Below are 72,089 nucleotides of genomic sequence, written 5' to 3'. Positions count from 1 at the left end.
TTAGAATTATTTCTGACTATTAAAATTCAGAATCTTGATCAAAAGAATCTTCTATATTATTACACACATGAAGTCCATATACAATGATTTTGACAAGTGCAGTTCTCTATTGTGGCCACAGGTCACTATCCAACTCGAGTTTAGGAGCCAAGAAGGAGGCAAACCCAGAGATGGAGGACTTATCTTTAGATCTGTGTCATTATAGCATCCGATAGGGAAGGGGGGAACCTAGTCAGTTGTCCAACGTATTCAACTAAAATGTGTCTTCCGCATTTAACCCAACCCTCTGAATCAGAGAGGTGGGGGCTGCCGTAATCGACATCCACGGCACCCAGGGAACAGTGGGTTAACTCCCTTGCTCAGGGGCAGAATGACAGATTTTTTACATTGTCAGCTTGCAGGTTTCGATCCAGCAATCTTCCAGTTACTAGCCCAACACTAACCACTAGGCTACCTGTGGCAGCGCTATTGAAGCTGCAGCCCATGGGAATCCCCACCCAGTTGACTTCTTTAAAATGGTGGGAGCCCTCAATGGCAATGTTCATGCTGAAACGGGTTATATCCATGAGTCTTCTGTATCTCTACAGGCAAACCTGACTAGGTGCAGGTGTCCCCATAACACTTTTGTGATAACGTGGTGGTTTTGTGCAATTTCAAGAACCTTCACAAATTCATATGATTATAGACAGAAAATGTTTTAAGGCTTAAGAGTCTTCTCTTCATGACTGTCATACCTTTCTATTGTAAACCCAGTCAGTTGTGTTATTAATCTATTGTATTGGCATTTCTAAAAAAACATCTTACATGAGGCCTTTTGACACTGCATTCTCTTTCTGGGCTAAGGAGGCTGTTAGCCCTGGGCTAAGTGCAGTGTGAATGTGGCTACAGAGATAGGTAAAGTACTCGATCTAGAAGTGTACTCTAAGGTAACATTGTCCATTGTATTCTGTTTTGCACTCATGAGTGTTAACTCCAAGGTGAGTCAACAAGGACATTTCTAATGACTCCACAATGGTATGTACTACACAAAGGTAACGGCAGATACCTGGACATATACGCACGGGCGCAAGCACACAGGGATGAATGAAGGCCCTGTTTGGTTAAGAGCTGTCCAGGCAGTTTACCCAAGTCCAGGCATAGAAGGGCACATAGAAGGGCACATAGAAGGGCACGGCCTGGCACAATGGATGTGTTGTTTTCCTACAGTATGTGCCACAAGCCAAAATTCACCTAACAAAACATCCTTATCACTTGTTATCTTGAGAATGGGGGGAGATAATCTGATCCTAGACCTGTGCCTATGGGTAACCTGTATTTGGGGTTGAAATAGTGCTTAAGCAGTATGGTGACATAATGATAATGTTATGATAACAATGAACTTTCCTAGTCTGGCTACCAGCGATCATTCCACTCCTTCCACTCCTTGTCATGCTAAAACATCTTTGCCATATGACACAGAGAACGAGGAGTGGAACGTTAAAACAGACTGGTACCCATGCTAGACCTTTCCATCATACCGGTTCAATTTCTGTATATTTAGCATGCATGATGAAGTAATATAATGAGTCATTATGAGCTTATCACATCTGTTAGGATAGGAAACATTGACACAGTTCCTGCCTCCCAGATATAGTTTGGTCGCAGATCTGTTTGTGCCGTTTGCGCCTTGGTCATTGTCACGCCAATGACCATAGGCATTAACAACACAGCACAATCAGATCTGGAACCAGGCTATCCCAGATATACAACACGCTGAGTAACTTAAATCACACAATTGGTAAACATTTCTCAAGTTTGCTGGAATTAAATTATATTGCTGGGAGGCAAATAGAGGAAGTATCTTAGAGGAGATGAGATCAACTCCTATTTGTGTAAATATTGCATTAGGATGACCAGACCTGTTGGCTGGTACACACCGAAACAAACATAACATGATACGCATTGAGACTTCTGCTCGTGCTCTACTTGCTAAGCAGCACAGTTTAGAGTCAACACCCAACCTATTACTCCTTCCAGGAACAATCCCTAGCCCCTCCTGTGTAGATCTGATAGTGATTTGTTAGGTGTAAACAATACAGTAAGAACTCCACCCAGCCTATCAGAAGGCCAGAAGAAGCAATTACCATACGTTGTGCACCTATCGAATTCTATCAGCTCTACCGGAGTGTCTGGGCCAGAGGTTAGGCTCCGTTAGGGCTTGTCTGGCTCTGTCTCGGGGTTATTCAACTGGGTTGTGTCTGACTAATCCTGGACGCCATTTCCAAACTCCAGATCAACCTTTAACTGACACTACTGCCTGAAAGGGAAAGGAAATGATTGGCAGAGCAGAGTGGGATGCGCGTGTGTGTGCATGTGCATACCAGGACACACTGGTGTGACAAACAGTGCTGTCTGCACACCTTGGAAATTTCCACTGGCTGCTCTCTCTCTCCATCCACTCCCCACCTTCCAACCTAGCCTACTCCCCTACTGTAGCTCCAGCATGAACAGGAAAGTGCAGTTTCCCCATTGGCCTTGTCTGTGATTGTGAGTGTGTGGGCTGGCCTGTGTGATTAGGTATTACTGAGGTATGTATGTTCCTGGCTTGGCTGATATGAACGCTTGTTATGGAGACAAAAGGCAGGGCAAGACTGGGCTCCTTCTACAGGAGGAGAAACACAACACACTGACAATAGGAACGCTTTGGTGTTTGTGTATTAACATGGCTGTGTCTGACCCAGTCCATTGTGGCTTTGTGCAGTAACTTGCATCTGTAAATAATCAGATCAATGGCCTGATGCCTTTTGTACATGTCTGTGTGTTCTAAACTGCCCCTGATACCTCCTAGCAGTGTTGTAGTACTCCAGTCTAGGACTGTGACTCGACTTGGACTCAACCAGTGGGGAATTGGACTTGGACTCGACCAGTAGTGACTGTCAGAAAACGTCTCTTGCTGCATAATTGAACATACTGTACTAGCTACAACAGCAAATGTTAGAGAGCTGTGTTATCTAGTTATCCTTACAATATGCAACATATTAACAGATTTGACATTTAAACATTTTTTGAACCGCAGCTTTTAGCAATACCAAGGGACTTGTGACTCAACTCGTGACTCGAGTAGCGAACATGCAGTCAAGGTTTAGTGACTTGACTACATCCCTGCTTTCTAGTACTATCACTATAGTATAATACTTTAGTAAGGTATGCAACCTGTTGAAAGAGCTGAGTCCTCATACTGCTACAGTATTACTACAGTATAGTACTGTCAGCTGACTCCTCATACTGATACAGTATTACTACAGTATAGTACTGTCAGCTGACTCCTCATACTGATACAGTATTATTACAGTATAGTACTGTCAGCTGACTCCTCATACTGATACAGTATTACTATAGTACTGTCAGCTGACTCCTCATACTGATACAGTATTACTACAGTATAGTACTGTCAGCTGACTCTCATACTGATACAGTATTACTACAGTATAGTACTGTCAGCTGACTCCTCATACTGCTACAGTATTACTACAGTATAGTACTGTCAGCTGACCTCATACTGATACAGTATTACTACAGTATAGTACTGTCAGCTGACTCTCATACTGATACAGTATTACTACAGTGCAGTCAGCTGACTCTCATACTGCTACAGTATTACTACAGTATAGTACTGTCAGCTGACTCCTCATACTGATACAGTATTACTACAGTATAGTACTGTCAGCTGACTCCCTCATACTGCTACAGTATTACTACAGTATAGTACTGTCAGCTGACTCCTCATACTGCTACAGTATTACTACAGTATAGTACTGTCAGCTGACTCCTCATACTGATACAGTATTACTACAGTATAGTACTGTCAGCTGAGCTATAGTATTACTCATGACTCATACTGATACAGTATTACTACAGTATAGTACTGTCAGCTGACTCCTCATACTGATACAGTATTACTACAGTATAGTACTGTCAGCTGACTCCTCATACTGCTACAGTATTACTACAGTATAGTACTGTCAGCTGACTCCTCATACTGATACAGTATTACTACAGTATAGTACTGTCAGCTGACTCCTCATACTGCTACAGTATTACTACAGTATAGTACTGTCAGCTGACTCCTCATACTGCTACAGTATTATACAGTAGTGTCAGCTGACTTATACTGATACAGTATTACTACAGTATAGTACTGTCAGCTGACTCCTCATACTGCTATAGTATTACTACAGTACTGTCAGCTGACTCTCACAAGCTACAGTATAGTACTGTCAGCTGACTATTCTGTGATTAAAGTATAGTACTGTCGGCTGACATACTGCTACAGTATTACTACAGTATAGTACTGTCAGCTGACTCCTCATACTGATACAGTATTACTACAGTATAGTACTGTCAGTTGACTCCTCATACTGCTACAGTATTACTACAGTATAGTACTGTCAGCTGACTCCTCATACTGCTACAGTATTCGGCTGACTCTCATACTGATACAGTATTACTACATACTGTCAGCTGACTCCTCATACTGCTACTCAGTATAGTACTGTCAGCTGACTCCTCATACTGCTACAGTATTACTACAGTATAGTACTGTCAGCTGACTCCTCATACTGCTACAGTATTACTACAGTATAGTACTGTCAGCTGACTCATTCTGCTCATATAGTACTGTCAGCTGACTATACTGCTACAGTATTACTACAGTATAGTACTGTCAGCTGACTCCTCATACTGCTACAGTATTACTACAGTATAGTACTGTCAGCTGACTTCTCATTCTGCTACAGTATTACTACAGTATAGTACTGTCGGCTGACTCCTCATACTGCTACAGTATTACTACAGTATAGTACTGTGTACAACCCTTTATAGTGCTGACCTTAGATTCAGCCCTAGTTTATTGGTTGCGTGACTCACAAGCTGAAAAGGTAGTGAAAAAAGGGATGACAACAACAAAGGAATAAGGAAGCTTCACTTGGGTCCACGTCATTCACTCATTACAGGTGGATTGTACAAACGTTGTGTAATACATTTGTGCATTGCCTACCAGTGTCATCATTGTGTTGTTGTGGTGTACTACATTGTCAAATAACACGTTTCACTTTGTGACTGTACTGCAGTGTATCATAATGAAGCTTACAGTATTACTGTATATGATTAGCTAGTTGAATTGGCCTCCATCTAGTTTCAACTGATATGCATAAAACACAATGAAAAACATTCATTCAATCAGTTACTCTCCAAGTCACTCAGTTAATGTGGGAAAAGGTCAACCTCCCAAGGCACCGGCATTGAAAAGATTTCACTCTGCGTTTGTCACATCTCCATGACAGTGATACAAGAACCCTTTGTATGAAACAACCAGTTGAACAGGATACAGGATCCCCATCTCTTTTCCCCGCTGGCTGGATGCAACTGAAGTTCTCTCTTTAGAGATCTCAGAAATATATGATTCCTCTAGCCATACACCACTAATCTAGCAGGTAAATCAATTGAACAAGAGAGGTATAATCTTTGAGAAGAGAGAAACTGATATTAGATGTTTCCCTCCCACTACCTTGTATCATGTGTGTTCATATCATCCTCCATCCTTTCTATGGCATAAAACAGTAACTCACTTTGCCAGTTTTTCTATGTAAACTTAAGGCTCTAATCAATCCATATCATGGAAATTCAGAGTTAGTGGAGGCTGCATTAACGGTAAACTTTGCATTGGTCAGCTCAATCGGGAATAACCTTTACAGTATTTCTAGTGTGCAATACACTTCAGTGATACAGATGGAATAGTTCCCTTAACAAGCCTGCAAGACAGCCTTCATGAGCAACGATGTCCAAGCCACCAGCAAGTTAAATGAACAAAGAGAATCATCATATGACATAGGGATGACTTTTCATCAAGGACAATTTGATAGACATCTTTGTATTAAAAAACATGTTTAAAAGTACAGTCATGGCAATAAGTAGGTGAACATGATTTGAAGAGGATTATATATATTATATTTGCTAATTATTATATTGCTATACTGTATGTCCCTCCAAAAGGTCCTTTCTTGAACCATATATGCTACGGTATGTCCATAGTTCCGTCCTTACATGTCCTCTCGTACTTTTGGGCTCTTATTTGCCTTTAAAAAGTGAATCCCTCATGTCATCACAACTGCAAATCCACTCAGAGGTCCAATCCTTTCCCACAGAGCTGACATCTCTGACCAATCAAGTGCAACCAAACCTGACCCTTTATCCTATCTCTCAATTGTTGTCAGCGGCCTATGCACCAGGAGGAGTAAAAAGCCCTTTAAAGTAAGCAAAGTAACTGTCTCTCAACTGTCTTTCATCCTGCTCCGTACATCCGACGGCAGTAGATCCAGCAGGTTGTCCTCTACCACAAGATTACTGGTCTTCAAAAGGGGACAGTCCCCTATCTCCGGAGGTAGAGAGTCTAGTCTGTTCCCCTTGAGCTCCAGGCGCACTAGCTGGGCCAAGTTAGCCACCCTGGGGCTAAGCGAGAGCAGGCAGTTGTTTCCCAACGCCAGAGTCTTGAGCCTCTTGCAGGAGAACAGCGCCTCTGGCAGCTGTTCCAGGGAGTTAAAGGCTGCTGAGAAAAACTGGAGACTCTGGAGTATCCCTACCTCGGCTGGTAGCGATGTGAGCTGGTTGTGGGACAGGTTCAAGTGCCGGAGCTTGGTGCAGTAGAAGAGACGTGACGGAAGTTTCCGGATCTTGTTCCAACTGACGTTCAGCGTCTCTAAGGACTTCAGCTTAGCAATGTGCTCAGGGATGTAGGTGATGCCGTTGTGCCAGAGACGAAGAGTTACCAGGCGCCGGCAATGTTGTAGACTCAAGATCTCCTCTACTGTCGTCAGCTTGTTTTCCTTCAGGTCCAGTTCCTGCAAGCTTGACAGGCTGAAGACCGCGCTGGGGATGCGCTCCAGCTCACATCCTATCAGCTCCAGAGAGGCCAGGTTGGTCAACTTCTTTAGGCTGCTGAAGGCTTGTAGTTTGAGGCCCTCATTATAGATGCAGAGACGCTGGAGGTTGACTGCCACATCCCCAACACTCGGAGGGATCTTGGTTAGGCGGCTGCGAAGCGTCAGGACTCTTAGAGCTTTGAGTTCTCTCAGGGAGTCTAAGGTTGCACTGCGGGAGAGTTCGTGGGTCAAAGAGCCACTCAGGTGGAGCTCTTCGAGACTCTGAAGTGTGTACATCCACATTGGTACCTGCTCCAGTCCTTCAAAGGCTAGCCGGAGGACCTTGAGGTTCTCTCTGAGGTGGGTCAGGGCAGCCAGCTGGAGCTTGGCAGGGCAGTGGATGAGGGACAGCTCCTGGAGAGAACCTAGCTGGATAACACTGGATGAAATAGTCACGTTGTTTAGCAGCTCCAGTTTGAGAGATTCCACTTCAGGGACATCGAAGACGGTGTCGGGAGACCCGGGAGCATGAAGAGATGGAGTTCCTGACGGTTGTCGGCGTTCCGGGAGAGGCGTCCCCGCAGCTTCTTGCCGGGCCACTCGTGGTTGAGGTTGACCTGGCGAAGACGGCTCTCGCTGACCTCGGAGAGGAAGACGGCGAAGCGTTTGGAGTAGAGCGCATCGTACTGGTCGCTGAGATGGAGGAGGAACGCAAAGTCGTTCTTGACGTCTGGGATGTCGTTGATACCCGTCTCCAGCCTAACATGCTCAAAGGAGTACTCTTTAAGAGGTCGATGGAAGAGCCAATAGAGGGTGTAGATGCACAGAAGTCCGTAGACTCCCACAAAGCAGATGTAACAGTAGCACAGCTTGGAGAAGAGGTGGGCTTTGGTGTGGTTGCAGCAGTAGATTTCGAAGCCGGTCAGCTCTGGAGGAACTGAGCAACGAACTACAATCTCAATGTTGGGGACCAATGCAGCGCTGTAACAGGTGATGAGGACGAACTTGAAGACCTTGAGGGAGGTCTGGAGAACGTACATCAGATAGAGCAGATCCGCCTCCTCCACATGAGTTCTGAACTTCTTCACCTTCTCGAACAGAGCTTTAGCCTGCTCCCCTTCCTTCCTGTCCAAGAGTGAATCCGCTGCCTGTAGTTCCGGGTTCTTCTTCTCTGGATTTGACTTGATGGATGACTGCCGGAGAAGTCCCACCATCTCCTCCTCCGCCCCTGGCTCACTGTCCGGCGAGGCAGCGAACGCCGATGCCATCGACTTCGAAATGGTGTTCTTCCTCCATATCACCATCTTTCCTCGCCACGCTCCTCAGACACCTCACTCAGCGCCCGGGTGGTCCATGGCGAGTCGAAACACTTCCCCAGGATGGTGACAAAGATCTCGATCTTGGACGACGTCCCAGGAACTTGAACCAGAAGCTGCTGGCCACCATGAAGATCAATGTGTGGATTACCACCAGGTATGGGAAGTACTTGCCGTACCAGTGCACGGCCTCGTTCGTAGCAGTAATGGTTGACGAAGACGTACTGGTGGATGTCAAGGTTGTTCTTGCGTCCGTACACCTCCCGGATGATAGGGCTGTAAAAGAAGAATTTGGATAGTCCCTCTGTAGATGCTGTACAGACTATCAGTAACATTTCAACTAACTATCTACTGACCTCGCTCTAACCCAAAAACTATACTCTAAACGTAAACCTTATTCTAAACCTAACCCTAACCTTAGCAAGAAGTTGCTTATCAACAGATCCAAACTATCCAAATAGACATGTGTCTTTTTGCTTTATCTGGCCACCGGATTTCCCACCTTGGGAGCTAGGATTCTAACCTCTACCTCTAGGCTACCTACCTGACGGGCTTGACTAAAGTATGGTGCTCCCATGTCTCGTTCTCGCCGTGGCTGCGGATGTGGCTGCAATCGATGGCCTCTGGAGTTGAGCTGGCGAAATGGCTGGGAAGGCAGGAGATCTTCTCCTGGGTGAGCTATGATGGAGGGAAAAAGAGAAAGAGAAGAAGAGTGAGTGCTATTGGAAAGATTAGGCAATGGAACAACATGCAGAGTAGCCACCTACATAACATAAGGCTTAGATTTTGGGATCTATTTCTTTCCTGTTCCAGTTGATATCTAACAGACATGGGTTCAAATAGTATTTGTTTTCTTTCAAATACCATTTGAACCCAGGTCTGATATCAACCAATGATTAGGATCGTGTGATGAGAAGATGACATATTAAATACGGAGTTAGTGACCTGCTTCCAGGGGAAACATTGGTCAATTTAACAGCGGCGGTGCTAAATGCATATAGGGGAAACACTAGTTAATGTGTCTCTCTTTTCCCTTCCCACTTGGAGGTCACCACCACTGATAAGAATGCTTTGTTACGTGGCAGGGAGTAGATTTAAACAGGACACACTAATCCAATCTCAAATGTTTTCATTATCCAGGGCCAAATGCTTTCTACATGTGATTGTTCATTAATTTACTTTTTAAGTTGTCCTCACATATCACTAATAACAGGTAAACTTATTCAGGTAAAATTATATTTCATTTACATAAAGTAAGTAATGCCAAGTATTTTTATTTCATATACTGTAGGCACTCCTATTCTTATCGCTACAGGCTACACACCGACAACATCTGTCAAGATCCAACAGTTCCATTAGGTGCTTACATTCAGCTGTTGCAATGATGCCCCGGGGGCTAACCTGCTATGTGCTTTAAAGACGCACTCCAGCTATCTTTTGAATTTTTCCTGTTGAAAAACAATATCCCAAGAATAAATTCAGTAATATACACACACTTAAGGGTAAAAAAAAATGTTTTTGAACAAAATAGTATTTGTTTTTAGATAAAACGGCAAACTTCAATAATTACCCTGACTGATGTCATCGGCCTCCATAGCCTCAGGAAGTAAAGGTGCTGAGGGTGCTACAGCACCCACTGATAAATCACAACAAAAAAACTACAAATATTCTAAGAAAAATACCCCCCCCCCCTCCGATTAGAACGGTGCCTTACGAATGCTTGACTTTCTCAGGTGGGTCAGCCTGAACTTAAAATGGATTAAATTGAGATTTTTGGGGTCACTAGCCCACACACAATACCCCAGAATGTCAAAAAGGAATGATGTTATTTTTCTTACAAATTAAGTAAAAATGAAAAGCTGAAATGTCTTGAGTCAATAAGTATTCAACCCCTTTGTTATGGCAAGCCTAAATAAATTCAGGAGTACAAATCTGCTTAACAAGTCACATAATAAGTTGCATGGAATCACTCTGTGTGCAATAATAGTGTTTAACATGATTTTGGAATGACTACCTCATCTCTGTGCCCCACACATCCAATTATCTCTAAGGTCCCTCAGACGTGCAGTGAATTTCAAACACAGATTCAACCATAAAGACCAGGGAGGTTTTCCAATGCCTCACAAAGAAGGGCACCTATTGGTAGATGGGTAAAAAAACAAACATTGAATATCTCTTTGAGCATGGTGATGTTATTAATTACACTTTGGATGGTGTATCAATACACTACAAAGATACGGGCGTCCTTCCTAACTCAGTTGCTGGAGAAAAAGGAAACCATGAGGCCAATGGTGACTTTAAAACAGTTACAGAGTTTAATGGCTGTGATAGAAAACTGAGGATGGATCAACAACATTGTAGTTACTCCATAATACTAATCTAAATGACAGAGTGACAAGAAGGAAGCTGGTACAGAATATAAATATTCCAAAACATGCATCTGTTTTGCAACAAGGCACTAAAGTAAAACTGCAAATAAAATGGAAAAGCAATACACTTTTTGTCCTGAATACAAATTGTTATGTTTGGGACAAATTCAATACAACACATTAATGAGTACCACTAATGGTATGGGTATGCTTGTAATTGTTAAGGACTGGGTATTTTTCAGGATACAAAAGAAATGGAATGGAGCTAAGCACAGGCAAAACCCTAGAGGAAAACCTGGTTCAGTCTGCTTTCCACCAGGCACTGGGAGATGTATTCACCTTTCAGCAGGACAGTAACCTAAAACACAAGGCCAACTCTACACTGGAGTTGCTTACCAAGAAGACAGTGAATGTTCCAGTTTTGACTTAAATCTACTCATCGTTCAATGAAAATGTATACCTTCATTGGTGGTTCGTTTGTTTGAGTTTAGTCTTACCTGTAAGGTGCATCCGAACACTCCGATCATGAGCATGGCGATACATAGGTATTCCGAGAACACATCCCACCATGGCTTTAGAACCCGGAACTCGGGGTTCTGTGATGAGGCAAAGTTCGGAACTCAGTTACTGGTATCATCCTGATCACTGTAGCAAAGTGAGGAAGAAGAGAATGCAGAAATAATGACAAAGTGACCAGTTGAGCATTAAAACAAAAATAAGCATATCATAAGCAACATAATGTATGGCTTTAGTTATAGTCACTATATTACAAAAAAATCCATGTTTAAGGTTATAGTAAGCCTGCCCCACAAGATGCTGGTTGACGTTTACTGTCATGAATTTTGTCCTGGAGGCAGAACCGAACGATTTCTGCTATATGGGCAAGCTGTAAAGTCAAAATTGACTATATTGTAAAAATTAGCTTTTGGTCTGTATTTAAAGTTAGGGTTAGGGAGTAGGGTTAGCAGTGTGGTCAAGGTTAGGGTTAAAATCTGATTTTATGTCTTTGTGGCTGTGCCAGCTAGTGACCACTCTGCAGAGCTGCCTACAGGGTGCCCCAGTATCTGTGCGTTAGAGACCTTTCTAGCACCCAGGAAGCTCCGATTCAAACTCTTATTCACCAACTCTGCAAGAGTTATAATGTCAAAATATGTTTGTTACTCACCAGAGTTTCGCTGAGCGACTATCTTCATTTACCCCCCGTTACGGCCGGTAGGTACTTTCAAAAAAGGTCTAAGTAAACATTTACAAGCAACCTTTTTTGGAATTGCATACCGGCCGTAACGGGAGTAAATGAAGATAGTTGCTCAGCGAAAATTTGGTGAGTAAAGAATGTGAGTAACAAACATTGCCAATTTATTAGGTACACCCATAGAGTATTGGGTCGGGCCCCGCTTTGCCTCCAAACGGCCTGACTTTTTTGGTGCATGGTTCAATTATTGCTCAATTGCTATCAAGGGACCTAACATTTGTCAGGAAAAAAATTCCCCACACCAGTACACCACCGCCACCAGCCTGTACCGTTGATACCAGGCAGGATGGGGCCATTTTGTTTGTTGCACCATTTTCTGTAAACTCTAGACAGTGTCATGCGTGAAAACCCCAGGATGGCGGACGTTTCTGAGATACTGGATCCGGTGCGCCTGGCACCAACGATCATACTACACTCAAAGTTTCTTAGCTCACTCGTTTAGCCAATTCTAATGTTCAATCGGACAGTAACTGAATGCCTCGAATGCCTGTCTGCCTGCTTTATACAGCAAGCCACAGCCCCGTGACTAACTTCCAGGGCAAGATTCATGACACTAAATGTCAACCTGCTTTGAAAACTCATCTGACACAAAGACTGGATTATAAGCAACATGTCTCTACCTGATAATAACCTATAATTTAGGAAGAAATATTTATTTTGTGTTTTCAAAAGGGGTTGGGGAGGGAATAGAATATCTTTCTCCTGAGGTGTCTCCTACAGTATCTATGAGCCTTGCATGGGAAAATGAGGGGCCGGCCTGTAGCCGGAACTCTAGTCCAAAGTGGCCAAAGTACACTGAACAAAAACATAAACGCAACATGTAAAGTGTTGGTCCCATGTTTCATGAGCTCAAACAAAAGATCCCAGAAATGTCCCATATGCAATAAAAGCTTATTTCTCTCAAATTTTGTGCACAAATTTGTTTACATCCCTGTTAGTGAGCATTTCTCCTTGGCCAAGACAATCCATCCACCTGACAGGTGAGGCATATCAAGAAGCTGATTAAACCTGTGTGCACACAGGTGCACCGTGTGCTGGGGACAATAAAAGGCCACTCTCATGGCCTGCATACACACCAGACATTTCACCCATTGAGCATGTTTGGGATGCTCTGGATCAACGTGTACGACAGCGTGTTCCAGTTCCCGTTAATATCCAGCAACTTCATTCAGCCATTGAAGAGGAGTTGGACAACATTCCACAGGCCACAATCAATAGACTGATCAACTCTATGTGAAGGAGATGTGTCGCACTGGATGAGGCAAATGGTGGTCACACCAGATACTGACTGGTTTTCTTATTTACATTTTGATTTATTTATTTAACTAGGCAAGATCCACATCCCTACCTTTTTTAAAGGTATCTGTGAACAACAGATGTATATCTGTATTCCCAGTCATGTGAAATCCATAGATTGGGGCCTAATGAATTTATTTCAATTGACTGATTTCCTTATATGAACTGTAACTCAGTAAAACCTTTGAAATGTTTGCATATTGTGTTTATATTTTTGTTCGGTATGACAAGACAACAATGGCTGATCAACAGAGGTCTCTAAGGAAAGTGATACAGTTGAGGTAATCATATTTTGGGTGTTTTAAATTCAAGAGGTACATGACCATTTCACAACAGGCTTAGTAATTTTGTCTCCCTCCTGTCAGTGTATTTAAAGCAAATAGCCTAGCTAATGACTGAGAATGCAACTATTTCATTCTGAAAACTTTACTTATATTGACCAAAACCATAAACATTTCAACATGCTTTGTGAAAGTAGCCTACACTTTTATTGGGTAGCCTGCCTATATTTTTTAAACGGACACTTTATGACTCATGTATTACAGTACACTACACAATGAATCAGGAAAATACAGCTTATTGCACGAGACAATTTAATTCACAGTTCGTTATGGCTCCTGCCATTCCTTGTGAGTAAAGCATCTGTCAGACAAAATTGAATACACAATTTTCGTTTACAAAAGTATGAGTTCACATAATATATTTTCAAAACAATTAATGAGTTATTTTTTAAGTTCAAATGTATGAAATAAAAAGAATACGTTTAAAGAACCAACAGTTCTCAAATATTTCTGATATGAATTGTTTCAGAGCGGGCAATTTACCTGAGCTCGTGCGAGATCCACGGGGGTAAGTCCGCGAGTTGCCCTCCTAACAAAAAGTATCAGAACTCTGACCCATCGCTGCCAGTCAAGTCAATTGGCTATTGAGGCGGGGAAATACTTATTGTTTTCGGCTTTTAGTCGATGACAACATGGACCCAAGTTTAAGTTTGAGATAGTTGTTTGAGTGTGAGGTCTCGTTCAGTAGCCTACCACGCCACACAGGATTGTCGAAGTTCATACAGGTAATGCAAGCCTTCCGCCTCCTAAAATACGTACGACGCGCCGACGCTTAATCTCCCTTTGACTGGCCCACCCAGTGACAGTGTGGCAAAAAAAATTATACGGATGTGTCTATTTTTTGCTTACATAGGCTATTAAATAGGAATGTCACCTTGACATTGATCTAGAATGAAGAGAAGTGCATCATCTTTATTATTCAGCATTTTTTGTTTCTTCCTTGGTCTGTATAGTCATTTATATAACTCAACTGTATACTTTTCAAGGAGCGGAGTTGCGATGAGGGTCGGCAGAGTGTACCTCCGACTACATTGAGTCAGTATCAGTCGATACTTGCAGAATTGCCCATTCTTTAATGTGTACCTTGTAACTGTTTGGCCTGTGTAACTGAGTTATTTTCTTTGGGTGCTGCAACCAGTAGTAAAAAAAATAAAAATAGCATTTTACGCGACCTCCACCAAGGGAGCCATTGTTAACAGAGAAGGAACAGCTTAGTTTTGGCAGGGGATGCATAGAATGCCTTCTTTAAAAAAATATATATTAAAAAACTATGGATTGCAACACCCACTGACAACTCTATAACAATCAGGACAAGCACACGTACACAGTTAGCGTTAAATAATTTATCTTTATCCATGAGACTGGCAGTGCATGCTTGAAGTGGCAAACTTCGAGCTCTATTGGATTTCGCTGCGCAATTTGACAGGCATCACATAAAATGCCACTTTTTTGCTAAAACTATAGATTGCAGCACCCAATAACAATAACGCAGATAACCATGTGCAATGTCAAGCGTCGACTGGAGTGGTGTAAAGCTTGCCTCCAATGGACTCTTGAGCAGTGTTCTCTGGAGTGATGAATCACTCTTCCACATCTGGCAGTACTACTGACGAATCTGGTTTTGGCAGATGCCAGGAGAACGCTACCTGCCCCAATGCATAGTGCTAACTGTAAAGTTTGGTGGAGGAGGAATAATGGTCCGGGGCTGTTTTTCATGGTTCGGGTTAGGCCCTTTAGTTCCACTGAAGGGTAATCTTAATGCTACAGCATACAATTACATTCTAGATGATTCTGTGCTTCCAATTTTATGGCAACAGTTTAGGGAAGGCCCTTTCCTGTTACAGCATGACAACACCCCCGGGCACAAAGCGAGGTCCATACAGAAATGGTTTGTCGAGATCTGTGTGGAAGAACTTGACTGGCCTCAACCCCATCAAACACTATTGGGATGAAATGGAACTCTGAGTGCGAGCCCGGCCTAATTGCCCAACATCAGTGTCGAACCTCACTAATGCTCGTAGCTGAATGGAAGCAAGTCCCCACAGCAATGTTCCAACATCTGAAAGCCTTCCCAGAAGAGTGGAGACTGATGTAGCAACAAATGGGGGTACAAACTTCATATTAATTCCCATGATTTTGGAATGAGATGTTCGACAAGCAGGTGTCCCCATACGTTTGGTCATGTAGTGTATATGGAGTTCAGTTTAGGCTACTTATCTAAATCTACTGTAGCCCAGTCCCTATTTTGCATTCCGCTGCCAGATTCACCAAGGGAATGTGAAATGTCAAGTCATCATGAATGGCCAGTACGTACAATTAATTACTTGGTTTACAGCCTACAGCTATTATAAAATAAGAAATAATATTGAACAAATATGAAACAAACCCTTAGTGAAATATGTTAACTATTATTTTAATATTGCAAATGTAATCAAAAATCCACATCATCAATGTTATCATCAATAACTTGTGATATCGTGGCCATCTGGTGGTATGACGAAAATCTGTGTTTAGGCGCCATCTTGTGGCAACACGATGCAAACCACAGAGTTTCTAAACCTAGAGGTGCAATATTGCGAGACTTCTGGGAACGCTTGTGAAGCAGACCATGCCGGAGTTTGGCGTTAGAAAAGTCAATTGGAGAAGTGGAAAAATTATTCCTTGGTTGTAAACGTTTTCGAAATCTGAAAAGCACAACCGAGATTCGAGACAATGTCTTAAGTAGCTGAGCATGTTATGACTAACCTCCTGAAAGTGACAAACTGACAAGTTCTCATGTTCGTCAAAAACAACGATATATCGAAAGGCATGCCTTTGATTTGACGCGAGACGACGGTTAGAACCGATTACGTGTCTCTGCGCATGATCTTAGCCAGCCAAAGTCGCCATGACATCGCCTACGAGCGTGATCGGGATTTCTATTGGAGAAGCAGTTTCTGCCCATAGTCGTACTGTACTGTCTTGTGCAGACACTCCCTGATCAGGGCCCGGTTTCCCGAAAGTATCGTAAGGCCAAGTTCATCGATGGTTCTAACGAACCGGATCCAGGTGCCTTTCTCTCAATGCTAATTGGAGTATTGCTAAACTAGGCTCAGATCACCCTCTTCATTTTGATCGAAAAGGCAAAAACGTATCCTATAATCAGCACTTCTAAATCAGACTGTGAATATGAGCCCAGAACTGGGATTTCGACAAAGAAACACATGCCACTGTTAAAATAAACATATTTTAATATACAATGTGTTTTGTACAGTGTTTGCTGAAAAATGTACAAAGCATTTCTTTAAATATTCTATTTCTTTAACTACTAAGAGGAAAAAAGTCCCTTTCAAAAGAGGCAACCTTTCTTTACAAATGTAGGCATTCAACAGGCATGCCTAAATACAATGCATGCTTCTCATTAGCAGGAAAACAATATCAGAGTCCAATTGTAATACAAAGTCGAAGTCAGTCAAAGCAAACAAGAAAAAAGGGACAAAATTAATAAATAAAAAACCTCAGGTCTTAAATTCTTCTGTACAAGACTCCATTGGAATATAATATCAATGTACAAAACATCACTTAAAAAACCTTTGTAGTTTAATTAAACCGCTGTTACAAATACATTTCTTTAAGTGTCCTGGACTAAATAGCACTCTATTCCCAATTTAGTTTTGGCAGGCTCCGGCCCACTGACATTCCTTCTCCATCGAGAAAGCAGCGGAATTCAATTCAGTACGAGTCATCAGGAAATATTTAGTGCACTACTCTTGATAAGGTCCATAGGGCTCTGGTCAAACGTAGTGCACGACATAGGGAATAGGGTGCCATTTGGGATGCAGCCCTTTTCTTCTCATCTTCCCATTTAGTGACATTATCAAATGTGACTTAATGCACAACAATGGTCACTTGACCCGTGGTTTGGGCAGATGTGTGTACGATTGTTAAAACCCAAAACAATCGCAGGGGGGAGATTGGAGATATATTTGTGTGTAATGTTTGAATATTAATTGACACTTATTTTGTCCTTGTGGGCTGTCCTTGTGAGTTCCCTACTCTAAACACTTTTCAGTTCATTCCCGTCCCACAAATTCTTTATGGTTGGTTTGCGACGCTACTGAGCCGATAGTATCTAGACTCAGTCTTGGGGCTCTCTAGGCCTACTTTGACCACTGTAGGTTAAGTCTCCAACCCTTGGCCAACATTCTTGCCACCAGAGAGTGTTCTGTATACTGATGGTGGTAATCATGCCAGCAGGCATAGTAATGGCACTTATATTAGGAAAACCCTAAAATTCCCCATTTGTCCACAGACTTTGCCAAACAGATGTAGGATCTTTAATTTGAGCCAGTTTGCTACAGTAGGAAAATAATCATTCAGCAACAGGAAATGTGAATTTTGTGGATTATAATTAAGGGACATTTTTGTGTAGGGTTGATACATTTTTCATTAGGTAAAATCAAATCTAACATTTTTAGTGGAAAATTCAAACTTTAGAAGCCTTTTTAAACCTTGAATACACTACAAGTTTGCATTTACTGCTGTTCAGGAAAATTCTCAGCAAAAGGTACTTTGTCTTACACTTTCTTGTTGTTTGAAGGTATGCAATTTTCTATATTTCTTCCCCTCCCCAAAATATTTGGTTTATCTGCACAGGCTGGTCTTGAAATAGAAAAAAAGTGACTACTAATTTAGTAGACAGAGGTTAGTTAGTAGCCTTTCAAATATATTGTACAGCCCTTTCTCCTCTTGGTGTAGACCAGGGAAACATTGGTCCAAGAGGGCGCTATAGTGCTACTGTGGTGGTATGGGATGGAGCACATAGAAGTAGATTTGAACAGATTAAACGATCTAGAACTCCTATTTCTATGACTTTGTCCATCTGCATTGTTATCACGGGAACAGTGAGTGAATCGACGTGCTAGATCATAAACTATATACAATTTATCATTAAACAACTTGTCACATATGACTGAAGTTGTGTGAAACCAACATGGCTAGGGAGGGCCTCTGCGATCTTGTGTTTTTCAGAAGACCTGTGTTTCTGTCTTCTATTCAAGGCTGGGGAGCTTTTCCATGGAAGACTGAAGAGGACTGAGCCAGGGATGGTGGAGAGCGTACGACTCAAGTCCCCTTGCTGAAGGCACCGTGTCTGGAGTTATGGTGCGATCCAGAGTCCCCTCCTGTCCCTGAACACCCCAAACTAACACCCTCACAACCGCCAGTGACCTCCGTCCTCTCATGCTTCAGACACTGGGCCAGGTCCTTTTGGCAGGGCTCCATGGTAACAGCCACGCCCACGCCACTGCGGCCCGACATCATGCGGGTCACCTCCGACCACGTGTCCGTCTCCGGGTCATAACACTCCACGCTGTCCAGGAAAGTGTTCCCATCATAACCTCCTGTAGAACGGAGGAGGAGAGGAGAAGCACTCTTTAGGACATAGGATGGGATTTATAACACTTTTTATAACAAGAGAATTGTATCTCAAATGTAAATAATAATACATGCATTTTATATGGTGCTTTTCATTACACGTTGAATCGCAAAGTTGCTTTTAAAAACAAAACAATTTAACAACAAAAATGTAGGAGGATCTGGTAGTTATTGGACGAAGGTCTTTCATCATGGGCAGTTCAGAAAGGTAGTATTATCGCCGGAGGAAGCATTGATGGAACAGCCAGGCAGGGAGGTAGAGACATCTGACAAGACAGGCCATGGAGCTCTTCATCAAGTACCTTGTTGTCTGTCGATGTTCACAGCTCCTCCTCTCTAGATCAGGCTGGTAGCACCCACCTGGGTTATGCTTCGGGGACTGTAAAAGTGCAAATAAGACCCCCACACCTCAGCAGTAGTCCTGAAAAGCGCCCTGCGAGGCGAGCCTCTGCATCACCTCACACCGCTTCCCTCTAGGAGCCGGAGCAGGAGGCCTAAAAGCTCCCTACGAGGCGAGCCTCTGCATCACCTCACACCGCTTCCCTCTAGGAGCCGGAGGCCTAAAAGCTCCCTACGAGGCGAGCCTCTGCATCACCTCACACCGCTTCCCTCTAGGAGCCGGAGGCCTAAAAGCTCCCTACGAGGCGAGCCTCTGCATCACCTCACACCGCTTCCCTCTAGGAGCCGGAGCAGGAGGCCTAAAAGCTCCCTACGAGGCGAGCCTCTGCATCACCTCACACCGCTTCCCTCTAGGAGCCGGAGCAGGAGGCCTAAAAGCTCCCTACGAGGCGAGCCTCTGCATCACCTCACACCGCTTCCCTCTAGGAGCCGGAGCAGGAGGCCTAAAAGCTCCCTACGAGGCGAGCCTCTGCATCACCTCACACCGCTTCCCCCTAGGAGCCGGAGCAGGAGGCCTAAAAGCTCCCTACGAGGCGAGCCTCTGCATCACCTCACACCGCTTCCCTCTAGGAGCCGGAGCAGGAGGCCTCAAAGCTCCCTACGAGGCGAGCCTCTGCATCACCTCACACCGCTTCCCTCTAGGAGCCGGAGCAGGAGGCCTAAAAGCTCCCTACGAGGCGAGCCTCTGCATCACCTCACACCGCTTCCCTCTAGGAGCCGGAGCAGGAGGCCTAAAAGCGCCCTGCGAGGCGAGCCTCTGCATCACCTCACACCGCTTCCCTCTAGGAGCCGGAGCAGGAGGCCTAAAAGCTCCCTACGAGGCGAGCCTCTGCATCACCTCACACCGCTTCCCTCTAGGAGCCGGAGCAGGAGGCCTAAAAGCGCCCTGCGAGGCGAGCCTCTGCATCACCTCACACCGCTTCCCTCTAGGAGACGGAGCAGGAGGCCTAAAAGCCGATGCTGTTGACCAGGTGTTGCTGCTGTATCATTCAAATGGAGCTAGCTGCCAATTATAAACTGACTTGCCAATAATCAGTCCTGCAATTCCGTGAGACACCACCAGATAGGTCTCTCGACAAATGAAAAAAAATATATAAAAAAATCAACTAAATAAATCAATAAATAAAAACAATAAGATATGCTTCTCTCTGTCACTTCGACACTAGAAAACTAAATGTGACCTAAACACTGTGGTACTAAATACTGCACATCATATGGGGGTTGATTCTGTCATAATGTATTAGAAAAAACAAAATGGGTATTTGGGGAGGACTCCGGGGTTTTGTTTATTGTGTTCAAAGAAAGAATTCTTGCACCGAAGCAAATAACTCATAATTACGCTAAAGCATTGTTGCAGTAGAACCTGCTTTTACAATACCCACCCAGTACATAGATCTTCCCATGGTGCGCGGTGACCCCCAGGGCGGAGCGCCGGTGCCTCATGGAGGCTGCAAAGCTCCAGGTGTCAGTCTCAACGTCGTAGCGCTCCACTGTGTTCAGCTGGTTGGTGCCGTCGTAGCCCCCCATCACGTAGATACGGTTCCCCAGCGCACACACACCTGATATGGGTCAAAGTTCATTATTAGAAGGGCCTTCTTGACACAGGTGGAACTTTAGGCCTACACGCAGGTTTCACTCTGAATCTCCACCCTTTACACAGGAAAATGCATTTAAAATCGATTTGAAAACATTGGATTTGTGAAAGCATGGCTGGAGAGTTTCCACCATATTCCTGTCCATGCCTTAAGGGGCGTGTAAGTACATGCGTCGAGAGAAGCATAGAGAATCAGACCGTAAATCCTGTCCAAAGTCAATGTGGTCCCTTTGTTCCTCACCTGCCCCAGAGCGCACAGTGTTCATGGCAGCCATGCTCTTCCACTCATCCCTTTCTGGGTTATAACACTCTGAGGAGGAGAGGCGGTGTGTGCCGTCGAACCCTCCCACCGCGTACAGCAGCCGGTTGATGACCGCCACGCCCACCCCGATACGCCGTGTCAACATGGGGGCCACCAGGTGCCACTGGTCCCTGTCTGGGTCATACCTGAGGATGGGAGAGACAGACACAGTCAGTCAAACACACTGACAAAACCTGCGGAGCAGGATAGAGGCACGCCCACAAAATCAACCAACTGGACTATATTTAGTGTGAGGTTGGAAAATCGTGACATCAAAGTAATTTCTTCCTGGTTTATTTTTAGGCACAAACAACAAATACTTTCCTTGAGATAAAAAATATATATACTGTATATAAACTCAGCAAAAAAAGAAGTCAGCAAACTTAACATGTTGAATCTTGGTACAAATATTCACACAACTGAGACATAAACTGAACAGGTTCCACAGACATGTGACTAATGTAATAATGTGTATGTGAACAAAGGGGGGAGGGGGTAACAGTCAGTATCTGGTTTGGCCACCAGCTGCATTAAATACTGCAGTGCATCTCCTCCACATGGACTGCACCAGATTTTCCAGTTCTTGCTGTGAGATTCCACCAAGGCACCTGTAAGTTCCCAAATATTTCTGGGGGGTGGCCCTAGTCCTCACCCTCCGATCCAACATGTCCCAGATGTGCTCAATGAGATTGAGATCCGGGCTCTTCGCTGGCCATGGCCAACAATGACATTCCTGTCTTGCAGGAAATCATGCACAGAATAAGCATTATGGCTGGTGACATTATCATGCTGAGGGTCATGTCAGGATGAGCCTGCAGGAAGGGTACCACTTGAGGGAGGAGGATGTCTTCCCTTAAACGCACAGAGTTGAGATTGCCTGCAATGACAACAAGCTCAGTCCGATGATGCTGTGACACACCGCCCCAGACCATGACGGACCCTCCACCTCCAAATCGATCCCGCTCCAGAGTACAGGTCTCGGTGTAACGCTCATTCCTTCGACGATCAACACGATTCCAACAATCACCCCTGGTGAGACAAAACTGCAACTTGTCAGTGAAGAGCACTTTTTGCCAGTCCTGTCTGGACCAGCGACGGTGGGTTTGTGCCCTTTGGTGACACTGTTGCCGGTAAAGTCTGGTGAGGACCTGCCTTACAACAGGCCTACAAATCCTCAGTCCTCTCTCAGCCTATTGTGGACAGTCTGAGCACTGATGGAGGGATTGTGTGTTCCTGGTGTAACTCGGGCAGTTGTTGTTGCCATCATGTACCTGTCCCGCAGGTGTGATATTCAGATGTACCGATCCTGTGCAGGTGTTGTTACACGTGGTCTACCACTGGGAGGATGATCAGCTGTCCGTCCTGTCTCCCCGTCTTAGGCGTCTCACAGTACGGACATTGCAATTTATTGCCTTGGCCACATCTGCAGTCCTCATGCCTCCTTGCAGCATGCCTAAGGCACATTCACGCAGATGAGCAGGAACCCTGGGCATCTTTCTTTTGGTGTTTTTCAGTCAGTAGAAAGGCCTCTTTAATGTCCTACGTTTTCATAACTGTGACCTTAATTGCCTACCGTCTGTGAGCTGTTAGTGTCTTTAACGACCGTTCCACATGTGCTTGTTCATTAATTGTTTATGGTTCATTGAACAAGAATGGGGAAACAGTGTTTAAACCTTTTACAATGAAGATCTGTGAAGTTATTTTGATTTTTTTTTTTACAAATTATCTTTGAAAGACAGGGTCCTGAAAAAGGGGTGTTTCTTTTTTTGCTGAGCTACTTCCTTGTATAACATCACTTTGCTCCGCACAGAAAATACCAAGTCCTATGGCGCAAAGTTCCAATCCTACATACCTAACCAATCATAACCCCAACCTAAGGACACAAAAACGCAACTCCCGCTCCCTTCATCAAACCACCCAATCAGATCTCAGTTCCACGAACCTCTCCACGCTGTTATGATGAATACATCCATGCGACCCTCCGACAGCATAGATCATCCCGTCAATCACCCCCACTCCTATCCTGTTCCTGGGTACACTCATGGGAGCACAAGGCAACCAGCAGTTGTTCATGGGATTATAACAATCCAACGTGTTGGAGTCCATATTCCCGTCAGGAGCGTTGTTCCTTCCTCCGACAGCGTAGAACAGCCCAGAGATGACCACGGCAGCCAGGCCACTCCGGGGACCTGAAGGTCAGCTAGCCTCAGCCAGGCCCCAGTACAGGGGTTGTAGGCTTCCAGATAGGACAGGGACTGACGGAAGTATCCCCCTGCCGTGTAGATGAGCTGGGGCACTTTGGGCGTGCGGCACGAGATCACCTAGGAGGACCACATAAATGTATCAATCAATTGATCCATCAGGAGATTACCTTGGAGACAAATGCATTGGAAATATATATTTATCCCCTTTTTTCCCTCCCAATGTCAATTGCGATCTTGTCTCATCGCTGCCCAACGGGCTCTGGAGAGGCGAAGGTCGATGACCCGCCAAACCACTCTCCTTAACACCCGCCCGCTTATCCCGGAAGTCAGCTTCACCAATGTGTTGGAGGAAACACTGTTCAACTTACGTCCGAAGTCAGCCTGCAGGAGCCCGGCCCGCCACAAGGAGAGAGCGATGAGCCAAGTAAAGCCCCCCACCCCGGCCAAACCCTCCCCTAACCTAGACGACGCTGGGCCAATTGTGCACCGCCCTACGGGACTCCCTGTCACGGCCGGTTGTGACACAGCCTGGGATTGAACCCGGGTCTGTAGTGACGCCTTAGACCGCTGCGCCACTCGGGAGGTCGGCTTTGTAGTTTTAAAAAAACTTGATTTAATCAGGGTTCTTGGCATCAGTATTGGACGTTAAGTGTTAGATACAGCAGCAAGGTCATTGATGCACATCAGAAACAATGGAGGGTTTAGAACTTTAACTGTAAACAGGTTTTATTACCCAAAATACCAACCAACCATCTCACCTTCGTGGGCTTGTGGAGGGTGAGGTCCTGGAAGATCTGAGCCAGGTAGTCTTTACACTGGTCGTCCCACTCCAGAGACTGCAGCTGGGCTTGGAGGAAGTGTGGGGTGAGGGAGTGGCACCGCACGGCCTGGAGCAGGGCCTGGACGTAGGGCCGCCGGTTCTCCCGGTCGTACCGGACCCACGCCACACAAGCCTGAAAGACCACCGACTCACAGCGCACGTTGAGTTCGTCGCGGCTGATGAGAGTGACCAGCTGGCATTGGGAGAGGTTGAAGAACTCCTCCTGGGTCGCCACCTAAAGGTGAGGAGGAGGAGAAGGAGGCTGTTCTAAGAAAGGCATCACTTGGTTGCCAGTCTAAAATGAAGTCATGGAGAATAACAAGGGGTTGTTGGATATGGTTCATGGGCAATTGTTAGGCTTTTAGAATTAAAAAGGGGAGTAACGCAGCATTTTGAAAACATTTTTATTCAATGGAGTACACTGAATCACACAGTACACCTTTGGTATTCATCTTATTATGACTCATGATCATTCTTTTGGTTGTGGGAGTGTGTGTGTGTGTGTGTGTGTGTGTGTGTGTGTATGTGTGTGAGTGAGAGAGACAATCAGTGATCTTTGCAGAATATATATGAGACATCTCTTCCTGTTAACCAGCTCTTCCATGGTTACAGTTTCAGTCTGACTCCCTGTGAAGTCATGCAGACTGACTGCCTCTACATTGAACATACAGGTAAACCCCCATGAGCCCGCCCACACAACGCGCTGATTCCACACGACTCACCCAACTCACGCACAAAACTAACCCAACACACACACACCTAACCCACTACCACACAATAGTAGGATTATTCATGTTGAGGGTTCAAGGGCCAAAGCAGAAAAGAAACGAAGATGGTGCAAAGTAACAGCTGAGACTATTTGTTCAGTGATGACACGCTGTGGTGCAGGTGGTGGTGCTCCACCCTCACAAAGCCTTGACGTTTCCCTTAACTAAACACAGTGAGTCAGTTGAGGAAACGGACTCTGGCTTTTCAAGTTACAGGAAGAGACTACAGATCTGAGAAAAGCCATTAATCTGTATAGCAGCTGAATGGCCTGACGGTGACGGCGACACTAACGATAAGGTTGACTGAATGACTCATCCATATCAAATGAAGATAAGGAGACACGCACAGTATCCGCTTGAATTATTTCAACTGATCGGAGTCAGGTGACGTGGTTATTTCCTGGGGAAACCCATAGGGGTCAAGGAGCAAAGTGTCATGGTGAAACACTTCGTACCATCAACAGTGAGCATGCTCTGGATACTGAACTTTTCCAACTCGGGAGGGGGGAAGAGACTATCATTCTCTCCGAAGTGTGTACTTGTTCACTCCCCTCATGAGTTTAAAAGGATTCTCTCTCGCTATGGTTTCGAGAATCGCAAAACCCAAAGAACGAGGTTAGGCAAAGCTGATCCTGAATCAGTTGTGAGGGGGCTAAAGCTAACTGTTTTAAAAGGATACTTCGGGATGTTGGCGATGAAGCTTGTTATTTACTTCCCCAGAGGCAGATTAACTCGTGGATACCATTTTATGTCTCTGTGTCCAGTATGAAGGATATTAGAGGTCATTTACATTTACATTTAAGTCATTTAGCAGACGCTCTTATCCAGAGCGACTTACAAATTGGTCATAACATGCTTGTTAGCTTTGGCTTGCGAAACTACCTCCAACTTCCTTCATACTAGATGCCGAGACATAAAAATAGTATCCATGAGGTCATCCGACCCCGGGGAAGTAGATATTTGCTCAAATCCAGAAGACAGTATCTACACCACATACCTGGCTGAAGTTCATGTAGATATATTCCCGAGCTTTCTGATGGAGCTCCGTGCAGCTGATCTGCTCGGCGAAGCTGGCTATGCCGATGGCGTTGCTAGGGTCCAGCTGCGTGACCAGGAAGTCGCAGCAGGCCTTGACCACGCTGTCGATCTGGTACATGACGGCGCCGTTCATGACGTGGATCACACACTTCTCCCCAACAGAGATGCTGGCCGTGTAGGCAAACTCTATCAGCCGGCCCATCACCTGAGAGAGAAGGAGGGATGTGGAGAGAGAGGAGGGATTTGCAGAGAGAGAAAGGAAGAGAAAAGATTGGAGATGGAGAGAAGAGATGGGACAGATGAAAAAGAGAGTGGAGGACAGGTGAGAGAGAGAATGAGACGAGAGTAGTTAGAACAGTTAGAAGAGACAGGAAGACAGAAAGGGTCAATTACATCATTATTATTTTTTTAATATATAGATTTTTTTACCCCTTTTTTCTCCCCAATTTTGTGGTATACAATTGTTTAGTAGCTACTATCTTGTCTCATCGCTACAACTCCCGTACGGGCTCGGGAGAGACGAAGGTTGAAAGTCATGTGTCCTCCGATACACAACCCAACCAAGCCGCACTGCTTCTTAACAGCGCGCATCCAACCCGGAAGCCAGCCGCACCAATGTGTCAGAGGAAACACTGTGCACCTGGCAACCTTGGTTAGCGCCCACTGCGCCCGGCCCACCACAGGAGTCGTTGGTGCGCGATGAGACAAGGATATCCCTACCGGCCAAACCCTCCCTAACCCGGACGACTCTAGGCCAATTGTGCGTCACCCCCACGGACCTCCCGGTCGCAGCTGGCTGCGACAGAGCCTGGGCGCGAACCCAGAGTCTGGTGGTACAGCGCCCTTAACCACTGCGCCACCCGGGAGGCCCTTCAATTACATCATTATTGTGGCATGAGGTTCCAGACTGACAATCTGCCTCAGTACTGAGGAACTACACAATCAAATAAAACCAATCGAATCAAATTGTATTTGTCACATGCGCTGAATACAACAGGTGTAGACTTCACCGTGAAATGCTTAGTTACGAGCCCTTTCCCAACAATGCAGAGTTAGACAAAGTAAGACAATTCGCAAATAAAAATAGTAACACAATAAATACTATCAAAGTTGTGGCACTGTGGCACAGTGCTGAGTTAGCCTATGACAGAGAGCAGTCAGAGAGCTGCTAGTTTATCAGTTCCCTCATTAGTCAACATGGCTAATCCTGCGCTCTCTGTAAGCTTGGTGTGTCTGCGTGTGTCTGCATGTCTAAAGGCAGCGGCATGATTACGATCTCTGGGAGATAACTCAGTGGGGCTGTACGCACCAGCTGGAACAAAGAAGCCAGCGATAAAAGCAGGTGTGTGTGTGTGCGAGCGCATATTTTTACCACTGAAATACAACTGTCTTTCTTATGGAGTCAGTCTTTGGTCCCTCGTAGGAAAACGTGGAGTGACTGCCTTTCTATCTTGAATGCAACGTGGATAATTACAACTGGGACTTCTAAAAGTCAGCTCTACCGACACACCTGGATGAAAGGCAGCCTTCCCACCCGCCTACTTATGCAGGTCTCCCTCATCTATCCAGTCTTCACTACTATTACTCACATGAAAATGCAGTTGGTTTCCATAGAATTGGTTAACACTTTACTTTAGACCAACAGCTAGAAAGGTTTATTACATGCCTGTGGCAAGTCTTATAAAATGTGTTGTAACACTCACCCGGGGGTGTATCCCCTCGATGGGCACCACCTCCATCCCACACTCCTTCAGGCCGTTGGTGAACATGGCTCTGAAGACCGGAGAGGACGATGCCAGCACCACCTGTAGACGTGAACTGTCAGCTTGATATCTCAAACATATCAACTGTATCAGTTTCCCCCTCTAGATTCAGATTACTCTCAGACAGTCCTATCAAAATTCTTGCTTGAGAAATTGCTCTTTGGTAGGAAGCTATTTTTGTTTATTTTTGACTATTTTAATTGAAAACAATCACAGTAAGTTCCTTAATTGTTACCCAGAAACGATTTGAGATAAATAAAAAAAAAACAGCTGCATTGGAGCTTTAAAGATCGGAGTGCCAAACATAATTTCCCCCCCGACATTTTTGGGGGGAGTTTCACAGACAGAAACACATCTGGAGATAGACAAAGCATGAGGACTAGAAGAGAAGGGCACAGACCCCGTATCGCCAAGGGGGCACGAGTAGTCCGAAGTCAGGAACGTTACCGATACACCCGACTCCATCCACAGCATAACCGTTATTGACACAATGCTACACACCTTGTGTGCCACGAAGTCCACGGCCTCCAGGTCGTTGTAGCACACACGAAGCGTCACGTCGCACAGCTGGCCGTCCAGCCGCAGCTCGTTCATGATGGCGAAGGCGGCCGCCGTGTGGCTCTCCAGCGTGTAGCTGAAGACGCGGTGGCCGTTGCGCGTCGACGGCGTCACCACCGCCTTGCACTCCGTCGGGCACTCATTAGACATCCTGACTGACGAAGGATCCTTCCTGGTGCTTCTGTTGAAGCTGTGACAACAACTAAGAACAGTGTTGGGAGTGACTGCTGCCGGACATCCTTGCTCACTGAGGGGCAAGGAGACACTAGGGAAATGTTGAAAACTGGAGGAGCTATTGGGGGATTGTAGAAGGCTACGACCCTTTTCCTAGGGTCTTTGTTGTTTTTTTGGTTGAATGTATGTCTGTGACTGTAGAGTTCAGAGAGTACTAAATCGGCTTTCTTAGAAAGGTCCGAAAGACGGTTTCTTATCCCTTACTTCTTATTCTTCAATTCCAGCCATTGTGTCTATATGAGTTTTTCGTACAGTCTTACTTATTCCACAAGCCCAGCCATAGTGCACAATCAGGTGCTATTGTAAAACTTTAAAAAATACTTATTCTACATGAACTGCCAGTCATGGTTATGTATGTTATAACCAGGCCAATCGTTATCCACCACGATTTATGACATCAGTGTTCTAGATTCTCTCCCACCTGCCCTTGAGTAAACTTCTCTTTCTCTTTTAATTAAAGGAACAGCAAGACGTATGGTCTTTTTGGCAGGAGGTATGTAGCGAGTCCGAAAAGACGCAGTAGGGAATTACTGTTATTCACGTCCGCTTGTTGATATGTTTTTCTCCTAAAGGGGAACTTCCTGAACAAAAGAGTCCGCAACAGTCAGAAAAACAGACAGATGTGTCTAGTACTCTGACATCTTCTCAAGTCCAACTACTTGCTTATTCCTTTTTCGCTCTGAGGCCCAACAAACAGACACTGATATACTACTGCATCTTCAATGGTCATAATTGTAAATCAGGACTTAGCTCATGGAGCTACACTTCTGCCAGGAGTTGGGTAGAAGAGGGACAAGGATAGGGTAGTAGAGGGGTGGAAACTCCTAAAACTCTGTAGAGGGAGAAAAAAAAGAGCAGGTGCCAAAAATGTCGTCAGCGTAAGCTAGCAGCCCTGAGGATTCAGGAATGAGGGGGGGGGAGAGCTCAGTTTAGTTTGGTTGATCAGTTGCTCCACTCTAGAAGCTTTCCCAGAAGTCGCCCCGTTCTGGAATCTCAAATTGCACTGTTGTATTTACTGGGAAGGTCTGGGTGCCGTTGGCAACTAGAAGAGAAGAGAAAAGACAGGACAGTTAGGTGTTAGGGTGGATAGGGTTCATCTAATAGTGATGGGGGAAAGAAAGAAATACATTTTCATATCGGGATATACATTTTGATGATATATCGTACTGACAATATTTAAATAATGTTTTTGCGCTACTTGGCTATACCTGCACCAAAATGTCAGTATCTTACCTTCATAGCTTGTTCACCATCTTCCTTTAATTTGTTTTTAGCACTGATTTCCATGTCTGATCAAAACAGATAGAACTTTCATTTTCGAGAGTGATTTAGTATGTTCTACGACAAGCGAATGACTCAGCTAAATAACATTACGAAGCCATCCAACCTCAATCACTCCAGTCAGAACAAAAGTGTCCTAGAACAGGAAGAGATACAACATAGATAGATATACCTTTAAGGTAATCAAAGAGTTTACAGTCACACTCATGGATCCTCTTGGGAGGAGTCACAGTTTCTCTTAGTCACTGTGACTAGAGTCAATGTGCTTTGAGACAACATCACAGCTCTAGGAGAGCTTGGGTGTCTCCACAGATTCCACACAAGGGAATGCAGAGTCTCTCTCTCCTCCCCCCCCCAGACCTGGGTTCAAATACCATTAGAAAACATTTCAAATATTGCATCTATGCTTGACTGAGCGTACCTGCTGCAATGGAACCAATAGAGATGTCTCAAAAGTGCAAACCCCACCCATCTGGCTCTTCAGGCAAACTAGAGCAAATGCTCAGCGTATTTGAAAGGTTTGTAAAAGAGTCTGAACCCAGCTCTGGCGGGGAGTGGGTAAGATAGCCCAACCACTGGTCGAGAGTCTGAGCCGAGTGACGTACTTTCCTACTGAGGAAGACGGAGCGAGTGACTTAAATTAGGGCAGAATTGAATTAGTCATCGTGACTGAGTGTTTTTTTTTCTTCCCTGGACTGTCCTGTGACCAATCTGGCTACAGCAGTGGAGAGTAGGAAAATAATCACACACACACACACACACACACACACACACACACACACACACACACACACACACACACACACACACACACACACACACACACACACACACACACAAATAAGTAAGCTACAGGCTATACAGGTGTTAAGCCTGTTCGTTCACAACTAGGCCAATACAAAAAAGTCACTATAGAGAGTCATAGTTACTCAGCAACAATTGTTATCGTGTTATTGCAGCTGCTCTGGCCTGAGTGGGTAACATAACTGCAATGTTACGTTTTGCACATAATGATTACCTGTACAAGCAGATAAGAGAACTGACTGGCTGAACTGAAGGGCTGGAGGACAAGTTCTGGCCTACATGCCTCCCAAATGGCACCCTATTCCCTATATAATGCACTACATTTGACCAGGGCTTATAGGACTCTAGTAGTAGTGCACTATGTAAACTCTTAGAAAAGAAGGTACCACCTAGAATATAAAAGGGTTCTTCGACTGTCCCCATAAGAGAACACTTTGAAGAACCCTTGTTGGTTCCATGTATAACCATGTTGGGTTCCATGTATTGCCCTCTGTGGAAAGGGTTCTACATGGAACCCAAAACAGTTATACTTGGAACCAAAAGTGTTCTACCTGGAACCAAAAACAGGTTGTTATCTTATGGGGACAGCCGAATTAACCTTTTGGAACCATTTTTTTCTAAAATTGTAGGGAACAGGGTGCCATTTGGGCGCAGCCTTAGTTGTATGGTCTGCCTACCTACAGCTCTATCTAGGTAATTCTACTACCCTCCCTCTATATCACATGAAATCCTGTACAACTCACTGAAGTGAAACCAAGATTAGACTAATATTATGTGGTTGGACCATTCTCTGTAATGAAGACAATGCTTACATTGGACACGGTCTGATATATTATTACAGTGTGTAGGGCTCACTAAAGTCAAGTTAGGTCGTTCCTACAATGCAGTGCCTTTTGGACCTTGTAACTTTAGAAAAAAGTTCAGAAAAAGGACTTTTGACTTTCAGATAAACATATTGGTCAAGCTCAGGCACTTAATTATTACTATTTTTTTTAACCGGTTAAGAGCATAATCCTAACAGGGTGGAACCTAACAGGGTGGAAATGTTGAGCCTAAATTAGCCATCGCACTGTGAGTGAGCAAGATTGAGCTTAAATTACTTCTACATCAAACATATTTTAACAGGGTGGACATTTATGAGTTGGACATAGACTAACATGAAACAATATACAAATAGATCCAACTGAGTGTTTATATTTATTTAGCTTTGCGCGGTTGTTCCCTCACCAAATAAATTAAGGGGTTGTTTTCTTAAATGGAGAATTACAACAAACTAACAGGGTGAAAAGGGATCAGGGATACACAGACAAATCTTTAATAAAATACAATAATCATGAAAAAAAACATTGTTGAGAGAATTTAACTAGGACTATAGAAAGATTATTTTATGGCATATATTTATTGTGGAAGTTGATGAATAACACCCAGAGATATGGCAAAACACCTACATCCACTAAGAAAACAGTTCCAAATGCATTCAAATTCAGTTTCAATATCCATATTTAAGGTAAAAGGACACCTGACCTTATATTTACATCCTTTTGGATTCCACATTTTACACTAAAGAAGAAGTGATACTTCCTGGGGTAAGAAAAGGCGCTGCATTGTAGGAATGTATAGTTACCCATTATAGCTTAACGATGAGATGTAGGAGTTCTAGCTGAACTAGGAAATATAGCTTAACGAGGAGATGTAGGACTTCTAGCTTAACGATGAGATGTAGGAGTTCTAGCTTAACTAGGAAATATAGCTTAACGAGGAGATGTAGGAGTTCTGGCTTAACTAGGAAATATAGCTTAACGAGGAGATGTAGGAGTTCTGGCTTAACAAGGAAATATAGCTTAACGAGGAGATGTAGGAGTTCTAGCTTAACAAGGAAATATAGCTTAACGAGGAGATTTAGGAGTTCTAGCTTAACGAGGAAATATAGCTTAACAAGAAGATGTAGGAGTTCTACCTAGATGTAGGCTACACAGCAGCAGTAGTAGGCCTAGTGGTAAGTAGACCTATATTGTGTGTCTGTTGTGTAAAATCTCATGGAAGGCCTATCCCTCACAGTTCCTTGAGAAAGAAATGTCACAGTTTAATAGTAGCCTGTTGCTCAACACTCCCTCTGACAACTCACATAGTGGACTCATCATGGAAGAACTCACCCCCTCAACTAGCGGTGTTTACTCAACGATGATATATACACCGAGTGCACAACACATTAAGAACACCTTAATATTGATTTGCCCTCAGAACAGCCGTAATTTGTCGAAGCATGGATTCTACAAAGGTGTCAAAAGTGTTCCACGGGATGCCGGCCCATGTTGACAAAACTGTGAGAAGCATTGGAGTCAAGTTGACCGGATGTCCTTTGGGTGGTGGACCATTCTTAATACACACGGGAAACTGTTGAGCGTGAAAAACCCAACAGGGTTGCAGTTCTTGACACAAACCTACTACCATACCCTGTTCAAAGGCACTTAAATATTGTGTCTTCTGCCCATTCACCCTTTGAATGTCACACATACACAATCCATGTCTCAATTGTCTCAAGGCTTAAAAATCCTTCTGGTCTTTAACCTTCATCTACACTGACTGAAGTGGATTTAACAAGCAGCATCAATACGGGATCATAGCTTTCACCTGGTCCATCTGTCATGGAAAGAGCAGGTGCTCTTGATGTTTTGTACACTCAGTGTGCATCTCGATGGAGTTGAGTTGCGACGAGTGTAGGTGGACTCTAGGCTACCTCCAACTACATCGAGTCACCATCAGTCGATACTTGTAAAAATGTAAATTCTTTAATTGTTTCCTTGTACCCGTTTGTTCTGTGTAGCTGCAAGCTTTTCTTGGTTTACTATTGAGTGAGTATATTTTATTTTTACAGGGACAGTGCAGTTATCAACGTTTCAGTAAAAGTGACGGTTTTAGCCAGCCGGCAAATTTTCAACCGCAGTCCCTGGGCAGGTTATTAAAAACAATTACAATATAGACAATCATTGAGCAGTGAGCACACGCAGAGCAACATAGGACAAACAAGACGTAGCATACAGACAGAGCAACATATGACAAGCAAGACGTAGCATACAGACAGAGCAACATATGACAAGCAAGACGTAGCATACAGACAGAGCAACATAGGACAAGCAAGACGTAGCATACAGACAGAGCAACATAGGACAAGCAAGACGTAGCATACAGACAGAGCAACATAGGACAAGCAAGACGTAGCATACAGACAGAGCAACATAGGACAAGCAAGACGTAGCATACAGACAGAGCAACATAGGACAAGCAAGACGTAGCATACAGACAGAGCAACATAGGACAAGCAAGACGTAGCAGACAGACAGAGCAACAGAACAAAAAGCAGCAAGGCAAAATTCATAAAAGCAACAAAGTGTTTCCACACCTCACAAGCTACAGACAACATGGAAAGCGGCAATACACATCTATTGATTATGATCACAAATCTGATTGACCTTTAGCCATGTATTCATACGTTTTGTGGAAGTGTGATAGGTGGTGCAGTTGTGTGTCTGATGGCAGTGTATTCCAGACATGGGAAGCTCTCACAGAGAAAGCGGATTTACTAAAGGTGCTTTTCCTTAAGTCACCTCTCATGGCAGACCTTGTGGATCTGCTGCCATATGTTTGGGGTTTCTGTTTAACAAGAATTGTAACGGCGTTCTTCGTTTGTGGAATGAGAGTCGGACTGAAATGCAGCGTAGTTGATACTCATGTTCTTTAATGAAGAGAATGACGATACATGAAATAACTAAACAAATACAAAAACAACAACCGGAACGTGAAACCTAATTACAGCCTATCTGGTGAACACTACACAGAGACAGGAACAATCACCCACGAAATACAAAGCAAAACCAGGCTACCTAAATATGGTTCCCAATCAGAGACAACGAGAATCACCTGACTCTGATTAAGAACCGCCTCAGGCAGCCAAGCTTATACAACACCCCTAATCAGCCGCGATCCCAAATACAAAAACCCCAATATGAAATACAACAACAATAAACCCATGTCACACCCTGGCCTGACCAAATATATAACGAAAACACAAAATACAATGACCAAGGCGTGACAAGAATAATGAGTGAGACTCAGATCTGTATTTTATTTATAAAAGTAGCATTTTACATGAACCCTGCCAAGGGAGCTATTTGTTAAATGATAAGGTGCAGCCCATCATGGCCGGACAGACTTTCAGTTTTGGAAGCGGACGTATAGAATGCAATTTTATCAAAATATGCATTCCAAATTCAACTGACAACTCTATAACAATCAGGACAAGCACAGGTACACAGTAAGCGTTAAAGAATGGATAAAAGTATCGTGTTGTGGTGCACGCTTGAAGTCGTAACTTCTTACTCCATCGAAAGACTGTCGATTACGGGGGTGCAATTTGACAGACGTCACATAAAATGCAGTTTTTAATAAAAAAACGACAGATTTCAGCACCCAAAGAAAAGCCTGCAGTTAAAAAGGACCCGTTCACGTGCTAGTTGGAACTAGGAAACTCCACAATTTCCGACTTGCTAACTGGTTGTAGTTATACACGTGCCGCGTTCAAGCAGTTAACAAGTTGGAAATGTCCGTTTCTTTGATCCGACTAGCACGAGAACGCAGCAATAGGTACAAGGGAACTCATTAAAGGGTTAGTTGACCCAAATGATAAAATGACAATGGTTTCCTTACCCTGTAAGCAGTCTATGGACAAGTTATGACAGCAATTCATGCTTCAGTTTAGTTTCCCTGGCACTGGTTCCACATTCCGCATTTTAGTATTTGTGGCACAAATCCCATTCACATCAGGGGAAAATATCTCAAATTGATTGTGAAGCTCAACAAAGTCACTTATAAATAAATGATTTGAACATTATGCGCAGAAAAAGCTAATATCAGTCCCATGAATTGTGGTGGTACCATAGAAATAGAATGAATAGAATGGGCGTCCCCATTCAAGTCATAAGTCGCTCTGGATAAGAGCGTCTGCTAAATGACTTAAATGTAATGTAAAATAATGGGTGGACTGGCAGCAGTGGCTGTCGGTGCCATTTATGATGAGGGAGGACAATTATTTTTTTAATGAGCATAGCCTTATTTCTATTACAGCATATTGGATGACTGTCATTCACATTCCATTCACCCAGCTCAATGTAACATTGATAGGTTCAGGTTACTACACGACTCAAAATGTCCCTATACCCATCATGAGGTTGCTACAGACTAGCCTATGAATGAAAGTTTACAATGTAGGGAGCACAAGTCGAGAGAAAAATTTGAGTAATCAAGGTTACAGACATTGACACATTCAATACCGCCTTGCACTCTCTTGCATGCATCTAGCTGATTTAGGGTGTAAACATTACTCCAACAGTTGCAAATTAGTTTCTATCATAACCACTACACACAGCTTACATCTTTGTCATCATATTAGCGAACATCATACTCATAAACAACATAGCTACTAGAACTAACGCATATTAATCGCTACAAATCATGCAGTACAGTCAGCAAGCAGTCTAGAAGTTACACCTGCCGGCTCCAGTGGCAATAAATTAATCAAACCAAAACTTTGACTTCGAAAAAAGTTCCAGTGTTGGATAGCCATAGCCTGCTAGCTAACATGGCATCCCTCTCTGTTTGAGCCGTGTGTTTGAGTAGGCTAAACTATCTAGCTGCATTCGCTAAATAAGTAAGTGAAAGTGGAGAAAATACAACAAAATATAGCTAGCTCTCGCTTGCTTATTCATTTTTAAAGAAATGAATTTGTTCAAAACTGTTCAACTATTGTCTTTCTCTTTCAGTCAACTACTCCCCACATTTTATGCACTGCAGTGTTGGCTAGCTGTAGCTTATGCTTCCAGTATCAGATTAATTATCTGATCCTTTCATTTGGTGGACAACATGTCAGTTCATGCTTCAAGAGCTCTGATCGGATGAGGTCCTCCAACCTGAAGTTGTTACTGTGTAAGTCTATGGAAGGGGGTGAGAACCACGAGTCTCCTAGGTTTTGTATTGAAGTCAATGTACCCAGAGGAGGACGGAAACTAGCTGTCCTTCGGTAACACCATGGCGCTACTCTACAGAGTGCTTTTGATGCTACTGTAGACCTTCATTGCAAAACGGTGTGTTTTAATCCATTTTCGTGAATATATTTAGTGTTATCTAAAAAGGTTACCTTTAATGTTTCGCTATTTTTTATTAAATTCACTCCACTGAGGAGCCTCCACTAAATGTCACATGTTGAGTGTACCCATGCTTAGGTTTAAGATAGGAAGGTTAAGACAATGGAGTCACAATAATGCAAAGGGTCTACCGCTCTGAATCAACCACGGGACCAGCTCAAGCATAGTAGTAGCTACGCTGCTTAGGCAGAACGCAAGCGGTCTGAAGCAGATCATAAGGTTGGTGAAAACTTGCAATTGAAGCTAATGCAAGACAACAACAAAAAACATCTAGCCAGCTAGTTAACGTGTAGGTTAAAGATTACAATGTTAAGACAACGGGGTTCTAATATCCCATATCTCTTTGCAATTCATGGGACCAGTTTATTAAATGATAAACTGCCCTCGTAGTCAATATACGTCTATAGGCGGTAGGCTACACACTTCTGGGCAGATCACCCTGGAACCCTGTATGGAAGATATCCATATTACTGGGATTTACACTACAGCTATCCCTCAACAGGCCTACAGTCCCCGGCCTAAAGTGGTCACTTTCTCCGCGCCAAATACGATAACGTTCCTTCGCAGAGAACGACTATAGGTTTCAATTTGATGAACGACATGAGAGATACGCACATGCAACAATGTAGACTACAAAATTGCTGGATAGTCTGGGGAAATCTGTATTGTTGCTTAATCGGAGTTACACTAGTAACTCTATCCCATAACTTTCTCGCGCTTCTTAAATAATTAATTTAGACAGACATTGCACATTTGGATAGATATTGACAAAAGACGAACGACAAACCGATCGACTACCGGTACCCTAACCTTTCCTAAACTATCTGAAACAATGCCCACCTGTATTAAGAACGAAGGGTTATTTCAAACAAGATTGATAGGGGACTGGCAATGCGCCTTCGCCAGTGACTCATCTTATCGTGGACTGTAACTGACTGTGATGAGGGAGCAAATTATGGAACTGCGTGTACCAAAACATGACCCAGAAGTCAAGAGTCCCTTATGTAAACGGACATAAAGAAAGTGCTTACCGCACAATTATATAGCACCATATGATTTTGCTACAGATTTCAGACAAAGGGATGGCGATTTCCCAACAAATAGGCTACAGTGATACGTTTAGCTTGCTTGGTGAGTCACACTTGTAACAGTTATAGCTAAACACATTGAAGTGTTGGCATGCACGGACGTTAATACTTCACTACTCGTTCACAACAAATATGACCATTAGGAAACCAGTCGATGTACTATTAGGCTATAGCAACAAAACACCACGGATATTAAAAGCAAACGCTGTGAAAAACATTGTCAGACAATCAAAATTAGCTTCGCTGTCAGTAACTGCCTGGCATTATTGGTGTCGACTCGATTCGTGGGAAAAAGGTTGCCGATTGGAATCGGAAATATCATTCATGAACATTAACATTCTCGCGACAAAATCACTATTATATATCTTCAAAATCAATCGTGATCTGCTTTCTTAATAGTAAAATAGACTCACATAGCTGAATAGTTCCATCGCTGTCTGTGCGCCACATAGGAACGGGGGAAAGCTGTAACTCACCATGACTAAGCATTGTACGAAACTGATTCTCGCTGCCAAAATAAGAGTGGGCCTCAATACGAGTCTGCTGGCCTCCATAGACAAGCATGAGCGGTGAACCGCGAGCGGAGGGAGGGGACTTTTACGGAAGAGGAGTTCTTAGAATAAAGGAAGCGGGACTAGTTCTGCATCGATCTAAACGCGCTTCTGACAATCAAATATTGACACAATTAGCCCAATTTTCTCAAAATATACATTAGAAAGCCATATTCGACGAAATTGTACAATCTGTTAAATAAACGTGTGTGCACTTTACAGAAATAAGGAATAAAGCTTTGAATGAAGTGCTGGCTATGCACTTTCCAATAAAGCTGAGTTACAAGTTCACACAGAAACAAAGCACAGGGAAAACGGAATGAATCATAACAATAAGCTACAGTGGATTGAATGAATGGAGCTATCTTTTACACTGACAATGCATATTTTTCTTTGAATGAATGACGTCATTCTGAAATAGACAGCTGTTCAGTTGAATAGGCCTATATGAAAATATACATTTTGTTACATTCAACAACCCCATAATAACATATGGCTCACCTGATATAGCTCACTTCATATTCCCATGGATTTGAACCTTTGGGTACATTTTCCATTCAATTTCATGATATCACGATATGATTATTGTACAACTGGACGCGTAATATATACTGCTTGTTCCAGGTGCGGAAGGTGCTGACACACCAATACATATTGTTCTCCCCTGGGCAGTGTTCTGCCTTGAGAAAATACGTAATTCCAGCAAGTACTGTAAATTCCAGAACAGAGCCACAAGGTGGCACTAAAAGCTTAGTTTGTTATGCTGGCCACACAATACACTTACCCCATTTCCTTGTCCCAAATATTTTATTCCTCGAATCCACAACCCCAGGACGTAGGTGCTCGCATTACACCATAATTTCCTAGTTGATCCTGCCTGGTGTTCTACAGAGTGAATTGGCGGTTGTTATTGTCTAATTGCATCGTAGCACATGCTCATACTACAGTTGCAGACAATTAAAGATCAGCTAGGGAAATCAGATTTCCAACATTTTGATGCCATATTTACAATTATATAAAATACACTACATTACCAAAGTATGTGAACACCGTGACACTTGCTTGTCAAAAATCTCATTCCAAAATCATTGGCATTAATATGGAGTTGGTCCCCCCTTTACTGCTATAACTGCCTTCGCCCTTCAGGGAAGGCTTTCCTCTAGATGTTGGAACGTTGCTGCGGGACTTGCTTCCATTCAGCAATAAGAGCATTAGGGAGGTCGAGTGATTAGGCCTGGCTTGCAGTCAGTGTTCTAATTCATCATTAAGGTGTTCGATTTGGATTGAGGTCAGGGCTCTGTAAAGGCCAGTCAAGTTCTTCCACACCGATCTCGACAAACCATTTCTGTATGGCCCTCTCTTTGCATAGGGGCATTGTCAGGCTGAAACAGGAAAGGGCCTTCCTCAAACTGTTGCCACAAAATTGGAAGCACAGAATAGTCTAGAATGTCTTTGTATGCTGTAGCGTTAACATTTCCCTTCACTGGAACTAAGGGGCCTAGCTTGAACTTTGAAAAACAGCCCCAGACCATTATTCTTCCTCCACCAAAATGTACAGTTGGCACTATGCAATCGGGCAGGTAGCGTTCTCCTGGCATCCACGAAACCCAGATTCATCTGTCGGACTCTGATGGTGAAGCGTGATTCATCACTCCAGAGATCGCGTTTCCACTGCTCCAGAGTCCAATGGCGGCTTTTGACTGGTATATCTAGCCTATAAATAGGAAGAGAAGTTTAGGTCTAGCTCCAGAGAGAGCTATGCTACGTGGCATGCTACGACACCAATGCATTTCTTTATGTCAGATGGCTATTGCATCTGCTATACAGATATAGACATACCGAAGGAGGCTAATTCTTAAATTTTTTAATTATAATATTTTCTATAAAGATAAACATAATATTGTTAGATTATAGGAGTAACTCTAGTAGGCCTGAAACATTCTTCCTCACCTCAAGTTCAACTGTCGGTGTCAGTTGAAGCGCCTTTATATCACACTGCCTTTATAGCATAGGCTTGCAGTGGCTAAAGCTTAATAATAGCCACTCCAAACCTTCACAAACATTTCTCAACTTTATTAGGGAAATGTCAAAAGTAAGTCAAGCCATTGTTTATAGGGGAAATACAAGCAGGCTGTTGTTCTGAGGCAAACACAGCATTATAGTTGGAACTGAATTTGGCCAAAGAAAATGGCTCAAATAATAACAATGACATACAATAATAATAATGATAATCGAACTAATTATTATAAATAATGTAACTTCCAAAATATCATCCTGCGTGAATAGGGAATTGCGCAGTAGCCTGTATTACTCCCATCTTAGTCCACCCCAATATTAAAACTTATATTAAATTCCCCTTGTTGGCTTTTCACTATAGGTATACTCTTTTCCCTCTAACTTTTGTTTTACTTCAATGAAAAATGCCTCCATCTTGACAATCAACAGTAGGCTGAGACCAAGGCTCATCTGCTGCTCTCTCTCCTCAGCAGCAGGCGCACCTGCGAGCAAGGCGTGAGAGAATGGTGCTGAAGAGCACATTTGGGGGTGTAGGCTATGATAGACAGCCTCTGCTGGACAATTTTGGCCTGCTACAATTTTATGTATCTGCTTACAAAAAAAAACTGTAGTACTTTCCCATCAGAGTTGTGTTTCCACCGAATTGACTTGTTGCAGATGAAAGTCTGTGTGTAACACACAGTTTTATCAATGGAATGTGGTACAAACGGTGTGCTTTAGGACCATGCGGACGCCTCAGAGCGGTCATGTAGGCTGTTTGGAGCGTTTATCCAACCGGATTAAAAAACGAAACAATTATGTCCATCCCACTTCTAAAACCAAAATTGCGCCCCTGGATCTGATAGATGCAGCTCTGCCTTACCGCTGAGCTAATGTACAGCTAGGGACAGTTCCTTAAGCTCAACAATAAAGTGGGCTATCCCCAAAGTGGAGCGCTTACACTCCCTCACCCTGAACCTATAAACCCGGTTCTCAGGATCATCTGGGCCAGAGCTTCAACTTCAGCACACTATGAGCGGGTCGACCTCCTCTGGGTGTCTTAGCCCAGAGACAACCCTCTTACGACACCTACCAATGCTCTCAGGTTCCTTTATTCCAGCCACTGAGTTCCCCATAGACTCATTAACCAGATGTTAAAAATCCTAAATTAATCAAGTCTATTTCAGACCCCTAGAGTAAAACGACATGCACTTGTATGACTCTTTGATGACACAAGGTTTCAGAACAATAAAGCAAGTATATTCAAAATTCCGGAAACAGGCATAAAAATACCAAATTAATATCACCAATCAATGACAAGCGAAAATGAATCTTGGATTAAATTGATAGATGCCTCCAGCGCCCTTAACTAAACCCTTATTGGAGTGCCAATACATTGTCTTCTACAATGTCTTTTTGTATTTTTGTTGTCTTTTATTATGAGAAGCACAGTATATATATATGCCATTTAGCAGACGCTTTTATCCAAAGCGACTTACAGTCATGTGTGCATACATTCTACGTATGGGTGGTCCCGGGAATCGAACCCAATACCCTGGCGTTACAAGCGCCATGCTCTACCAACTGTGCTACAGAAGGACCACACTGGCCTGCTAGTGTTTAATAACAAGAAAAACGTGTTCTTACCTTGTACAACTTATAAACATCTTTTTGTCTCCCCCTCAGGATGATCAGTCCCTCATTTGGTGTCTAAACAACTCTTAACACTTCTATCAATTAGGTAACCTAAACCTCAACATCTATCTTCAACTAAAAAGCTACAGAAAACATCTTCTTCCTGCCGGCAACAGGTTCTTTTAGCAAGCTCAAAGAGAGTCGTACCTCTCCCTAAAATCCTGCCTCTTTTATACCATACTCCTCAACTTCTGCTAGGTCATCGTGGCTAACACCTGCCCCGATGACGCGTTCAGTGGTTGACACATAATGTGGCCATTTCGCAAAAGGTGCTTTTTCATCACCCACTAGCCCCCACCTTAACCTCGCCGAGGCAAGAGGTGCGCCTCCACAGGATGTCGTCCCCCCCCCCTGCCTCCCCTGGCTGCTCTGACCTAGGGGTTTCCACCCTTAATACACTTCATTCACATTACCTTTTAAAACATTATTTTTTAAACATGAACCTTTCTTATTATTTTCTAACTTCACTCAACTCTAATCCTACTCCAGTTATGTCTTGAACACCCAACATTTTAAATATCATTTATAACATTTCATCATTATCATATTTTATTTCAAACCTTGTCCTCCAAGCCTCTTCAACATAAATCAAATGTGCTGGACGTCAAAACAAACATTATAACATTATTAACCAGTTTACTACATTACTTTTATCCCCTTTAATATTTTTCAACCTTTAACATTCAAACTTTTACATTCAAACTTTAACATTCAACATTCAATAATCATCTTCATAAATATCTTCCAATAGTCCATGTCCATTTTCTTTCAATATTCCTTCTTCTTTATGCTTTGTGCGTGGGTGCAAGTGAAACCTCTTCATGAGTGTGTGTGTTAGTGGGGCCTTCCTAGCCATGCTCTCTGTCACTAACATGTGTGTGTTAGTGGGGCCTTCCTAGCCATGCTCTCTGTCACTAACATGTGTGTGTTAGTGGGGCCTTCGTAGCCATGCTCTCTGTCACTAACATGTGTGTGTTAGTGGGGCCTTCCTAGCCATGCTCTCTGTCACTAACATGTGTGTGTTAGTGGGGCCTTCCTAGCCATGCTCTCTGTCACTAACATGTGTGTGTTAGTGGGGCCTTCGTAGCCATGCTCTCTGTCACTAACATGTGTGTGTTAGTGGGGCCTTCCTAGCCATGCTCTCTGTCACTAACATGTGTGTGTTAGTGGGGCCTTCGTAGCCATGCTCTCTGTCACTAACATGTGTGTGTTAGTGGGGCCTTCGTAGCCATGCTCTCTGTCACTAACATGTGTGTGTTAGTGGGGCCTTCCTAGCCATGCTCTCTGTCACTAACATGTGTGTGTTAGTGGGGCCTTCCTAGCCATGCTCTCTGTCACTAACATGTCAAAGAAAACTAGGCCTTAGCCTGCTATTCTTCACAATATATTGAAGCGTTAGGTTCTAGGTGTGCAAGGAATAGCTCAGATTCGTGAGGAGGCAGAGCATGTGTTAAACTTTCCTGAGTAACTGGGCCTGCCGGGAGCATATGGCCACATTATTATAGGATGACTTGGGAGAATGATGATCTGCAGCAGACAGCGCATTCAATATCAGAAGTAGAAAATAAAGCCAGACTGGCCTGCTACTGTGCCTTTCTAGACCTTATAAACTGTCGAGAGTAGAACCACAACTGATCCAAATCAAATGAAACATTCAAATCACAGAGTAGGCTAGAATGTTGTACTCACTTGAAAACAATAATGCAATTATTCATTGTGTTATAGGCGAGTCTACGCTCTTAGAGAAAAGGGGTTCCAAAGGGTTCTTTGGCTGTCCCCATAGGACAACCCTTTTGGTTTCAGGTAGAACTATTTTGGGTTCCATGTTGAACCCTCTGTGGAAAGGGTTCTAAACAATCCACTATTCTCACTATGAATGGTGGATAGAGGGCAGGATAGAGCGTTAGACTGGTAGACTATACTTAGCTGTGGTATAGTAAAAGTTAGCACACGGAAAAGCGTATGCATAAGGGAAGTACCAAAACACCTTGATAGAGGGGAGGTGCATGCAAGCAGATTAGGACATTTGACTGGATGGAAGAAATGATGTAGTAAAACCTGCAAAAGAGCGAATGTAAACCAGAAAGAAAACGCACTACCCTCCCCCAGCCCAGTAAATTGCGATCTGTCCATAACATCCAATTATCTCATATCTCCAATCTCCAATTACCTGGGGCCTTTAGGAACAGGATCTATGAGGGGGAAAAACATGTCTTAGACATGAATTGCACATCAATGCTGTTGATCATTCAGAGACAGAACATCTTAACTGGCAATAACCACCACAGAGCTAAGGTGATTGAAACCACTCTTTGCAGAGAAGGTATTTAAAGGCCCAGTGCAGTCAAAAACATGATTTCCCTGTGTTATATATAATTAAACAATATTTGGTTGAATAATACTCTGAAGTTGTAAAAATTATGATAATGCCCTTTTAGTGTAAAAACGGTTTGAAAAGTCTGTTTTGGTGGGATGGAGTTTTTTCCTGCCAGGCGGTAAATGAGTTAATAAACCATTAAGAAAGACTTCCAAACCTCTCTGCCAATAGCAGCTAGTTTTCAGTTTTCCCCTCCCCACTCAGACCACTCCTAGACAGTCCTACCAACATTCTTGCTAGAGAATTTGCTCTTTGCTAAGAAGCTATTTTTGTTTCTGTAAAGACCATTTGAATTGAAAACAATCACAGTATTTTCACCCAGAAATGATTTGATATTGAGATAAAAACGGCTGCATTGGACCTTTAATAAAGGTAATATTGCAGCAGAGACCATATTGAAACTCATTCATGTCCAAATTCCAAATGTCAATGTCTATGCTTGAAGGAAAATGAATGTTCACACTTCATTAGTGATGAACAATACACCTTCATACCAATAACATCACATTGAGCCTTGGGAGACAATTCTGAAATCAGCTTTAATTTGTGTGACACTAGCAACTCATCTGTGTGAATTCAGTCTATCCATGGCCCATTCTGCCATTCCACTGCAGGAAGGAAAGGTAGCCCAGGGCCAGTGTTTGGGTATTCCTGAGACAGATTCATGGGAGTCTCTACCTCGCCATCTACCCTGGGTACAACTTGCTCCTTTGTTGTGCATAAGAGACCTTAGAACAGCTGCGGGGAATTGATTTTACAGTCCTGCAGCACAGGGGTCAGTGCCCCAGGAAGGAGGCTAACGTTAGGGTTCACCGACCTTTGACATCTTTCAGAACATGGTCATGTTCATGGAGGTAGTGGCAAAGTGTGGTGCTAACAAGTGGGGAAACCTATAGGCCTACGGTATGTACGCTACCAACGTTTGCTGTTGGTCTTCTATGTGGTCATCGTATCGTGGAAAACCGGTATGTCAGATTATGTGTTTGATCTATGTATCCAAGTTCATAGATCAATTTGCAGGTTACAACCACACAATACTTCTCTCATGTTTTAAGAGCCATAGTAACAACTGGAGAGAGGGAGAGACAGAGACAATGAGAGAGAGAGAGCGACAAAGAGACAGACAGAGGGGGATGATTCATCTGTTTTGTGGTAAACTGTATGTACAGTACACTGTGTGGTATTAGTATTGAATAGATTTGTTTTTTCAGTCCAGCTGGTATTATGTTACTGTATGCTGTACACGACGCTGCTTCTATAGTAGACTCATAAATCATCCACACGTGTCTGGTGTGTGTGTGTGTGTGTTATTCACTGTGAACCGTGAAAGCCATCGCTATAGAAACCGATAACCCAGAGGTGTTTAAAGTCTCACAATACTAACAAAAGACACTTCACTTTAATGATTAATGGTTAATGATCTTTACATGTTAAACCCGGGTAAAGGGGGCAACTCAATGATCCTAACTGTAACCCTAATCTATAGAACAGACATAATTTGTACTTAAAATTGTGTTTTTTTAGACACAAGTGTTAGTTCATGGAGGAGGCCATTCAAGGAGTTGGTCTGATGGTGCCCTCTGTCATCGGCAAAGGAAAACAGAAGAGGAAAGGCCTGCCTGCCCATGTCATGAGGATCCCTGGACCACCTATTGAGAAATGCCTTTTGTTAAGTCAACAAATGAACTGGAAAGGAGACTGGAGTGCAGCTTTAGAAACCTATAACCATTTTATTACCATACGTGTGTATGTCCATTTCTGGACCGTATCTATGACGCACAACCAGAGGACAAGACTAGTGTGCCTTGGATGAGTTACGAGCTGGGATTATGTGTCAGCCTGGTGAAACAACACCTCATTATGTCTACATGTAACTAATGTATTCATTAGTGCACCACACTTTTTTTTGCCAAGGATCATGAAAACAAGCCTTGCTTATTGGACAAGCTCAGGTGGTCATCCCTTCCTGTTACAGTCTTTTTTCTTCCTGTTTGGTACTGTATTAATACGACCCTGGTATGACAGGTTAAGAGAGACAGGAAGGCCATGTGTCAGGGGCCTGGCTTTGAAGAATAGGCTCTTTGTGTGTTCGCAGTCAGTCAGACAGGAGCTGGACGACGGAAATGTTTGAATCATGTCAGAAGCTATACAGTATCCAGACCAATGTTATTAACAGATGTTGGAGAGGGGGGGTCTGAGACTGTTTCCTGCCACAGTTCTCGAAGAAATGCTATTTCACTCACTCAGCTCCTCCACGAGGGAGGACATGCACGCCAACGCACGTATGCACAAGTACACGCAGGTTTGCACACACACACACACGCACATACAGTGCCTTCAGTAAGTATTCAGACCCCTTGACTTATCTACGGTTTGTGTTACAGCCTGAATTCAAAATGTATTCAATTGTTGTTTTTCTCACCCATCTACACACAATACCCCATAAGGACAAAGTGAAAACATGTTTTCAAACATTTTAGCAAATTTAATTGAAAATGAAATACATAAATATCTCAGTCACATAAGCATTCACACCCCTGTTAGAATCACATTTGGCAGTGATTACAGCTGTGAGTCATTCTGGGTAAGTCTCGAAGAGCTTTGAATAACTGGATAGTACAATATTTTATGGCCGGCTGTATCACAACCGGCTGTGATTAGGAGTCCCATAGGTCGGAGCAAAATTGGCCGAGTGTCGTCCGGGTTTGGCTGGTGTAGGCCGTCATTGTAAATAAGAATTTGTTCTTAACTGACTTGCCGAGTTAAATAAAGGTTACATATGTTTTTAAATGATTAAAAGCTCTGTCAAGTTGGTTGTTGATCACTGCTAGACAGTGATTTAATTCAAAACCGTAACTAGGCCACTCAGAAACATTGACTGTCTTCTTGGTAAGCAACTCTCTGTGTTTTAGGTTATTGTCCTGCTGAAAGGTGAATTTGTCTCCCAGTGTCTGTTGGAAAGCAGACAACCAGGTTTTCCTCTGTTTTTTAAATATTTTTACCCATCTACCAATAGGTGCCCTTCTTTGTGAGGTTTTGTAAAACCTCCCTGGTCTTTGTGGTTGAATCTGTGTTTGAAATTCACTGCTGGACTGAGGGACCTTCCAGATGTGTGGGGTACAGAGAAATAAGGTCATCATTCAAAAATCATGTTAAACACTTTTATTGGAGAGTCCATGCAACTTATGTGACTTGTTAAGCTCAATTTTACTCCTGAACCTATTTAGGCTTGCCATAACAAAGGAGTAAAATACCTATTGACTTAAGACATTTCAGCTTTTCATTTGGAATGAATTAGTAAAACATAATTCCACCTTGACATTATGGTGTATTGTCTGTAGGCCAGTGACACAACATCTCAATTGAATCCATTTTAAACCCAGGCTGTAACAACAACATATGGAAAAGGAGTTTGAATACTTTCTGAAGGCTCTGTACACCTGTGCATAATCCTGCAGAGTGAACACCAACTTTATAATCAGATTTTTCAGAAAACAGTTGTTTTAATAATGGTAGAACCTTGGTAGTACAAAAGCATATACTTTACAGTACAAAGTACAAGCCCTAACAAATTCCTTTAGAAATACAAAAATTAATTGCTCAATACACAACACGCAGTACAAAAGTATGGTGCACCTTCTCATCCATCCAAATACAGAACACAATTTATTTTGGAATTGCTACATGACATTACCAGTTGAAACGTAGAAAAATATACATTCAGGTCCATAGACTGTATAGGAAAAGCCTCTCTAAAGCCAGAAATAACAGATGTGTCAATGGGTTTGTAACTTAGCACTGTATACAGCTGTGTATCTTCCCACTTTGATCTTGATTTATAGCTGACAAGCACGTTCTAGTCTAACGTTACCAAACAGCCAATGCAGCTGGATGATGCCGACTAGCAGGTTAGGATGGTAACCTGGTGATCTGTTGTTTCATCAGTTATAACACGGTCTTCAAAACAGAGACCCCCAAGTGCAACAGACGGTTCGTATCAATACAATAACTAACACAAGAGGAACACGAAGGACTGCATGAAGTCCTTTGCTTGGGGAAGAAGTCCATCACTGATTAGAGCTGCAGGTAGTTGGGTTCATGGTGGCTTTCTTATAGTAGTGTTTTTGTATTGTAGTGTGTGTGATGGCATTTAAAATATGAATTCGAATCAGGAACTAACAGATAGTTTCTACTTGACTGAGTAAGCCCAGAACTTAGTCACAGGTGGCTCATGGCACCTTAATTGGGGAGGAGGGGCTTATAGTGATGGCTGGAACATAATTAATGGAACGGTATAAAACACTTGGTTTATATGACTTTTAACACCATTACATTTATTCCATTCCAGCCATTATTATGAGTCGTCCTCCCCTCACCAGCATCCTGTGATCTTAATATTGTTTGACATCTCCCTCCACATCCAGGTACCACAATGTTTAGGTGCATGCGTAGGTTTCCATTGTGTGTTTGTGTTTCAAAGAGCAACTGGTGGGTGAACAACACAGCATCCACTTCCTGTATAGGCTTCTGTTTGGGCACACTGTGTAGCTGTATGGGGTTATCACAACCGGCGTCTCGGAGTGTATCCCAAATGTCAAAAGTAGTGCACTGTATAGGGAATAGGGTGCCATTTGGGACACAGGCAGGCACAACATGGACCTTCGAGCCAGCGAAGTCCAGGTGTCCACAGGCATATTATTATTATGTACATATTATGCCTTCTTTAAGGCATTTCAAACAACAACATAGAAAACGTTGGGTGAAGTAAACCGAGCCGCACTCGCCACAACAACTCAACATGGTTGGAATGTCCAGTTTACAGTCTTAGTTCTAGAACAGAATGTCCAATCTTAATCCATGGCTTTCAATGCTCTCTCAATGCAGAGTTAACTTAGTGCAAATCAGTTCTGGAAGGTTTTTGTGAGTACCAGAAGAGTTGCTTAATTCACATTTTAATTTCTTCCACCTGGCTTGATGTTTAGTCATCATTCTTACAACATCAGTCTTTTGATGTGGTGATATTGCTGCAAGTGCACCACTACAGACTTGCTGAAGAGAGATATGTCTGAACTTGATGCTCTCATCAAAAACACCTGTAGCTATATCTGTCGCAATCATAGATCATTCACCTGTCTTTTTGAGGGTTTGCTCTTAGGCTTAGTTCATTGGCCAGAAGAGAGCTATAGATGTAGGCTAGTCGGCCGGAGGCCATTGGAGTTGAATTGCCAAACAGGAAGTGATGCCGTTTTCAGGTGGCCATATTGAGCACTCCTGTTGTCCACCACTTCAATATGAAGTTCACTCCATAGAAATACAATTACTGGAAGGGACAAAGCCCCTAATTCTATGGTTTACTCTCTTAAACACAGAGCTGCCCAAAGGGTCCTTCAGGTCTGTCTTTTCAGGAGGCCATATGGAGCACTTATGTTGTCCATCTTCTATAGGGAGTTAGTTCCCTGTCCATCACAGAGCTATCCACATTAGGCTCTTTAGACCTTGAAGAGCTTGGGGTAGAGAGTCTTTATGGGTGACTGAGCCGTGACGATGTTCCCAGAGGAGATCGTCGTCTCCAGGCCTTCCAGCTTCTTCGATGCCACCTCCGTCTTACTGAAGCTACACTCCAGGAACGGCACCCCCATCCTCTTCACCTGCCCGTCCTTGGTCATGAGACACGGGCGGCAGAGCAGTTTTAAAATAGCGCGACGCATGTCTTTGCTGGTCAGGGTGTATATTATGGGGTTGAGGAGCGAGTTCACCATGGCAACACCCAGGAAGTAGTCCGCCTTGAGGAGCAGTCGGCAGCGGCGGGCAGGGCAGAATGAGTCTAGGCCGAGGAGGAGGAAGAGTGGCAACCAACAAGCGATGAAGACGCCAAGTACAATAGTGACTGTCTTGAGGAGCGCCATGTACTTCTGGGATTTCCTGGCGAGGCCTTTGCGAAGGCTTCCCTTTGCTCCTCCGAGGCGTTGGCGCTGGGTGTTAGTGCGCACGATACGGAAGACGCGGGCGTAGAGAACGACAATGGCGAGGAGCACGCCGCTGAACACGGACACGCAGCACAGGATGTAAGACTTGGCGTAGAGCGGGAGAACCGTGGAACAGCGGTCCAGGCGACCCATACAGTTCCAGCCCAGGACGGGGAGCACCCCAGCAGCCCTGCTAACGCCCAGCTCCCCCGATCAGAGCCAGCAGCCGACCCTTCTTTGCCCCGTGGTATGGTTTCATTGTCACCATGGTAACGTGGCGTTCTATCGCGATGGCCAATAGGCTGATGACGGAGGCGGCTAATGTGATAAAGACGCCTCCTTCCCTCAGAAACCAGAGTATTGGAGTTAGTCTCAGTGTATTAGGACCAGACATGATGATATTGGCCATGTAGGTGACACCGGCCAGGAGGTCTGACAGAGTCAGGTTACCTAGGAAGAAAATATAGAAAATTAATGGAATTGCATATGGTGGATTTTTTAAAATTATATTGTAACATAACATTTTTTTTAAAGTTATATAAAGTATAGTCAATATAGTATAGTCAAGTTGTCCTCTGAAGAAAGGGGGGTGGATGTAGGACAAAAACAACAACGGTTACCTAGGAGATAGTACATGGGCAGGTGGAACTTCTTATTGGTCCAGATGGCTATTAGAACCACAGCATTCTCCAGGACGATAAGAAGACACACTACCAGGAAGGCTATGGCTTCAGGTTTTAACCCCTCACGATACCGGTCTGTCTGGAGCTTGCCTGTGTAGTTGTAGTGCGTCACAATGACATCATTGTTCTGGTAATCCCAGAAGAATTGGAGCAGGCTGGGAGAGGAGGTGTTGGTGGGTAGAGAGCCTATAGATTCAGTGGGGAAGGTCCCAGCATAAGCAGCACGGGAGGCTTCCATCTCCATGTTTCTGTAGTTTGTTGTCTTCTTTAGTGAACTCTTTGGTTGACTTTTTAATACCTTATTCTAGGTATTAATTAACGCATAGTTTAACTTGTCATGCTTCAGTTACCGATCAATACCAGTTGGTATGGGGGCTCTCTGTGAGTTTCGCTCCATACAATGACAGAACTATAATCCAATAGACAAGAAGAGTCAGGTAGTGGTTCTCTTTCCCCACGTCTCTGATCACAGGCGTTAATGCTTGTCAATGCCACCAGGGGGTGCTCATGTGCTCTGTTTGAAGGAGTCTTGACTGAGCCGCTTATTGTCCAACTCCTGTGAATTAAATAATACAGAGGACATTAGGGTGAGAACAGTACAGTATGACTAATTACAAACACATCATGAAAAACAAATAAACAAACACATTTTTTAAAAAATAACTAAAACATTTATCTACATTTTAATTTTAATTAAATGAGCCTATTGAAGGCAATCTTTAATTCGTTGCCCTAAAACGTTTGCTATAGAGATTCATTTTTTATTAAAACATTGGGTTTATGGGAAGTGTGGAGCAGAGGCGACATTGAGATAGCGACACATGCGCTTAGTTTAAAACACATAGTGACCACTTGGGGTAAAGGTTTTGACTGAGTTAGCGAGTACCTAAAGAGGCCATGTGAAATGTTTCAAGCTCTTTCCTTAACTACCTTAATTATGTTTAAAGAGTGAGTTAATCACGTTAACGATGTTAGACATTCAGCGTCATAACAGTGCGCCTGTAAAGTTGGCACACGCGGACACTTTCACCTGCCAGCTTCGTCATAGCACAGTCGGGGTGAAATGTCAGTAGGTTGGAGTAAATTTGAGTTGCTCAAGTTTCCAGAAGGAAATCAATGTAAAATGTATGGAATGTAATCTGGAATGCATATACTTTCATAAATAATGTATTGTCAAAAGGAATCGAAACCAGTGGAGAATGTCTTTGATCAGATAATGTTTACGTAAGAAAACCATTAAGTGTCAACCGGGTCGCATTCCTTTGAGTCTTGTGTTTTGAGAATGGATTTTTTTTTTCTTGCCTTGAGTCATATGGTAAGATTTAAAAAATGGCCTTGTCTGGAAACGTTAACTCGAATCTAATCTGACGTTTCAAGGTTCAAACTATAGAATTGCTAGGAATTAGAATACTCAATTTAATATGATGTATATGTTTCAAACAAACAACTAAACAATGCATAGCCAACACAAATTACACAATATAGCCTGGATACAATAGGATACATATAGAGAAGTCTAACTGTTCTTAAAAATATGATATAGTGACCGCTGTTGTATCTCACTAAGCAAAATTGGTTCAGACGTTTTTTCAACGTCTTGTGCTCATATGCCTACATTTCCAATTCAGCCCATTGACCGGTAATTACCCCGATCACATCAGATCTTTATCAGAACTGATCTAATTGGTCAAAAGACTGCCTGTCTAAATTCAGCCTAATTGCCGTACGCTGATTACCCCAATAACGTCTCATTGCGATGGGCATGGTCTGTAAAGTTCCCACGGTCCACAGACCAAAAATAAGTTAACGGCTTGTGCATTCCACACAACAGGCTACATACATGTTTAACGAAATATCATAAACAGAAAGTGAAATTGGATTCAACCGAATTCAAACATGTTCTGAGAAGAGATTCAGCACACTGCAGACACCCTTATCTTTTACAACAGATATAAAGTAAGACGAAATTCTAGCGCGTAAAAGCAACGCATCCAATGACCGCGTAATTGGTCAAACGCATTCTATTAACATAGACTAGCATACAGAAATAAACCTACCTTGAATATTATTTGTAGAGATCTTATCAATGCGTTGAAGAGAATCCACACTAACCACCGCACAAGAGAGAACTGACAAGCAAGACACCGGAGCAGCAGAACCTAACTGAAACATCCAGGGGGGGTTGGTCTTCGCCCAATCTCTCTCGCTCTCGCTCTCTCTCTCTTCCCTCTCTTTCTCTCTCTCTCTCTCCTCTCCCTCTCTCTCTTCTCTCTCTCTCTCTTCTCTCTCTCCCTCTCCTCTCTTTCTCTCTTCTCTCTCTCTCTCTACACATTAACCATTGATGGTTTGGGACTCAATTCAACTTTTAAAATACAGGGACAAGCAGTACACGCAGGGAAAAGTGAGGAGGCAAGAGAAAAGCATATTGTCAAAGATTTGTGGTATTGTGGTTCCTTGAATGTTTTGGGGCCATAGAAATATAATTCATAGAATTTACCCACAGAACATATGGCTGGATTCTATAGTCTAGTACTCATTTGATGATTTATTATGGTGCTTGTTTCATGGGAGACAGAACACATGAAACAGTTGTATCTCTCTGGCTTGATTATCGTAGATAGTTATCATCTGGAAGTGTAAATAAATGCAATGTTTATGTACTGTTATAGACTAGCCTAACTCCAGAGATTGTCAGTAATTCTAGTAACATGCTCAGACCTGCTATGTGTTGTCACCTGCCAAACCGCTCCAGGCATTGGCTACAGATTGAACCATCTCTGTTGGAACAGAACAGAACAGAACATGGCTACAGATTGAACCAGGTCTGTTAACAGAACATGTATTGTAATGTCCCATGATTTGCTGTTGTAACTGGTGAACTCCTCTGTTAACACTAGAGTGCCCGACCAACCACTGTAATGTAATGTCCTGTGATTGGGATGTTTGTCTCTGCATGTAACATCAGCGTTGTAGGCCGACTTGAGAAACAGTCTAATTGAACCCTTCCCTGACCGTGAGAGACGACGTACAATTTAGAAAGTAACCCGTGTGCTATTACTCATACTGCCGCTAGGTGTCAGTAGATTCTGCTTGTGCAACAGCAGGAGGATGGTGGCAGAGGAGCGGGGGAGGGGCAATTTTCCAACAGAAAATGAGAAATGAGCTAAATTTAATACATTCTTTACAGAACAGCAGAGACCCAACCCATCTGAATCAGCAATGTCTTAATATACTAATTGAACCTTCCCTGACCGTGAGAGACCAGCATCCCTAACTCTAACCCGTTCACTAAACTCATAACCCTAATTCTAACCTCTAAACTAATCCAACTAATTAACTGCTTAACTCAACAGCAGGAGGATGGTGGCAGAGGAGCTAACTCAAACCTCCAACATTAAAAATGAAAATGAGCTAAATTTAATACATTCTTTACAGAACAGCAGAGACCCAACCCATCTGAATCAGCAATGTCTTAATATACTTGTGAAACCTTATGGAGACCAGCATCCCTAACCTAACCTTCACCACTAAACCTAACCACTAACCTTAACTCTAAACCTAACCACTAACCCTAATTCTAACCTTAACCACTAAACTCTAACTCTAACTATAACCCCTAAACCTAACCACTAACCTAACTCTAACCGTAACCCTAAACCTAACCACTAACCTAATTCTAACCTTAACTCCTAACCCTAACCCTAACTCTAACCTTAACCCCTAAACCTAACCACTAACCCTAATTCTAACCTTAACTCTAAACCTACCACTAACCCTAATTCTAACCTTAACTCTAAACCTAACCTAAGTGAGGACTGGCAAAATGTCCTCACTTCTCTGAATTTTTGTTGGTTTACTATTCTTGTAAGGACTTTTGGTAATCACAGTATACTAAAACATGTACATACACACACACACACACACACACACACACACACACACACACACACACACACACACACACACACACACACACACACACACACACACACACACACACACACACACACAACCCACACACACACACACACACACACACACACACACACACACACACACACACACACACAAACCCATATAAATCAGTCTCCCACTCCAACGTGGGAGGTGAATGTGACACCTGAATGTTGATCCACATATCATTCAAATGAGAGGTTCCACCAACTGTTGGTCGGCGGTTGTATTATAGATATCCTGCTCTAATCCTGTTGGCTGTTCCAACATTCTACCTGTAGCGTATATAAACACACCTGGGTTCAAATAATATATGTATCCTTTCAAATACTTTCAGCATTTGTCAGAGCCTGCCTGAAGTGCTAGATGGGCAGGGTTTGCACTTTCAAGTACTCCGTTGGTTCCATAGCGCCAGACAATCTCAACCAACCACAGCTTAAGTATTTGTAAGAAACGACTACTAATTGAACCCAGGTCTAGTACATATAACCAGGTGAGCCCAAGAGACAATGCCTTTCCCCTCCTCACAAACTACTGTTTGTATATGGGATTAGCGTTAGCTGGGAGCTACCCTGATCACCCTCCCAGGGGGATTAAGTCTGGTTCCTGCCTGTGTGTGTCTGTGTCTGTGCGTGGGTGGGTGCGCGTGTGTGTAGGTGTGTTCTCATGTGATTGTCTTCTCAGCGTGTGTGTACACACGCTAATGTATGGACAGACAGGTCAAGTGCCTGCATTTCTCCTAGTCTGATAATGTCAGTTAAGGATGGCTCGTTGACACACTGACACACATGAGAGGATCAACAGAGTAAACACTTATCATAGGCTGAGCCAACTTGAAAAAGGCCAGTCTGCTTGTCTTCAAGGAATAACAGAAAATGCAGCAAAGACTAGGTCTACATCCCAAAACAGCACCCTATATTTCTCTATATAGGGAATAGGGTGTCATTAGGGATGCACACTAAGTGTCCAAAAGGCTGTGAAGTATATGCAGTTAATCATGTCAGTAATGTTAGTTCATCATATCAGAGCAGTAGCTCCGCCCACCGGTGAAGTGGAGCAGAGCATGCTGGGCGATCTCCAGCTCAGAGAAGAAGATCAGCTGCACAGAAGTCAAGTGAGAGAAAGTTCCAGCCATCCTTGTGTTTTCCCACCAGTTAGCTTTCATTGTGTTAGACAAGGCCAGTGTGCGTCCTTGTTGATATGTATGTACATATTTCTTATCTTTCAGGTGTTTATGTCATATTTATGGTTATGCTATTTAGTCGTTTCTACTGCGAGCTAGCTATTGTGAGATGGCTAGCTCTGTTTTGGTTGTCATATCATTTGGGACATGTAACCCTGTATTTGTAAAGGATAATGTCCCCCAGTGTGTTGTTTATATGCCCTGTAATTGTATGGGTGTATGGTACATCACAGAGGCGGAGCAGTTCCCGTACCAGGCAGTGATGCAACCAGTCAGGATGCTCTCGATGTTGCAGCTGTAGAACCTTTTGAGGATCTGAGGACCCATGACAAATCTTTTTAATTTCCTGAGGGGGAATAGGCTTTGTCGTGCCCTCTTCACAACTGGTTTGTTGGTGATGTGGACACCAAGGAACTTGAAGCTCTCAACCTGCTCCACTACAGCCCCGTCGGTGAGAATGGGGGTTGTGCTCTGTCCTCCTTTTCCTGTAGTCCACAATCATCTCCTTTGTCTTGGATATGTTAAGGGATAGGTTGTTATTCTGGCACCACCCAGCCGGGTCTCTGACCTCCTCCCTATAGGCTGTCTCGACATTGTCGGTGATCAGGCCTACCACTGTTGTGTGGTCAGCAAACTTAATGATGGTGTTGGAGTCGTGCCTGGCTTGCAGTCTTGGGTGAACAGGGAGCACAGGAGAAGAATGAGCACGCACCCCTGAGGGGCTCCAGTGTTGAGGATCAGCGTGGTGGATGTGTTGCTACCTACCCTCACCACCTGGGAGGCCCGTCAGGAAGTCCAGGATCCAGTTACAGAGGGAGCTGTTTAGTTCCAGGTTCCTTAGCTTAGTGATGAGCTTTGAGGGTACTATGGTGTTGAACACTGAGCTGTAATAAATGAATAGCATTCTCACATAGGTGTTCCTTTTGTCCAGGTGGGAAAGGGCAGTGTGGAGTGCAATAGAGATTGCATCATCTGTGGATCTGTTGGGGTGGTATGCAAATTGGAGTGGGTCTAGGATTTCTGGGATAATGGTGTTAATGTGAGCCATTACCAGCCTTTCAAAGCACTTCATGGTTACAGATGTGAGTGCTACAGGTCTGTAGTCATTTAGACAGTTTGCCTTAATGTTCTTGGGCACAGAGACTATGGTTGTCTGCTTGAAACATGTTGGTATTACAGACTCAATCAGGGACATGTTGAAAATGTCAGTGAAGACACCTGCCTGTTGGTCAGTTGGTAGTGCGGACGGCCCAGTACATCACTGGGGCTAAGCTGCCTGTCATCCAGGACCTCTACACCAGGCGGTGTCAGAGGAAGGCCCTAAAAAATTGTCAAAGACCCCAGCCACCCCAGTCATAGACTGTTCTCTCTACTACCGCACGGCAAGCGGTACCGGAGCGCCAAGTCTAGGACCAAAAGGCTCCTCAACAGCTTTTACCTCCAAGCCATAAGACTCCTGAACAGGTAATCAAATGGCAACCTGGACTATTTGCATTGTCCCGCCCCCCCAACTCCTCTTTTACACTGCTGCTACTCTGTTTATCATATATGAATAGTCACTTTAACTATACATTCATGTACATACTACCTCAATTAGCCCGAACAACCGGTGCCTGTATATAGTGCCTGTATTTTCACTATTGTTAGCCTCGCTACTGTTATTTTTCACTGTTGTTATAGCCTCTCTACTGTTATTTTTCACTGTTGTTATAGCCTCGCTACTGTTATTTTCACTGTTGTTATAGCCTCTCTACTGTTATTTTTCACTGTTGTTATAGCCTCGCTACTGTTATTTTCACTGTTGTTATAGCCTCTCTACTGTTATTTTTCACTGTTGTTATAGCCTCGCTACTGTTATTTTCACTGTTTGTTATAGCCTCTCTACTGTTATAGCCTCTCTACTGTTATTTTCACTGTTGTTATAGCCTCTGTTATAGCTACTGTTATTTTTCACTGTTGTTTATAGCCTCTCTACTGTTATTTTTCACTGTTGTTATAGCCTCGCTACTGTTATAGCCTCGCTACTGTTATTTTTCACTGTTGTTATAGCCTCTCTACTGTTATTTTCACTGTTGTTATAGCCTCGCTACTGTTATTTTTCACTGTTGTTATAGCCTCTCTACTGTTATTTTCACTGTTGTTATAGCCTCTCTACTGTTATTTTCATTGTTGTTATAGCTCTCTACTGTTATTTTTCACTGTTGTTATAGCCTCTCTACTGTTATTTTTCACTGTTGTTATAGCCTCTCTACTGTTATTTTTCACTGTTGTTATAGCCTCTCTACTGTTATTTTTCACTGTTGTTATAGCCTCTCTACTGTTATTTTCACTGTTGTTATAGCCTCTCTACTGTTATTTTTCACTGTTGTTATAGCCTCTCTACTGTTATTTTTCACTGTTGTTATAGCCTCTCTACTGTTATTTTTCACTGTTATAGCCTCTCTACTGTTATTTTCACTGTTGTTATAGCCTCTCTACTGTTATTTTTCACTGTTGTTATAGCCTCTACTGTTATTTTTCACTGTTGTTATAGCCTCTCTACTGTTATTTTCACTGTTGTTATAGCCTCTCTACTGTTATTTTTCACTGTTGTTATAGCCTCTCTACTGTTATTTTTCACTGTTGTTATAGCCTCTCTACTGTTATTTTCACTGTTGTTATAGCCTCTCTACTGTTATTTTTCACTGTTGTTATAGCCTCTCTACTGTTATTTTCACTGTTGTTATAGCCTCGCTACTGTTATTTTTCACTGTTGTTATAGCCTCTCTACTGTTATTTTTCATTGTTGTTATAGCCTCTCTACTGTTATTTTTCACTGTTTTTATAGCCTCTCTCACTGTTGTTATAGCCTCTCTACTGTTATTTTTCACTGTTGTTATAGCCTCTCTACTGTTATTTTTCACTGTTGTTATAGCCTCTCTACTGTTATTTTCACTGTTGTTATAGCCTCTCTACTGTTATTTTTCACTGTTGTTATAGCCTCTACTGTTATTTTCACTGTTGTTATAGCCTCTACTGTTATTTTTCACTGTTGTTATAGCCTCTCTACTGTTATTTTTCACTGTTGTTATAGCCTCTCTACTGTTATTTTCACTGTTGTTATAGCCTCTACTGTTATTTTCACTGTTGTTATAGCCTCTCTACTGTTATTTTTCACTGTTGTTATAGCCTCTACTGTTATTTTTCACTATAGCCTGTTATTTTTCACTGTTGTTATAGCCTCTCTACTGTTATTTTCACTGTTGTTATAGCCTCTCTACTGTTATTTTTCACTGTTGTTATAGCCTCTCTACTGTTATTTTTCACTGTTGTTATAGCCTCTCTACTGTTATTTTTCACTGTTGTTATAGCCTCTACTGTTATTTTTCACTGTTGTTATAGCCTCTCTACTGTTATTTTTCACTGTTGTTATAGCCTCTACTGTTATTTTTCACTGTTGTTTTATTTCTTTACTTACCAATTGCTCACCTAATTACACATTTTTTATTAAAAATCACACTGTTGGTTAGGGCCTGTAAGTTAGCATTTCACTGTAAGGTGTTGTATTCGGCGCACGTGACAAATGCACTTTGATTTGATTTAAATGTGGATTACATTGTATTTCCCTGTTTAGAGGTATTCCAGTTCATTGTGCAGTTGTAGCCCAAATGAGTACAGTCACGTTGTACTGCACTGTATGGTCCTGTATAGCATTATGTTATAGCCCTGCATATTGTTTAGAAGAGATGTGTGTTGGAGATTGTATTCTGTCATTCACTATTGTATCTTTATTTCTCTCGTCGCACACACACACACACACACACACACACACACACACACACACACACACACACACACACACACACACACACACACACACACACACACACACACACACACACACACACACACACACACACACACTTTGGTTGAAGCAAGTTAAGACATCAACCCCCCCCATGGCGATGCCATCACAAAAAACATGCATCAACAGAAGTAACAGAGGCATGGTGACTCAAGCTCATTTGTGTCATTTTGTGGTTTGGGGAGTTCTGTATTTGAGCCACATTTTAAATCTGGTTGATTGCGTGTGTGTTTCCTCGCTATTGTGTGTGTGTGTGTGTGTGTGTGTGTGTGTGTGTGTGTGTGTGTGTGTGTGTGTGTGTGTGTGTGTGTGTGTGTGTGTGTGTGTGTGTGTGTGTGTGTGTGTGTGTGTGTGTGTGTGTGTGTGTGTGTGTGTGTGTGTTTACACGCTATAGTGTGTATGTGTGTGTTGGCACGCTCAGACACTCATGCACACACACAAGAAAGGTGCAGCGAAGTGGCTCATGTGTGTGTATGTGTGTCCATGTTTACGTGCATGCTTGTGTGTGTCCCCATGTGTGTCTCTCTAGTGTTTGTGTGTCTGTCTGCGTCATCACCACCAAATCACTTCCTGTGCTGCTGTGGTGTGGGAGTGTGTCCCTATCAGGGGGTCATTACAGACTAATACCCTGGGATTGCCTGTCCTGTGAGTGAAAGCAGACAGAGGCCTTGAACATCATAGGGCCTCTGTGGGATGATGGTGTCTGTCTCATGTGGGACGGATGAGGGATCTAACAGACAGGCAGGGCTGGTGAGTGTTGGGCTGAGGAAATGCAGTCTCCTTTTCTGTTTTTCTCCCTCTCTTTTTCTCTCTCACTGTCAGTCTTCTCATCTTATTCACTAACTCTCATTTGGTTGACCTCCTCTCCCTCTTTCTCTCCCTCCCTCTCTCTCCATCCCATACCCACTTTCTCCTTCTCCCATTCACTCTCTCTCCCTCCCATACCCACTTTCTCTCCCTCTCTCTCCCTCCCATACCCACTTTCTCTTTCTCTCTCTCCCTCTCTCTCCCTCCCATACCCACGTTCTCTCTCATTTCTTTTATACATCAACACTGTGAAGTCATGTACTAGTAAAATAAATTCTCCAGCCCTTTGGCCCACACAAACACTAGGATGATGCCGATCCCTTTCAGCTGAACATGCTTCTCTCTTCCCTCTGAGCTGGGATTTGGATGTAGCCATGGCCTTGGGAGCCCTGGCGTTGTGGGCAGTTATGAGGTGAAGGAGGTGATTATTCTAGGTTGACCACAGTCTCTCCCCTACACGGAGGTTGCCATGACGATGATGAGATCCTGGAAGTGAGGTCATAGTGAGGTTTCTATGATTTCTCTGGACTGGCAGAGGTAGAGATTTCTCTGGACTGCCAGACATTTTGACTCACTCACTAGTAGAAGTGCGTTTAAGCTTTTTATGCCCTGATACTTAATGTCTACGTAGAGGGAGATGGTTGTCAAGAGGACAATGCACGGTAACTGCTCACTCAAAAATAGCTTACAACCACCAGCTCTATAGCTACACAGCCTTATAGGTTACAACCACCAGCTCTATAGCTACTCTGCCTTATTGGCTCCAACCACCAGCTCTATTGTTACACAGCCTTATAGGTTACAGCCACCAGCTCTATAGGTACACAGCCTTATAGGTTACAATCACCAGCTCTGTAGCTACACAGACTTATAGGTTACAATCACCAGCTCTATAGCTACACAGACTTATAGGCTCCAACCACCAGCTCTATAGCTACACAGACTTATAGGCTCCAACCACCAGCTCTATAGCTACACAGACTTATAGGTTACAATCACCAGCTCTATAGCTCCTCTGCCATATTGGCTCCAATCACCAGCTCTATAGCTACACAGCCTTATAGGTTACAATCACCAGCTCTATAGCTACACAGACTTATAGGTTACAGCCACCAGCTAGCTCCATCGATACACAGCCTTATATGTTACAATCACCAGCTCTATAGCTACACAGACTTATAGGTTACAACCACCAGCTCTATAGCTACACAGACGTATAGGTTACAACCACCAGCTCTATAGCTACACAGACTTATAGGTTACAATCACCAGCTCTATAGCTACACTGCCTATATGTTACAATCACCAGCTCTATAGCTACACAGACTTATAGGTTACAGCCACCAGCTAGCTCCATCGATACACAGCCTTATATGTTACAATCACCAGCTCTATAGCTACACAGACTTATAGGTTACAACCACCAGCTCTATAGCTACACAGACGTATAGGTTACAAACTACCAGCTCTATAGCTACACAGACTTATAGGCTCCAACCACCAGCTCTATAGCTACAGACTTATAGGCTCTGGAGCTATAGCTACACAGACTTATAAGTTACAATCACCAGCTCTATAGCTCCTCTGCCATATTGGCTCCAATCACCAGCTCTGAGCTACACAGCCTTATAGGTTACAATCACAGCTCTATAGCTACACAGACTTATATGTTACAATCACCAGCTCTATAGCTTTATATGTTACAATCACTGCTCTATAGCTACACAGACTTATAGGTTACAACCACCAGCTCTATAGCTACACAGACGATAGGTTACAATCACCAGCTCTATAGCTACACAGACATATGTTACAATCACCAGCTCTATAGCTACACAGCCTTATATGTTACAATCACCAGCTCTATAGCTACACAGACTTATAGGTTACAGCCACCAGCTAGCTCCATCGATACACAGCCTTATATGTTACAATCACCAGCTCTATAGCTACACAGACTTATAGGTTACAACCACCAGCTCTATAGCTACACAGACGTATAGGTTACAACCACCAGCTCTATAGCTACACAGACTTATAGGCTCCAACCACCAGCTCTATAGCTACACAGACTTATAGGCTCCAACCACCAGCTCTATAGCTACACAGACTTATAGGTTACAATCACCAGCTCTATAGCTCCTCTGCCATATTGGCTCCAATCACCAGCTCTATAGCTACACAGCCTTATAGGTTACAATCACCAGCTCTATAGCTACACAGACTTATAGGTTACAACCACCAGCTCTATAGCTACACAGCCTTATAGGTTACAATCACCAGCTCTATAGCTACACAGACTTATAGGTTACAACCACCAGCTCTATAGCTACACAGACGTATAGGTTACAATCACCAGCTCTATAGCTACACAGACGTATAGGTTACAATCACCAGCTCTATAGCTACACAGACTTATATGTTACAATCACCAGCTCCATCGATACACAGCCTTATATGTTACAATCACCAGCTCTATAGCTACACAGACTTATAGGTTACAACCACCAGCTCTATAGCTACACAGACGTATAGGTTACAACCACCAGCTCTATAGCTACACAGACGTATAGGTTACAACCACCAGCTCTATAGCTACACAGACGTATAGGTTACAACCACCAGCTCTATAGCTACACAGACGTATAGGTTACAACCACCAGCTCTATAGCTACACAGCCTACAACCACCAGGTGCCCATGTCTTTAGAGATACATAATATTTCTGATTGGCCATCAGTCCTATGTTGTGTTTTGTTTCCTGTTTGGGCCCCAGGAAGAGAGGCCACTGACTTGGCAGCAGATAATTGGGGATCCTAATAAAATACTAAAGAAATACTACCCAGTATCCTTTATACAAACAAAATAAGGCACTCCCCATGTTTGGTAAAGAAATTAAAAAGCCTTTATAAATTGGACTATCAGAATCAGTACCCCTCTTCACCACTCACCAGGTTATCATTCCTTCAGGGTATCGGATTGTCACCCCCATTCCCACCCTGCCCCTCCACGCACACACATTTAAATCCTTACGCACTGATAGGGCCTAACAACAGACCCCAGACCAGGTCACTAATGATAAGAGTGCATTCCTTCCTCAACTGTTACCATCTGAGTGTTTTTCCATATCTCTCTCTCTCTCTCTCTCTCTCTCTCTCTCTCTCTCTTCCCCTCCTTCCAGGTTCCAATTGAAGCCCACATCATTGTGCGTGATGTTTACTCTTTACGTATTGGATCTCTCACTAGTTTAGTTTGGAGTTAGGTTACATGAACAGGACCTGAGACTGTCATTATGTAGTTTAGTTTGGAGTTAGGTTACATGGACAGGACCTGAGACTGTCATTATGTAGTTTAGTTTGGAGTTAGGTTACATGAACAGGACCTGAGACTGTCATTATGTAGTTTAGTTTGGAGTTAGGTTACATGAACAGGACCTGAGACTGTCATTATGTAGTTTAGTTTGGAGTTAAGTTACATGAACAGGACCTGAGACTGTCATTATGTAGTTTAGTTTGGAGTTAGGTTACATGAACAGGACCTGAGACTGTCATTATGTAGTTTAGTTTGGAGTTAGGTTACATGAACAGGACCTGAGACTGTCATTATGTAGTTTAGTTTGGAGTTAAGTTACATGAACAGGACCTGAGACTGTCATTATGTAGTTTAGTTTGGAGTTAAGTTACATGAACAGGACCTGAGACTGTCATTATGTAGTTTAGTTTGGAGTTAGGTTACATGAACAGGACCTGAGACTGTCATTATGTAGTTTAGTTTGGAGTTAGGTTACATGAACAGGACCTGAGACTGTCATTATGTAGTTTAGTTTGGAGTTAAGTTACATGAACAGGACCTGAGACTGTCATTATGTAGTTTAGTTTGGAGTTAAGTTACATGAACAGGACCTGAGACTGTCATTATGTAGTTTAGTTTGGAGTTAAGTTACATGAACAGGACCTGAGACTGTCATTATGTAGTTTAGTTTGGAGTTAGGTTACATGAACAGGACCTGAGACTGTCATTATGTAGTTTAGTTTGGAGTTAGGTTACATGAACAGGACCTGAGACTGTCATTATGTAGTTTAGTTTGGAGTTAAGTTACATGAACAGGACCTGAGACTGTCATTATGTAGTTTAGTTTGGAGTTAAGTTACATGAACAGGACCTGAGACTGTCATTATGTAGTTTAGTTTGGAGTTAGGTTACATGAACAGGACCTGAGACTGTCATTATGTAGTTTAGTTTGGAGTTAGGTTACATGAACAGGACCTGAGACTGTCATTATGTAGTTTAGTTTGGAGTTAGGTTACATGGACAGGACCTGAGACTGTCATTATGTAGTTTAGTTTGGAGTTAGGTTACATGAACAGGACCTGAGACTGTCATTATGTAGTTTAGTTTGGAGTTAAGTTACATGAACAGGACCTGAGACTGTCATTATGTAGTTTAGTTTGGAGTTAAGTTACATGAACAGGACCTGAGACTGTCATTATGTAGTTTAGTTTGGAGTTAGGTTACATGAACAGGACCTGAGACTGTCATTATGTAGTTTAGTTTGGAGTTAGGTTACATAAACAGGACCTGAGACTCATTAGGTTGTTTGTTTGGATTTTCCACCCCACTTGCAGAAGTTTGGAGTTCCACATGAGCCTCAGTTTATGAGGTTCAATTTCATTTTAAGTGGCCGGGGAGAAAGCACAGTGGCTTTTCACAGGATGAGTTAAAGTAACTGTCTAGTGTTTCCAGATTTCTATAAAATATGACCTATAATTAATTACAATATAAGTTAAATAGTTTCCCTTCCAATTTTGTTTAATTAAGTATGTTAAAAAACATATTTTCTGTGTTGGAATGGTGTGGGGGTACCCCAACAAAATAATGGTGTAGGCGTATATCGGCCCTAAAAGACTTGAATGCGAGTAGACTGCTGATTGGCCAGCTCCTTTTCCTCAGGAGGATGACATCGTCCACTATGAGGGAATTACAAGTATTTTTTAAACGGTCTGTTTGAGATACAACTTTGGGGTGTTTTTTATTTTTTCTCCAATTTATGCTTTAGCCACAAATATGAGTCAGCAACATTATTTGGGTATGAGTTAACAGAATATGAACTTTTAATAGTGAGATTTTCACTGGACAGTTACTTTAAGAAATGAGTTCAGAGAAAGTGAGTGGGTGTGGTAAGTGTCTTGTCTTCCGCTATTGATATTGGTAGAGTGGTTTTGTGTGGAAAGCAGGAAAGAATCCGCAAGCAGTGAGTCATCACAATTAGGCCTAACCCTAATTATCCAGAGAAAATGGCCCCTACTGGCTCAATTTCAGAGATAACAAGGAGATTACACCCTGGACAGAAAGAGAGAGAAACAGCTGGGACACCTTTAAAGTCCTACTCCAGTCTCATTTTCACCTCAATTAACACCTGATTTACTACTTGATTAAAGGTCTTACTCACATTGGCTACGGAGAGCATGTTCACACAGTCGTCCAGAACAGCTGGTGTTCTCACGCATGGTTCAGTGTTGCTTCAGGGTTGGGGTGTAGGGTTTGAGCATAGCCTGGGAGGGGAAGTTCCCTGCTGCTCTGTAGGCAAGCCTTGTAGTGGATGCCACCTTCGACTGAAGCCAATGGAGTGTACGGATGAGCGGGGTGACATGGAAGAACTTATGAAAGTCTGGATATAGTTTGGATGTAGTCAGCCCAGCTCTGGTAGACCACCGTCTTAATGAGAAGCAGACCAGGGCCCTGTTAGGGTTTGTGTGTGATACATTACAACCCTCTCGGCTCCACTGGACTGTGTAACACATCATAGAGACAGGCAGACAGGCCTCCACAGGACACGCTGCAACCGTGTTCACCTCAGGCCCCCTCCTGTGGACACATCTCATTAAGTCTCACTCAATCCCCAAGATTGACGGCTGATGAGTCGCTCATTCCTCCCAGTTGCCAGATTTCACACTCATCCCCTACGGGACCTGTGTGGGTGTCAGTCGAAGACTTCTGACACAGGGAGCCTCAATGGACGCCGTTTCAATGACACATGGTGGTAATCAAAATAAATGAGAGGACGACACAATAAAACACCACACCACACAGCTGTGCAGGCCTGATCCCCTGTGGATCTCAACTCTTGAGGATTGTGTTGCTTGAGAGTAATTCCTTGTATTTTCTCTTTCTAAAGCCCCATGGAATTCCCTCTCTCTTTACCCCTTTTAGTTGAAAATAAACTAGAAATCAGCAAGAATGTAAATGAAAGCCAGACTCAGACCTAGAATGCATCCCAAATGGCACCCTATTCCCTATATATATAGTGCACTACTTTTGACCAGAGCCCCATGCGCCCTGGTCAAAATAAGTGCACTATAAAGGGAATAGGCTGCCCTTTGGTGCTCAGACTCAGTGTTTGTCTTCTCCTGTATCCTGAGCTAATTTGTTGAACATGCAGCCAAGAAGACCGATAAGGTAAAAGGCTGAACTAACAGAATACCAAGACATGCTCCAGCCTGAAACGCCTTTCACCCCAGTCTCTTTTGTTCAGGAAGTAGAAGTGCTTTATATGCTGTAGTTCCGGATGGATGGGCAATATGTTTGGCCGAGCACAACCCCAGACACGCAAATGAAGGCTAGCTAAAACGTTAGCGTGACTGGAAAGGATTTGAAGTGAATTCTGAGTTGCTCTCTGGTCCTTCTGTGGCTCAGTTGGTAGAGCATGGCGCTTGTAACGCCAGGGTAGTGGGTTCGATTCCCTGGACCACCCATAAGTAGAATATATGCACACATGACTGTAAGTCGCTTTGGATAAAAGCGTCTGCTAAATGGCATATATTATTATTATATTATTATATATTAATTCTGAGTTGCTCTCACTTCCTTTTATCCCTTTCAAGTACTTTCTTTAAAGCAGGTTCCTTCCAATTCCAATATCCATATAAAAAGGGGGGATTTGAGGCAAATGAGTTCCTCGCATCCTGATCCTTTTTCAAACGCGACCAAGCGATGATGACAGCGTTACAACGTTGACTCCATTCCTTCCTATTGGTGGTCTGGTGTCGTCGTGATATTCTTGTCAGGTTCCCAATAGAGTGAGAGTGTGTGAGCACGGGCAGACCTGGGTTCAAATAGTATTTAACAATATTTCAAGTAGTTTAGCTGTACTTGAGTGTGAGACTGGCAGGCTGCAGCGAGCGGGGCTCGGGAGCTTTCTCTAGCACGCCAGGGTCATTAGCTGAGGTTTGGATGGCTCTTCAAGAAATATGACACATGTCAAAAAGAACGCTGATGATGATGTACCATGAAACTCCAACTCTGGTTTATTACTCAACATACCGACCAACCCTCAAAAAACCATTAACTCTCCTGGCATTCGATAGAAATGGCAGAACATGAGTGGTTTCTTCAACATTTGATTCTCTGTAGAACCCCATAAACACTATTGTACTATACTTGTGAGGAAGGTTTTGGGATGTTTTGAGCATGTTTAGTCAAATGTAAATGTAGGGAAACAACAATGCGAGAGCTAATTCAAAGTTTATGCAGCAGAACATTTCAGACTTGGGAGAATCAATAAGAAAGATGGGAGCTAAACAAATAAAGATAGTTCTTCAACCAGAGTTACTAAGGAAAAAAAGAGGGTTCTTCTATGAAGAGATACTACAACATGTGTCCTTGATTTGAAGCGAGTTAACACTCTTGGAACTCGTTCAACTGATGGCGTACGTGTGTTATCCATAAATCATTTAGTCTCCTGTCTCATTCAGTACTCTGCTGGATTGTTACATATCACGAGAGTATCTTTTTTTAAAGCAGAAGTGAATATTTCAACCTCTCTGCACGTCTGTAATATGCCACATCATCCTGGGAATGCCTAGCAACCAGGTGTCAACATTTAAATTAGTTACTGAGGTACTGTTAAGATGTGTAGATGAGATAAGTTAAGAAGGTCAATTAAGAAGATCAGTTAAGGACAAGCAACCCAAATAGAGTCTTCACACAAACAAGCGTCATGCTCACAATACAGTCAGTCATAACTTTAAGACATCATTTATAGCCCATTTGATAATGAGAAGGAAATACATGACATAACCTATACTTAGCATGCGCTGTTATGATAGAGTTGAATATGGTCCTATCTCCTCAGACTGTCACCCATAGAGATCTATAATAATCTCTATGGCCCCACATGAAAACAATTACGTTTAATATAGAATACTACAGTACTTACCATAGAATTCTATAGTAAACTGTAGCATACTGTAGAATACTGTACTACACACTGTAGTATCCCTCGATCACGTGTAGTACCTACTATAGGATGTTAGTAGTAGCCCATGTGGCTCAGTAGGTAGAGCATGGTGCTTACAACACCAGGGTTCTGGGTTCAATTCCCATGGGGGACCAGTATGAAAAGTATAAACATGTATGTACTCACTAGTGTAAGTCGCTCTGGATAAGAGCATCTGCTGAAATGTAAAAGTAGAATACTATAATAAATACTACTGTATTACCCACCCCAACACAAAACAAAACTGTAGTAAATGCTATAGTAATCTTCATAAAAAAAAACACCACAGTCTGCAAAAATGTATCATTTAAATATCGAAAATACTACAGTATTTAATTTGCATATACCCTGTCCATTCCCCTCTCCCCCATAGCCCAATTTATGCCACCCATAAGTGAAAAACGTATAAGCCAAGTATAGACCATGTTGTGTTCCAAAACAGGTTATCAAAAAGTTGAGAAGCTCCTCTGAAGTATCCATTCAGACCCCAGTCCTACCTAGAGGTTATGGAACATGTTCTCTTTCAGTGTTTATCCAGTAGGTTTCAAAGATAATACAAACAAAACACTATAGTAAATAATACAGTAATGTCCGTAAAACACGAAAGTAAATACTACAGAATATTACAATCTGCAAAAACACTACATGAATGACTATAGTATATACTACATGTCTTTTACTACAGTATTTATACTATAGTTAACTGTAAACTAACTACGGTATACTAGATTAAATTCTACAGGACTAAAGTCTGAAAAAACAACAACAGTGAATATTACAGTAAAGTCTGCAACGAACACCACAGTGAATACTATAGTATTTATACCAATGTATACAATAGTGTTTTTTCATGTGGGGAGGCGACACGACTATCACTGTTCATGAAGTCCACAGAGTGGCAGTAGGAGATATATAATGTGTCATCATCCAGCAGGTTCTGGAAGCCATTCCATTGGTCCATGCTGGGTTGGGCCGGACTGAGCCGGGGGAAACGTGAGCCCAACAATGAACTGTAATGTTTTCCTTGGGTTCGTCAACGTCAAGTCTCTCTCTCTGTGTGTCAGGATGTGTATCTCTCTCTCTCTATGTGGCAGGATATGTAATGTAGCCCCAGAGCAAACCACATCTCCATCTCAGCACTACCAGCTGGGTTCTGTTTCTGTTTCCTCTCGCTAGCCGAGGAGTGCCGACTGGACTCAACTCCAAGCAGACTTTATTCAATGGGGTATCATGTCTCCATCAGCATAGTGTTGCATAGCATACTGGCAGATACAAAAGCAGCTGCTGTCATCCAGGATACTAAATTGCCCGGCAGTGAAACGAAAGCCAGGGAGGTGAGTTGAACGTACGTGGTTGGACAGCCTGACTGCTCAGTACTCAACATGGTCTGGCCAACAGGGGGAAAGGAGAAGATTTCCTCTTCTGTCCGAGCAGGGACTGAAACACTGTACCATAATCACACACCACACTTTAAATGGTCTCACGTAAACACACATTCTGCAGTGCACCCCAAAGTCCTATACCGTATACAATGATTTTGTATATAGTATCATGCTATGATGATCATATTCATGAGTATATCCACACGCGACATTACGAGCACACACACACGTACACACACACAGGGCAAAAAATGATCTTCCCAACCCTGGTTTGACTCCTCATTTTTCAGACGGTCCCTCTCTCTGCTCCCATTGTCTATTAGATCACAAATAGAACCAGAGACAAAACTATTTTTTTAAATATTCTCTGGGAAGATAATAAATTTACATTTACATTACATTACATTTAAGTCATTTTAGCAGACGCTCTTATCCAGAGCGACTTACAAGGAAGTGCATTCACCTTATGACATCCAGTGGAACAGCCACTTTACAATAGTGCATCTAAGTCTTTTTAAGGGGGGTGGAAGGATTACTTTAGCCTATCCTAGGTATTCCTTAAAGATGAGGTGTCTCCGGAGATTGACCCGCTGTCCTGGAGTAGGGGGAAGGTGAGGGAGTTTGTTCAAAATTGGGGGCCAGAGCAGCGAACAGTTTTGACTGGGCTGAGCGGAACTGTACTTCCTCAGTGGTAGGGAGGCGAGCAGGCCAGAGGTGGATGAACGCAGTGCCATTGTTTGGGTGTAGGGCCTGATCAGAGCCTGGAGAAGTACTGAGGTGCCGTTCCCCTCACAGCTCCGTAGGCAAAGGGCATGGTCTTGACAGCATGCGAGCTTCAACTGGAAGACAGTGGAGAGAGCGGAGGAGGAGTGACGAGAGAGAACTTGGGAAGGTTGAACACCAGACGGGCTGCGGCGTTCTGGATGAGTTGTAGGGGTTTTAATCCATGGCACAGGCAGGGAGCCCAGCCAACAGCGAGTGCAGATGAACTCCCGGAGATGACAAGGCCTGCATTAGATGCGCAGTCTCCAGGCAGGCCTGCATGAACCTGGAACGGGCCACCGCCTCCTGATGTTAGTTGAGAACAGGGTGGGTCCAGTGCCACGCCAAGGTTCTTAGCTAGAGCATGGTCTGTGCAGGGATGTTAGTTGAACGACAGGGAGGTTCTTAGTGCTCTGGGAGGACACAATGGAGTTGTCAACCGTGATGCAAGATCATGGAGAATGGAGGAAGAGCAGCTTTCAAGTTCAGCTTGAGGTGGTGATCCGTCATCCACACTGATATGTCTGCCAGAATGTTCAGAGAGATGCGATTCGCCACCTGCTCATCAGAAAGGGGAAAGGAGAAGATTAATTGTGTGTCGTCTGCATAGCAATGATAGGAAATGTGAGGTTTTGACAGAGCCAAGTGACTTGGTGTATAGCGAGAATAGGAGAGACTAGAAC

General features: G+C 43.2%; 2 protein-coding genes, 1 long non-coding RNA gene and 1 pseudogene across 6 annotated transcripts; all 4 read right to left on the bottom strand.

Moving 5' to 3' along the window:
- Nucleotides 1-4,943: 4,943 nt before the first annotated feature.
- On the bottom strand, nt 4,944-11,223 carry LOC127932354 (volume-regulated anion channel subunit LRRC8C-like; annotated as a pseudogene). Its single transcript, XR_008144933.1, has 3 exons — nt 11,079-11,223; nt 8,757-8,890; nt 4,944-8,488 (listed from the first exon to the last, which is right to left on the bottom strand). The product of XR_008144933.1 is annotated as a volume-regulated anion channel subunit LRRC8C-like (transcript).
- Nucleotides 11,224-16,682: 5,459 nt separating this feature from the next.
- On the bottom strand, nt 16,683-38,514 carry LOC118389428 (kelch-like ECH-associated protein 1B). The gene is given in 10 exon segments (XM_052527931.1): nt 16,683-18,851; nt 20,667-20,843; nt 21,120-21,325; nt 23,122-23,368; nt 23,371-23,500; nt 24,142-24,438; nt 25,968-26,213; nt 27,712-27,813; nt 28,273-29,605; nt 38,347-38,514. Coding segments are annotated over 9 exon segments (1,890 nt in total). The 5' UTR covers nt 28,480-29,605; nt 38,347-38,514; the 3' UTR covers nt 16,683-18,573.
- Nucleotides 18,858-20,659, bottom strand: LOC127932353 (uncharacterized). Of its 3 annotated transcripts, none has more exons than XR_008144930.1 (3): nt 20,195-20,659; nt 19,907-20,122; nt 18,858-19,762 (listed from the first exon to the last, which is right to left on the bottom strand). It is a non-coding gene; the product is annotated as an uncharacterized LOC127932353 (long non-coding RNA). The 3 variants fall into 3 exon arrangements; XR_008144931.1 differs by lacking the exon at nt 20,195-20,659 and having other exon boundaries at nt 18,858-19,834; nt 19,907-19,978; nt 20,051-20,176; XR_008144932.1 differs by lacking the exon at nt 20,195-20,659 and having other exon boundaries at nt 19,907-19,978; nt 20,051-20,176.
- Nucleotides 38,515-47,698: 9,184 nt separating the features above from the next.
- Nucleotides 47,699-53,416, bottom strand: LOC118370913 (sphingosine 1-phosphate receptor 1-like). Its single transcript, XM_052527930.1, is given in 4 exon segments — nt 47,699-50,719; nt 50,721-50,967; nt 51,138-51,756; nt 53,258-53,416. Coding segments are annotated over 3 exon segments (1,233 nt in total). The 5' UTR covers nt 51,445-51,756; nt 53,258-53,416; the 3' UTR covers nt 47,699-50,040.
- Between the last annotated feature and the right edge of the window lie 18,673 nt (nt 53,417-72,089).

The sequence above is a fragment of the Oncorhynchus keta genome, chromosome 10 (genome assembly GCF_023373465.1).
Source record: "Oncorhynchus keta strain PuntledgeMale-10-30-2019 chromosome 10, Oket_V2, whole genome shotgun sequence".
Lineage (NCBI taxonomy): Eukaryota > Metazoa > Chordata > Actinopteri > Salmoniformes > Salmonidae > Oncorhynchus > Oncorhynchus keta.
The sequence above is the reverse complement of the archived record's forward strand: the minus strand, read 5'-3'. Positions and strand labels throughout refer to the sequence as shown.